The sequence below is a fragment of the Arvicanthis niloticus genome, chromosome 22 (assembly GCF_011762505.2).
Source record: "Arvicanthis niloticus isolate mArvNil1 chromosome 22, mArvNil1.pat.X, whole genome shotgun sequence".
Lineage (NCBI taxonomy): Eukaryota > Metazoa > Chordata > Mammalia > Rodentia > Muridae > Arvicanthis > Arvicanthis niloticus.
The window spans coordinates 9,286,330-9,358,418 of record NC_133429.1 but is presented as its reverse complement, the minus strand read 5'-3'; the positions used below and the strand labels follow the sequence as shown (position 1 = coordinate 9,358,418).

Sequence of the window (72,089 nt, the reverse complement as noted above, 5' to 3'; positions counted from 1 at the left end):
TTATTGTGAAGCATCTTCATGTTTCTTGCAAAGAAAAAAATACTATTCTCAGGGGGTTTCTCCTCCCTGCATTTGTTATTATTGTCTATTTGTTTAATCAGTCTCTCTGGCAGCCAGCATGCAGCATCTGCTGTTTGGGAATATATGCAGACAGAACCTCTTCTCCAGATAAGCACTGGATCTGACCCATGTCAGTTCAATGGTTTCTTGCATTATCTTGACACATAGTGGGTCTTCTGTCTTCCATCTCTGTTGGGCTGCATTTTGTTTCAGAACCAGAGTTAGGCTTGAGTTTGTTCTCAAGGCCCAAAACAGGGACAAAATGGGGCCCAACACATCTCCACCTTCAACATTAAATATACCACATCTCTCCAAAGGTCATACCTGTTCCAGTACCCTGCACTCAGTGAGGAGGTTGAAGCAGGTGTCAAATGAGTGAAGAAGGTCAAGCTCTGGAGTTATCAGAGTCTGAGCGAGACTACTGATGTTTTGGGAAACACTTGACTTCTTGGTGAGATCTTGATCTCCTGCAAACAACCAACAACCTGTTCACGGAACAATGTTCCTCTGACATGATGAAAACATGTGGACAGTGAGACCACAAAAGGAAATGGTTCCAATGTCTACCACTCTAATGCACCCAATTCTGTCTTTTAGGCATCACTAATAAATCTGCATACTGCCCAGAAGATGAGTCAAGGTGTTGCAGTTAGCATGGCTGGTGACATGAATCACACAGAAGTTCGTCACAAATCAGAAAGACAAGATTGAGATGGTCTCAAGGGTCTTTCCTTAGTCTCCTTTTAGAGACAGAATTGAAATACACAGTGGACCTCATCTTTTACATTCAGGTAATATGATGAATTTAGATAATGTAGCCTTTATGCTAAGACACTGGGATTCCAAACAGCTATGAGAGGAAAGAGCCCAAAGTAGAGCTCAGTCCTGCAGCTCATACCATGTATAGCTGATGTCCTGAGGTTCTGTTCTCAGAGGGCAGCATGGGGAAATGTCTATTTCTTGTAAAAGGAAACACTCCCAAGCAGTCTCAGGTCTCTGCACCTAGAGTAGAGGCTTTGATTGTGCCACATGCTAAAGAAAGAGAGGTTGGAAACATGGGTGCATATGAATAATCCTACCACATTTGCTGCAGTTGATGTAAAGAATGTATCCGTATAGCTTTATCCAATGCCATCCAGGTTTGAGTTACATACTCTTGCTAGAATAACAACCCAATGCTTCTAAATTGTCAATATATGGGAAAAGATGGCATTTATTGTGTTTTGGGGAAAAGTACCTATGTGTGTCCATGACTGAGATAAATATTCTTTGTGTCCTTGTGAAAAAGGGGAAACCAGTTTTAGGAAGGTTAGTCCTGATAATGACTGCCCTGACAACAGAGAAACCCATCAAGGTGCACAGGAAAGGGCCACATCTGAAGCCCTGCTTGACAGGCCACAGACCCACTATCTCACCTTCCTCCTGTCTTTCTTTGTCCATTTCAGTCATTTTTACAGCCATCACCTTGGCACACAGTCTGCATGTCATCCAGCTCTTACACCTCTCCCATTGTGTAACATGGAAGAATGGTGGTCATGTCCAGTGTCCTGACAGTTCTACAGTATGCCCACCTCACTACACATTTAGACCTGTCACACCAGGCTTTGCTCTTGTGTAGTATGGGCAGATGGTGGCCACATCCAGTGTCCTAACAGCTCTAAAATGAACCCACTTTACTATACATCTAGTTCTGTCACAGCTGTGAGCCATGTAGGCATTTTCCTCCTTTTGTATACTTTTCTTGAAAAGTAGACACAGGGGATGATATCTGAGCATATCCCTGAACCTTGTAAGTCTTCACAGCTCCTTCATCATGTCTGTGGCATTTTGAAATGAGCCACTGCTCCAATTTCACCCATTGCAATGGCAGCCAAAACATGCCCCATTCATTCCTAAACTGGTCCTCATCTCACCTCCAAACTACTCATATGTAACCCCTCTCTAAATTCCCTGAGGTCTAGGATATGAGCTGACACTTGGAGGGAAAGCAGAGGTGAAAGATCCTCTCTTGAGCATCTTCAGAGAGTTTTAGCTATTCAGATCCACATAGAGGGAGATCATGACTGCAATCTGGTCTTTGATAACACCATATATTCTAGGGACATGAAGCAATGACATTGGGATTCCTCTTAAGTTGAAGAGGCCCATACTCTCATAGCAGAGTGCTGTGTCTTTTTAAATCTTAGGGGAGAGATGGTCTCCTTCCACAGATATGAACAGGGTTTAGTACTGCTCAAGCTGAGAGATGAGCACAGTCAATCAGAAGGTAGACTATTTCTTCTGGCCCAACATGGAGGCATGGATCACCTGTCTGATTCTTTTTGCTGCCTGGAAATCCCAGGCTTTTTTGAGTTTAGCATAGGGAACCACTGGGCTTCAGGACAATGGGGGTCTATGATTCAGAAGTACCTCCATTTCCAGCATATTCTGTGCACATACCAACTACACTCTCTTAATACAAAGATCAACTGATCTTTGACAAAGGAGCTAAAACCATACAGTGGAAAAAAGACAGCATTTTAAACAGGTGGTGCTGGTTGAACTGGAGGTCAGCATGTGGGAAAATGCAAATCAATCCATTCATATCTCCTTGTACAAAACTCAAGTCCAAGTGGATTAAGGACCTCCATATAAAACCAGACACACTGAAACTGATAGAAGAGAAAGTGGGGAAGATCCTCAAACACATGGACACATGGACACATGGGAGAAGTTCCTGAACAGGACACTAATGGCTTATGCTCTAAGATCAAGAATTGACAAATGGGACCTCATACAATTGAAAAGCTTCTGTAAGGCAAGGGACACTGTCAATAGGACAAAATATCCACTCACAGATTGGGAAAAGATCTTTACCAATCCAACATCAGAAATGCAGTTTTAATATCTTCAGACAGAAATCTGACATTAGGCTAGACAAGAAAGAAATTTCAGGTAGGAATCTAAATCTTAGGTTAGAACAAAGAAGTAATCTCAGACAGGAATCTAAATTTTAGACTATAACAAGGAAGTAGGCGTTAGACATGAAAATGACCTTGAGCTAGGACAGAGAAGTAGACTCAGTTACGTTGTTCATCCTGATAAGCCCTTAGAAACAATGATCATGGAATTGTTCACGTAACTGGGTTTAATGGATTGCATCTTCTTTGACTATTTGTGTTTATTGTCTTGCTTGTTCCTTGACTATCTGCATCTATTATATTGCTACCCCCTCAACCTAGAACTGACCTTAATACAAGCATGTAATCAAGTGGTATAAAAGCATAAAGGAGGAGGGGCAATGTGATAGGGGGTTCTAGAGAGGGGAGATGGCGAAAAAGGATGGTATCTGTATTGTAAATAAATAAAATATCCAATAAAAATAATTTTAAAAAACTGCATTTCTGTACTTTTTGGTTATTGATCCTTTTCAAACTTGTTTGGGCACAAGGCTCAGAGCCTGACATTTCCAAGATTTGCATCTATGAAATTCACAATCCCACAGCTCAAAACAGCACAAACACCACTCTGGAATGAATCCAAAGACAAGGTGTCTGATATAAGAATTTTACAAATTTGTTTATAGGTCCAGGACTCAGCAACACGAAACCCACATAGAATCATTAAGGGATGCAAACTTTAGAAAATGAGGGATGTCATTAAGAAAGATGACCCATGGGAGGCTCACACAGACACAGCATTTCCTCTGTGACCCACAGTGCTGTGATTGGCATGCTCTCTGTCAACCTCAAAATGAGGTCACCATTTATAGAATAACAGTGCAGGGGGCAGAGCAGTCCAGTGGCCCTAGAGTGGTGTAGTGGGTGGTCCCAGGAGATACTGAGATCACTCCATCCCCTACATCTAGGATGAAAGCAAGAGTAAAACAGGAAGGATTTTGTGAGATTGAGATTCCTGGCCCAAATGAGGCCTAGGTGTCAGCCACCAGGCTGGAAGAGCACATCTGCCTCTGTATAGAGGATTCAGGTCAGGAATGTCACCAGGGACAGAGGAGTCAATGCTCACCCTATGAATATACTGTACCTGACATCTTACACTATGACAGAACAAAGATAAGATAGCTTGCTGATACAGGCATGGCACACTGCTGGCATAGTGAGATTCACTGGAAAGTACAAGATTGGTTGAGTACACAGGAGGGCTGGCAACGCAGCAGAAGTGTAGGACACAGACTGAGATCATGTGCCAGGTAGCATGAGCTATATAGCCACACAGCTGAACAGAGGGGCTTTCTTGCTCTGACTGGAGCAGAACCATGGTAGGGCCTGCCTCAGCCCTAAATCTGTACCTTTGATTTCAGCTGCTTCTCTCTCTTGCAAGTCACAAGCAGTATGAAGCACTACTCTTGGCTGCCAGCATCTCTTTGGCTTTGTTCATGTTACAGACAGGGCAAAGAAGAATCTATTCTCCTGCTACCTATGACCTAGACTAGGGACAAGAGAACATCAGATCCATAGGCCCAGTATTCTGACCATTCCTACACGGCATCAGGGATATAGTTTACCATTGGATTTCCTGCCCTTAGAAGCCAAATAAACCTGTCAGTCCAGCAATCTTATCAAGGATGATACTCTGGGAGTCATCTAAGCCAGCCTTATACTTAACCCTTCCTGCTGGCTATTTGCTGGTCAGTCAATTCCTCTGTGGTATTGAAGAGCAATGAGCTAAGTAAGGACCTCAAAGTCACCCTAAGACTCCATCCTATTGTTCACACCCTGAGCAGAACTTAAGATTGACCTGAGAACAGCTCTAGAGTTCACACTTGGGCAGCACCAAAAAGAACAGTAGAGCAAAGCTGACATGGACTCAGGAGTTTGGACCCTGACTCCATAGTGCTTTGTCCAGAGAGTATTTTACACACTATACTGTATCCTCAGGACCAGAGCCACTGAGTGAGTGGCAGGATATGTGTGCAGTTATTAGGCAATGGCATCATGAGTGACAAGCTGCAGGGAAACCTCTAACCCAGACTCCAAGATGGGGCCAAGAGCCATCAAGGAAAGCTTCCTAAGAGAAAACTATTCCCAAGAGAATTACAGCTCAATAACACTGATGCTCTCAGATGATTCTTGCTGAAATAATTCATGTATTTTTAACCTACTGAACAGGGAACTTATAAACAATATGGGGTCAGACAAAGTGGCAGCCTACAGAACTGGAAAAGGTTTTTACCATCTATACATATAAAAGACGGCAAATATTCAAAATATATAAAGAATTTTAAAATCTGTACATCTAGAAAACAACCCAATTTTTTAAAAAATGAGGTATATATAAACAATTTTCTAAAGAGGAATTGCAAATGGCTGAAAGCACCTAAAGAAATGTTCAACACCCTTAGTCATCAAGTAAATGCAATCAAAACTACTTTATAATTTCATCTTACACCAGTCATAGTAGCTAAGAGCAATAAAACAAAAGACAGCTGTGCTGGTGAGGATGTGGAGTCAGAACACTCCTCCATTGTTGGTGGGAGGACAAACTTGCATAGCCACTCTGGCAATCAGTGTGGCAGTTCCTCAGAAAGATAAGAATTATCTCCCCCAAGACCAGCTAAATCATTCTTGGGTATATACCCAAGGTATGCTTCATTCTATCACAGAGACATACTTGCTCAACTATGCTCATTGCTAATCTATTCATAATGGCCAGAAACTGCAAACTGCTTTGATGATATTTCAGTGGATGAAGAAATATAGAAAATGTGGTACATTTACACAATGCAGTATTACTCAGCTGTTAAGAAAATGAATTCAAGAAATCAGGAGGCAAATGAATGGAACTAGGGGGAAAATTCATCCTGAATGAGGTAACCCAACCCAGAAAGACAAATATGGTGTATATCTGCTTATATGTGATGTTAGCTATAAGTTTTTAATAAGCAAGCTACAATCCTTACAGCCACAGAGATTAGGGATAAAGTAAGGGAATGGAGAAGAGGGAGTGTCCTGAGGAAGAGAAAATACCTATGCCAGATGGATAAGGGATGGACAGGAAATAGAAGGATTTAATGGTGAGGATTTTTCTCCAATTTCAAAGTTTGTTTATGGTCAGAATGTGATCTGTTCCCAATGAACACTTCCCACAGTCAAAGTTTCTGACCTAGAATTGTTCCTGTCTAAGAGAACTGCAGGGAGAAAAATAGAGAAAAGATTAAAGGAAAGGCAGGCCAATAACCAGCCCAAGTTGGGATCTATCTCATCAGGGTTGGGTGGGAGAGACATCAAGTCCTGGCACTATTACTGATGCTATGATGTGCTTACAGACAGGACAGCCTGGCATGGCTGTCCTCTGAGAGGCCCAACCAGCAGCTGACTGAGACAGAGGCAGATACCTACACCCAACCATTGGACTGAAGTTGGGGACCCCTAAAGTTGAATTAGGGAAAGAACTGAAGAAGCTCAAGCAAAGGGTGACCCCATAGGAAGACCAGCAGACTCAACTAACCCAGACCCCTGGGAGCTTCCAGAGACTGAGCCACCAACCAGGAACATACACAGGACAGTCCATGATCTGTGGAACATATATAGCAGAGGTCTGCCTGGTCTGGCCACAATGGGAGAAGATGTGCTTGATCCTCAGGAGACTTGAGGCCCCAGGGCAGAGAGAGGCCTAATTGGGTATAGCATTCTCTTGGAGGCAAGGCGGAGGAAGAACAGGATAAGGAACTGTGGGATGGGAGACAAATAGGAGGCAATTACTAGAATGTAAATAAATAAAATAACTTAATAATAAAAAAAAGAAAAATCAAAGCAAAGTCAAACATATCCCATGCCTGAGTGTCACTATCAGTCCTGCTTACACTGGCCCATCACCTCGTAATCTCTCCCTATGCTATTTGATGGAAACACAAGTAACAAAACATTTCCTACCTAGTATATTATCCACTTCATAATGCATCCCAGAGATCTCTCTACTTAAGTACTGCAAAGATTTTTGTTATTGTTTTATTTTTCTCTCATATATTACATGCCTACCATAGCTTTCCCTCCTTCCTCTCTTCCCAGTCTCTCCCCATCTCTCTCCCCTAGATCCACTCCTCCATTTTCCTTTAAGAAAGGGCAGGCCTCCCAGGGATACCAACCAAACACAGGATATTATGGAACTGTAAATCTAGTTACATCCCTTCATATTAGGGCTGGATGAAGCAACCTAGTAGGAGGAAAATGGACCCATAATCAGGCAACAGAGTCAGAGACCACCCCTGCCTGCACTGTTATGAGTCCCACAAGAAGACAAAACTACACAACTATAACATACAGGCCTAGGCTAGAACCATATAGGCTTCCTGATTGTCAGTTCAGTCTCTGTGAGCCCATATGAGCCCTGGTCAGTCGATTCTGTGGGCCAACTTCTTGTGGTGTCCTTGACAGCTCTGGCTCCTACAATTCTTCCTTCTCTTCTTCCACAGACTCTCTTGACCTCCACTAGTGTTTGGCTATGGGTCTCACACGGCAAGGACTGTGCTTAACCACAATTTATTCAAGCAGTTATATATTGATAGATAACTGGGTTATATTTGTCCTATTTGTTATACTACCTTTTATTTATTTGTATTCTGCCCTAGCATATGATATGAATTTTAATTTGCTCCACAGAAGGATATTTCCAAGTAGCTATCCTGTATTCTAAACCATCTACTGAATTTTTTCTATCCACATTGGCTGAAGCAACTGTCTTTATTAAAGAATAAAATATGTGTATGCAAGTCTGTCCTGTACTTCTTCTTCATGGGCTAATTTTAGAGGCTACAGACACAGTAGGCCTACCAGTGCTCTTACTATGAGTTTTCTAATGATTCTTATTAAGTGTGTTTGCTTGTTTGTTCATTTTTTAAAGGGGAGCAGTCTGCTGCTTTATTGACCAGACTCAGGGAAAACTTTTAGGCAGAAGCAATTCACCTGACTCAGCTTCCTGAATAGTTGAGACTACAAATGTGTGTTACCATACCCAGCTCCACAAATGCTGTCTTTCAATACAACCTTTGCAACTACCCTATCAAATAATTAGCATGTATAAGAACTGTCTAATAATGGTCTTAACTTGTTTATTATAAGTGCTTTTCTCTTCTATCCTTTGTAGTTTCCTATATATGTTAATTATATCAACATACATACTTATTAGAGAACTGTCTCTGTATCTGTAGTAAGTTTTATTACTATCTTAGGTTTATATAAAAATATCACAGTTGGGATGATAGAATTGCTCAGTTGGAGGTACCTAACACGTACAAGACCCTGATTTCAATGTTCAACGTTATAGGGGAAGTGTACTAAAAATACCACATCTGTAAACCTTGCAATTAATTAATTCTAATTGTACCTTTCTAACTTTCACACTCATAATCTAAACAGTCTTATAAATGTACAGATATTAGAATGTATTAAAATGTAAAACCCAACTAGATATACCCACAAAGGTTCACTTTAAACACAACAGTAGGAGAAAAGGGTTCAAACCATAGGAAAGTTGACTAACAGGAGGAATCAAAGATCAAGATGGGAAACCTCAGCTCACATAAAAGAGCAGGCCATAATGACGAGCATCAGAATGACATAGCTACTGAATACTGAATGTGTATGTTCCTACTGTAACAGATTTCAACATCAGGAAATATATACAACTCTGGGAGAGAAATAAACACCCCCTTAGTCACTGACAGAACTAAACATCAATCAGCAAATTATGGAAGTTCTTAATAATGGTACTGGCCATCTCAATTTCACTGACATTTCATTCAATTTCCTGACTTCCACACAGGAAGAAATAAGTGTTATTCTACATTATTTTCGAGGGCATTTGAAATGTTCATTAGGAACAGTTCACATTCTGACCATAAGCAAAATTTGAAAGTGGAGAAAAATCATAGGTATATTATCTCACTGGATCAAAGCACTTGAAACAGCCAAAATTTTAAAACCAAGAGTAATATCAACTTCTGAAACAGATATTTAAGTAACATTTTGAAATCAATGATAATAAAAAATTATCTGTGGAATGAACTTAATCACCATTAAAAGCAAGATCATGTTTCTGTGTTTACATTGGGATGACAAAGAGGCAAAGATACAGGTTTCTACCTTGAAAAGATACACAGAGAGACACAACTCTCCAGATATAAGTAGCTTTGATATTTTATTGCATTTAAAAACCTCTAATAATACTCAAGAAAAATTAAGCATGCCTCGGCTCAGACTCTACAGGAAACAAAAAATAATAAGAAATATTATAAACAAACTCACGGCAATGAAATAAAAATTAAATGTTAGCAGACATAATCCATGAAAAATAAACCATACTGAAGCTGATAACTGAATCTGAAAAAGCTGACTAGCTAACTCTAAAACCATTAAGTGTTAATCAGTTATATGTACTAAAAACCCAAGTTCAGACAGTTGCATTATTGTACTCCATCAAACATTTAAGGAAAAAAGGCAGTTTCCAAACATTGGGAAACAAATACACTTCCTCAACTCCTTATTTAAATTCACCACAACTCTAATAACAATGCCTGAAAATGATAAAAATAAAATGTCATGGGTCAACACTCACCATGAATACAGATGTAAAACTAGCTGACAAAATATTGATTAACTGAAGCGAAAACATCTTGAAAGATGATCCTAATGTATAGTCTCCATACCAGGAATTGCTTTAATAGTTGAAAAATCAATTATATACCGACACTGAAAGCATAATCCATGAAAGTAAACAGTGATTAGGATTTCGTTAAAATTGAAAACTTCTGTTCTGTAATACAAAGGATAATGTTCACATTCACATGTCAACATGGACAAACACTCTTCAACAAAAATCAATGCTGCAAGCACCAAAGTGCCTTTCCTTAAGTGATGCTACAGTGCTGTTTTAGTTAGGATTTCTATTGTTGTGATAAAACAGCATGACCAAAAAACAAGTTGGGGAGAAAAGAATTTATCTGGCTTACACTTCCCCACTGTGGTTTATCACTGAAAGAAAGCAAGGCAGGAACTCACAGGGCAGAAACCTGGGGGTTATGTGGAGATGCAGAGGCCATTGAGGGGTACTGCTTACTGGCTTGCTCAGCCTGTACTGGAAAAAGTTTAAACCTACTACAGTTTTTTTTTTTAATTTTTTATTAGATATTTTATTTACACTTTTGAAAACCTACCAAATCCACCAATCCCTGAGCCCAAAAAACTACCAATCCCACCCTAGAAATCAAGAAACCCTATATAAAGCCTGCCTCCTGCTCAGTTCCCTGCGGCTTCTCACCTAAGCAGAGGCAGCCACTCTCCTGTGTCTTTCCCTGAAGTGGAAACTTAAGGGTTATTCGAAAAGTCAGTTGGATGGTGTTTTTGCTGGGGCAAACCCTCAACCTAGAACTGACCTTAATACATGCAAGTAATTAAAATGGTATAAAAGCATAAAGGAGGAAAGGGGGTTGGATAGGGAGTTCTCGGGAGGGGAAATGGGAAAAGGGGATGACATCTGTATTGTAAATAAATAAAATGTTCAATTAAAATTTTTTAAAAAGAAGATAAAATTAGGTCCAAATATATTATTAGAAATTTAAAACACCCCATAGTGAAACAAAAGTAAATATATATATATATATATATATATATATATATATATGCCAATCCACTAAAAAGTCCAATAAAGAATAAAATTCACATAAAACTAAAGAGAAAAGGAAAAACATGGGAGAAATAAGGCAAATATAAAATTATAAAGTCATCAATAACAATAAATATGAGGGGATCATATTTTGCTATTAAAGGTTAAGAACTCAAAGCATGTTATTCATCTATGCTATAGAAGAGTCATTCAAGCTGAACCTAGTAGCACAGGCCTGAAATTGCAGCTACTTTGAAGGCTGAGGCAGAAGGATTCAAAGTTCAAGGCAAACCTCAGCAACTCTGAGATCCTATCTCAGAAAATTAAATTGAGGGCTGGGGATGTAGTTCAGCTATACAGCATATGGATAGCTTCCTGACAACCCCCTCCCACCCACAAAACAAAGAAAGATCAGAAAGAGGAACCAGCATTTAAGGAAAAAGGCAAAGCAAAGATAAGTCAGATAAATAAAAACAAACACTATTCAAAACCAAAAGTACTCAAATAAGGAATAAACTACAGAGGGATTTGTAGGCCACAGTCCATAGGATGAATACATACAATCCACTGTTTGCTTTTGTATGGCCTGAAAGCCTTTTTTTTATATCTGTAAAGGGTTGCATAAAAATAGGAATATAAAAAATATTTATGAATATGAAATAAAAATATGAAATACTCATGGTTTACAAAGCCTAAAATATTCACTGTGTTAGGCTTTAAGAAAATGTTACTATCTTTGCACATTTTGTGCAACTATAAAAGAATTAGCTAAGACTAGAAAATTCATAATTTATAGAAAGTTTGCTCACAGTCCAGAAAGTGCAAGATCCAGGAACCAGAATCTGGCAAGTGCCTGCTTTCCTCCCATTAGAGAAGGTGGAAATGTAAGATGTGCACATGGGAATACCAGAGAGGAAAACCATTTTTAGTATCACAGCCCTTATGACCTAACCACCTCTTAAAGGGCACCTCTCAACACTGACACACTGAGGATTACGTGTCCATCCAACATATGAACACTACGGAGTACACTGAAACCAAAGGATCTGCCAACATGGTCTGCACTATACTCTAGATGGACAGGACTGAGATGGCCTGATTCAGAATACTACACACACTGTCACCACTTAGCATGTCACTAAGGTTTCTTTGGCATGTTGATATTGGCATGTACAACTTTTATATGATTACATTTACCAGTCTTTTATTTCTGTTTTCAAGGATATACATTAGAAAGAGGTTCTCCACTTCAACAGTTTTTTTGTTTAAATGTATTACTTTTGAGTTTACATATCACATTTACAAGAAATAAGCTTTCCCAAGACACTGCCTTGACCATGAGAAGATAAGACTCTAACAGCAAAGACCACAGAGCTGAGATTAGTGGAGAGAATTCCAGAAGCACTGGACAAATTGAGGAAAGAGAAGGAGGAGGATGGGCAGAAGTAGGCGACAGGGCTTTGGAAGACTTGAAACTCTTCTTGCTGGGAAGACTAAGGTGTACTCTGCTGCAGCCCTGAAGAATATTCACAGCTGATGAAGTCCTACTATCTCACATCTCCACCACCCTACACTATTAGAGAACAGAGCCTGGGCAAAGAATACAACACACTGTTGTCTCTGCACAGGAACTCAACTTTTCTATGAGGTTGGATTTTGGTGGAATCTTTTCCTTGTTCCCTCATTGCCCTTCCTGAGATGTCAGTAGATGTTACTTTACATTTCTCTGGAAAAAGTCAATCAACAAACCTAACTATGAAACTAAGTGGACCCTGGACCTCATGCTTTTTGTAAAGGTACAGCTCATATAATGTCTGGAGGATTTCTTCCAGAAGCGATTCCCTAGAAGGATTATACTTTGCCTAGAAAGAAAAACTGTGCTTTCTCTTGTGAACCACAAGGAAGAGTTGAGACAGAATCAAGCAAAGAGAAATTAGGCAATTGGGTCCCTGGACTAAAATCAACTCACAGATGTGTCACTAAGGCATCGACACCCGATTCATGGACAACGCAATCGAAAGCGCTTCGGACTCACCATTACCTGTTGATGCCCAAGTTGGAAGAGCCTGAGAACCAGGGGTTGAGGATGTAGAGGTAACTGATGGTGTCCACGCCCTGGATGCACTCCTTCAGGGCGGGGTTGTCGTGGAGCTGGAGTCCCTTTCGGAACCAATGCACCGCGTTCACCCCCATGTTCGGGGTGCGGCGGTCACCCCGACTTCCTCTACCGAGAGCTTCAAGGCGGGGAAACCGGGCTCATAACCGACACCTGCGCTTCCAGGAGAACCTCCTCACCCGAGGAGTGGGGAAAGGGCTGCAGAGAGGGGCGCGGAGGCGGCGAGCGCGCAGCTGGCAGATGAATGGAGGCTGCGGAGGCGCCGGGATCCACGCGCGACGTCCTTCAGGAGCCCGCGCCCAGCGTCCGGAGGACACGCATACCTTCCAGGGCCTGAGACCCCCGGAGCGCAGGCGATCGCGCGGGGCTCGAGCCGCCACGAAGGCCCGAGCTGGTCCCACCCGGGGAGGCTCGTCACGGAAACCTCGCCCAAGCGAGCGGTCCGCGGGGAGACGGTGGCGCGCCCGAGGCGGACTCCACGGGTGGACACGAGCTCACGCGGCCTCCACGCCATGCGGCCTGTGCGCCCAGGAGTGGGCAGCGAGCTCGGAGAGCGCGGGCTAGAGCTCCAGGCCTCAGGACGCTCGCTGGCCTCCGGTCCGAGGCTGCCCGGGTGACTGCGCCCACGTCAGCGGCCTCCGCCCCGCCCCCGGCTTCTCATTGGGCAGCGCCGGCCCCACGTGACCACCGGCACCTCACATTTCTGAAGTGTGTTTCCAAAGCTGGCTGGGACCCCAGCGTGTGCTACTGTGAGCATTGCTCCGGACCTGTCGAGGTCACTGTGCGATCGCAACCTGAGTTCTCCCGTGGGAGCCGGGCTCGCAGCCTCTGCGGGTCTCCTCAGCCCCAGGCTGCTCCCGGGGGCCACAGGCCGCGGGGAGACGGAGGAGGCTTAACTCTGCCCATGGGGCCAGGAGCCAGCTCCATTGGCTAAGGCTCTGGGGACCCGGATGAGCACGGGGCTGCAGGGAGTTTGCGGGCACGTGCTCTTCATGAGCCATAATGTTCACCAGAAGGTCTAATCCGTTTCCACGCTCTGATACATATTGCCCTAAGTTGCTCATGAATTTCCTCAGGAGATCCCTGTGCTTGAACATGAGGATCATTATATTGTCCTGTCCCTGTTAGCAGGCATGAGAAATAACTTGTAATATGTGGTTAGCACTAACTCCATTTGGTCTTGCTTTCTCTATGAATAACTCATTAAACCACATTTGTCATTTCAAGTATTCAGGTTCCTTTAATAATACTCGACACAATACCTTCCAATCCTCTGGTGCCCAATTATTACAATGTGGAGCCATTTAAAAAAATCCTTAACATAATGAGATTGAGGTCCTTATAAAGTTACTGCCTTTTTCAACTGACCAATATAATCTACAAGAATTCCTTCAAAATAAGCCCTTGTGCCACACCTAATTATAGGAAAAGAAAAAGCAGGAAATTCATCACCATCATCATCTAAATCTGTTGTTAACATGTCATCCTCTGGAAAGGATGCAGAAAAAACTGCTTCAGGCAGTGGCACAGACATTTAAACTTTTACTTTCGCTTTTCTGGCTCCTGGTACTCTTAGAGAATCGAAATCCTTCTGTAACTGATCAGTCCTTCCTGACAATTGTTTAAGAGACTCAGAAGCATCATACAAAGGTTGTGCCAAGTTCTCTCTGGCTTTAATAATTCCTGTTTATCTTTATTTATTTCATCCTTAACTTCTTCATCTAAATTTAAATCCTTTCTTGAAGGCACAGCTTCTTTTGCTACATTTGTTACTACCCTGTCTTCATTCATAGCCTTAAATACAGTAAAAATAACAGCCCATATAGATCAAAACCGAACTGGAATCTTTTTCCCTGCCTTGCAGCCTTTTCCACATTAGCTTTCACTCTAGGCCAAATGTCAGAATCTATGGAACCGTCATCAGGGAAGCAAGGATTATAGTCTCTTGCTGTCTCTAGACATAACTCTAAATCAGACTCAGATACACAAATTCCCTGCACTTTTAAGAGATGCTTAAGCATAGCAAGATAAGGAGAAGATTTACCTTGTTTTATTTCCCTGTGATAAAATAAACTTACCTTGTCTGACCATCCTGAATCACTTTCAGGGTCCCCGTTCAGGCATCAAGTGTCAGCATCTAGTGTGTTGGGGAGCCTGGGTATCTATCTCGAAAGAACCTAGGACACAAGGGATGCAGAGCAAAGGAAGAAGCAACTGCATACTGCCACAAATTTTATTTAGCCTTACATAGGTAAAAACACGAATTCCGTCAAATTCCCTTTGGCAAAATAAAATCATAAAATCTTTATTCCTATAATACTAGGAATATAGGCAAGACTAAGCAAATGCTTCTTCTTAAAACATTTAATTAACAAATCACTCCAGTATTTATAACTCAGAGACCTTGAGAGCCTCTTCCACAAAGACAGATGGAAGCAGAACATAGCTGAGGCCAAGTGAGAAAAACATTTTCTCCTCAAGGGCAGCATTCCAGCCCCTCCTTGCACCTTTCACCAATCCTTACTTGATCCTGCCTGGGAGCTGCATCTCCATGTCTTCACATCCTAGCACTTAGGAAGTAGAGACAAAAGAATCAGAAGTTTAAGGTCATATTAAGTTCAAGGACTCCATGAGATCCAGTATTAAAATGGAAAAAAATCAGAATGGGACTGAAACTAACAAAATAATCTAAGTTGTGAGGAAAACTTCTAAACTGGCTTTCATCTTTCAGTAAAACATTGTAGTAATGTTTACTTCTTTACAGCTGATACAGCACAGATTCAAGAGGTTAAATAACTTGCCTAGATCACCTGGTCAATACTTAAAGGAGCCAGTCTACATGTAAAGCTCATCACTTGTTTCTGAACAATCAGGTTCATTGTCCTCCAGTATCATTATCTATCCTGCTAAAACTTAGAACAAAACTTTACGGTAATCACAAAGTTCTAGCTGTCCACATGCTGTCAAAATAACACCAGTTGTGCATGGGTTTCTCCATAATAAAGAGGAGCGATCATCTGGTTTCTTTATAATACATAGAAACAAATAGATGCTGACACAAGAAACACATACACCGTTATACATAGTAATAAACGTTCCCACAAATTGAGAGGACAGAAACCAATTGCTTAGCTGAAACACTTATTACCCTGGGGGAAAAAACAAAACACAATAGATCATGGAAATTACAAGAGTTCAAGGCTTTTTCTTCCTAAACATCACAATGAACAAAAATTTTCAGACACAAAATAGTTTTGTAACATGTTAAAATTATAGTAACTGAAGGTACAAAAATAAGGTGAGAATTTCTGTATTTAAAAACATTAAATGCCTTTCCATGGGAAATTAGTTCAGTCAGAACAAGAAGAATGTTATAGGAACATCTCAGTCATCCAGGAGTTGACAGCACAGGTCTTCAGTGTATCATTCCAATCCTACTGTGAGCAGTGTGTTTCTTAGATGCCATTCTATCAACAGCACCATTACTACTTCAGGATGATTGAATTTATCTCTCAGGTTATGGGATTTTCACACACATAAATATAACTCTACAGGCACTAAGTAAAATATAACTTACTCAAAGCTAGATTCAAGTTTCTCAAAGTTCCTGTCTAACCTCAATAAAAAGTTCCTAAGGAACAACACTTCCCTAAGAATACCCACTAGAATACTTGGACCCTACAGACATTATTCAAAATGATGATTCTGCAATCCTATAAACTTTGTAAATCCTAGGATAACCTAAAATATTTTACTTGAATTATATCTGAGTTGATTTTCCAAACTTACAAGAGTCTGTGCACATTTACTTACACACACACACACACACACACACACACACACACACACACACCCCTCAGTAATAGTGCATGGATTCAAGGAACGCCCTTTGAAACTAGAGAAGAAAACTAGAGGAAGAAGCCCTGATTCAAAAATAGACTTCAAAGAATTCTTGATCTTAGCTATTCTGACTGGTTTGAGGTGGTATCTCAGTGTTGTTTTGATTTGCATTTCTTTGATGACTAAGGATGTTGAACATTTCTTAAGGTGCTTCTCAGCCATTCGTGTTTCCTCAGTTGAGAATTCTTTGTTTAGCTCTGTTCCCCATTTTTTAATGGGGTTATTTTGTTGTTTGGTGTCTAGTTTCTTGAGTTCTTTGTATATATTCGATATTAGCCCTCTATCGGATGTAGGATTGGTAATGATCTTTTGCCGTTTTGTCTTGTTGACAGTGTCCTTTGCCTTACAGAAGCTTTGCAATTTGATCAGGTCCCATTTGTCGATTCTTGATCTTAGAGCATAAGCCATTGGTGTTCTGTTCAGGAACTTTTCCCCTGTGCCTAGGTATTTGAGGGTCTTCCCCAACTTCTCTTCTATTAATTTCAGTGTATCTGGCTTTATGTGAAGGTCCTTTATCCACTTGGAGTTGAGCTTTGTACAAGGGGATAAGAATGGATTAATTTGCATTCTTCTACATGTTGACCTCCAGTTGAGCCAGCACCACTTGTTGAAATGCTGTCCTTTTTCCACTGGATGGTATTAGCTCCCTTGTCAAAGATCAAGTGGCCGTAGGTGTGCGGGTTCATTTGTGGGTCTTCAATTCTATTCCATTGATCTTCTTGTCTGTCTCTGTACCAATACCATGCAGTTTTTATCACTACTGCTCTGTAGTATAGTTTGAAGTCAGGGATGGTGATTCCCCCAGAAGTTCTTTTATTGTTGAGAATAGTTCTTGCTATCCTAGGTTTTTTGTTATTCCAAATGAATTTGTAGATTGCACTTTCTATCTCTATGAAGAATTGATTTGGAATTTTGATGGATATTGCATTGAATCTGTAGATTGCTTTTGGCAGGATGGCCATTTTTACTAAGTTAACCCTGCCAATCCAGGAGCATGGGAGATCTTTCCATCTTCTGAGATCTTCAATTTCTTTCTTCAGAGACTTGAAGTTCTTGTCATACAGATCTTTCACTTGCTTGGTTAGATTCACTCCAAGATATTTTATTTTATTTGTGGCTATTGTGAAGGGTGTCATTTCCCTAATTTCTTTCTCAGCCTGTTTATCCTTTGAATAGAGGAAGGCTACTGATTTGTTTGAGTTGATTTTATATCCAGCCACATTGCTAAAGTCGTTTATTAGGTTTAGGAGTTCTCTGGTGGAACTGTTCACTAAAGTATACTATCATATCATCTGCAAATAGTGAAATTTTGACTTCTTCCTTTCCTATCTGTATCCCTTTGACTTCCTTTTGTTGTCTAATTGCTCTAGCTAAAACTTCCAGTACTATATTGAATAGGTAAGGTGAGAGTGGGCAGCCTTGCATAGTCCCTGATCTTAGTGGGATTGCTTCAAGTTTCTCTCCATTTAGTTTGATGTTGGCTACTGGCTTGCTGTATATTGCTTTTACTATGTTTAGATATGGGCTTTGAATTCCTGATCTTTCCAAGACTTTTAACATGAAGGGATGTTGAATTTTGCCAAATGCTTTCTCAGCATCCAGTGAGATGACCATGTGGTTTTTTTTCTTTGAGTTTATTTATGTAGTGGATTACATTGATGGATTTCCGAATATTGAACCATCCCTGCATTCCTGGGATAAAGCCTACTTGATCTTGATGGATAATTGTTTTGATGTGTTGTTGGATTCGGTTTGCGAGAATTTTATTGAGTATCTTTGCATCAATATTCATAAGTGAGATTGGTCTGTAGTTCTCTTTCTTTTTTGGGTCTTTCTGTGGTTTAGGTATGAGTGTAATGGTAGCTTCATAGAACGAATTGGGTAGTGTTCCTTCTGTTTCTATTCGATGGAATAGCTTGAAGAGGATTGGTATTAGGACTTCCTTGAAGGTCTGAAAGAATTCTGCGCTGAAACCATCCGGCCCCAGACATTTTTTGGTGGGAAGATTTTTAATGACTGTTTCTATTTCTTTAGGAGTTATGTGACTGTTTAGATGGTTTATCTGCTCCTTGTTTAACTTTGGTACCTGGTATCTATCTAGAAAATTGTCCATTTCCTCCAGATTTTCCAATTTTGTTGAGTATAGGCCTTTGTAGTAGGATCTGATGATATTTTAAATTTCCTCTGTTTCTGTTGTTATGTCTCCCTTTTCAGTCCTGATTTTATTAATTTGAATATTGTCTCTGCACCCTTTGGTTAGTCTGGCTAAGGGTTTGTCTATCTTGTTGATTTTCTCAAAGAACCATCTCCTGGTTTTGTTGATATTTTGTATAGTTCTTTTTGTTTCAGCTTGGTTGATTTCAACCCTGAGTTTGATTATTTCCTGCCATCTACTCCTCTTGGGTATATTAGCTTCTTTTTGTTCTAAAGCTTTCAGGTTTGCTGTCAAGTTGTTAAAATGTGATCTTTCTAAATTTTTTTGTGAGCACTTAGAGCTATGATTTTTCCTCTTAGTACTGCTTTCAGTGAGTCCCACAAGTTTTGATATGATGTGTCCTCATATTCATTTAAATCTAAGAAGTCTTTAATTTCTTTCTTTATTTCTTCCTTGACCAAGTTATCATTGAGTAAAGCATTGTTCAGTTTCCAAGTGTATGTGGGCTTTCTGTTCTTTTTGTCCATGTCAAAGAGAAGTCTTAGTCCATGGTGGTCTGATAAGGTACTAGGGATTATTTCAATCTTTTTGTATCTGTTGAGGCCTGTTTTGTGACCAATTATACGGTCTATTTTCGAGAAGGTACCATGAAGTGCTGAGAAGAAGGTATATTCTTTTGTTTTAGGATGAAATGTTCTATAGATGTCAGCTAAGTCCAATTGGTTCATAACTTCTGTTAGTTTCATTGTGTCTCAGTTTAGTTTCTGTTTTCATGATCTGTCCATAGCTGAGAGTGGGGTGTTGAAATCTCCCACTATTATTGTGTAGGGTGCAATGTATGCTTTAAGCTTTAGTAAAGTTTCTTTTATGTATGTGGGTGCCCTTGCATTTGGGGCATAGATGTTGAGAACTGCAAGTTCCTCTTGGTACATTTTTCCTTTGATGAATATGAAGTATCCTTCCTTATCTTTTTTGATTACTTCTGGTTGAAAACTGATTTTATTTGATATTAGAGTTGCTACTCCCACTTGTTTCTTGGGACCATTTGCTTGGAAGATTGTTTTCCAACCTTTTACTCTGAGGTAGTATCTGTCTTTTTCACAAAGGTGCATTTCCTGAATGCAGCAAAATGTTGGGTCCTGCTTACGTATCCAGTCTGATAGTCTATGTCTTTTTATTGGAGAATTGAGTCCATTGATATTAAGAGATATTAAGGAAAAATGAGTGTTGTTTCCTGTTATTTTTTTTATTGGCAGTGGAGATATGTTTGTGTAGCTACCTTCTTTTATGGTTTTTGGAAGATTACTTTCTTGCTTTTTCTAGGTTGTAGTTTCCCTCCTTGTGTTGGAGTTTTCCACCAATTATCCTTTGAAGTTCTGGATTTGTGTTAAGATACTGTGTGAATTTGGATTTGTCATGGAATATTTTGTTTTCTCCATCAATAATTATTGAGAGTTTTGCTGGGTATAGTAGTCTGGGCTGGCATTTGTGTTCTCTTATGTTCTGTATGATATTGGTCCAGGATCTTCTGGCTTTTATGGTCTCTGCTGAGAAGTCTGATGTAATTCTTATAGGTTTGCCTTTATATGTTACTTTGCCTTTTTCCCTTACTGCTTTTAGTATTTTTTCTTTGTTTTGTACATTTGATGTTTTGACTATTATATGGCAGGAAGTATTTCTTTTCTGGTCTAAACTATTTGGAGTTCTGTAGCCTTCTTGTATATTTATGGACATCTCTTTCTTTAGGTTAGGGAAGTTTTCCGCTATAATTTTGTTGAGGATATTTACTGGTCCTTTAAGTTGGGAGTCTTCCCCCTCATCTATACCTATTATCCTTAGGTTTGGCCTTCTCATTGTGTCTTGGATTTCTTGTATACTTTGGGTAAGTAGCTTTTTGTATTTTGCATTTTCTTTGACAGTTATGTCAATGTTTTCCATGGTATCTTCTGCACATGAGATTCTCTCTTCCATCTCTTGTATTCTGTTGGTGACACTTGTGTCTATGACTCCTGATCTTTTTTTAAGGTTTTCTATCTCCAGGGTATTGTCCGTTTGTGATTTCTTTATTGTTTCTACTTCCATTTTTAGATCCTGCATGGTTTTGTTTAATTCCTTCTCCCATTTGGTTGCATTTTCTTGCAATTCCTTAAGGGATTTTTGTGTTTCCTCTTTAAGGGTTTCTATCTGTCTACCAGTGCTCTCCTTAATTTCTTTGAGAGTGTTATTTATGTCTTTCTTAAAGCCCTCAATCATCATCATGAGAAGTGATTTTAATTCTGAATCCTGCTTTTCTGGTGTGATGGGGTGTTCAGGGCTTGCTCTGATGGGGGAGCTGGGTTCTGATGATGCCATGTAACTTTGGTTTCTGTTGCTTACGTTCTTGCACTTGCCTTTTGCCATCTGGTTAACTCTAGTGCTGCCTGTACTTGCTGTCTCTGACTGAAGCCTGCCTTTCCAGTTATCTAGCTCATGTCTGATCTCCTAGGGGTCCAGATATCTCTGTGATCTTTTCCAGCTGCACTGATTACAGTGGTACCTCTAGGATGCCTCAGGATATGGTGCCTCCAAGGTAGCAGTCCAGCTAGGTATCTGCTTTTCTGGGTGCAGTGTCTCCTCTATAATATCTCAGGATATGTTGTCTGACGCTCTGAGTTCAGTTGTTCCTCTGTGGCTCTGGGTTGAGTGGACCTTCCAGTATGTCTTAGGTGGAATCCAGGGTCCACACAACAGCAGACGTTGCAGAGGTCTGGTCCAGGCCTCAGATCTGAGAACTAGTTTATAAGACACTGTCCAAGTTAGAATGCCTGGGATCCCTGCTTCCTCTGGGTTCTTGGAGGTTGGGGGCAGAGCTGCCACCCAAGATCTGTTCAGTGCTCTGGCCCAGTCCAGAAGGAATCAGTGTTCTGGGCCGGGAGTGACTTCCTGGGTCCTCAGTGGGTCCTGGTTACTCCCTGTTTAGGGCGGGCCCTGCTGTCTGCTTACCTAAGATACTGCCCGAGTTAGAGCACCTGGGATCTCTGCTTCCTCTGGGTTCTTGGAGGTTGGGGGCAGAGCTTCCACCCAAGATCTGCTCAGTGCTCTGGCCCAGACCGGAAGGAGAGGCTAATTCTTATATCCAGTATCTTCTTCTAAATTAAAATTAGCCAATGCTGTTAGGAACACAATGGAGTTTGTTCTCTCTCTCTCTCTCTCTCTCTCTCTCTCTCTCTCTCTCTCTCTGTCGCTCTTTCACTCTCTTGCTATTTATCCTCATCCTCTCCCTTGTCCAAGCTCTCCTTTGCCTTGCCCCTCCCCTCCCCCAATCCTGTCCCTATGCACATTCCCTATCTGTTGTCCTGGATCTTTCACATGTTCTTTCTGAAAACAGAAGCCATGCTTCTGAAAGGGTTAAAAAATTTTAAACCTTCCACAGATGGAGTCAAGAGTGCAGATCAACTTGTTCTGCATTCTGGGTCCTAGGAAACTAGCTATCCACAAGACAAAATAAATGATATATTGAATAGAGTTCAGACTTGGGAGTTCAAGATAGCGTGACCAAGTGCTATGGGTACCAGGAACTAAAAAGTGACCACAAGATAAATCGAATAGGGTTTGAGCTGAGTGTTCAAGTTAGTGTTCTTGTGCACCCTGGATACCAGGAGAGTTTGAGTTGGGAGTTCTCAGTGTGCCCATGCATCCTGGATACCAGGAACAAAACGAACCACAAGACAAATTGAATAGTGTTTGATATTTCCCCCTTGTTTCCCTGGGTTGCGGTTCTTACTATAAAAACTCTATCTTTTCCCTAAGTGGGGGTAAGTGGGGGTCGTACTTCACTGCTTGCCTCTGCGTAGGATAGGCTGGAAGTGCGACCTCAACGCGTTGATTGAAATATACCTTTTGCTGTTACATCAAGTTCGGTGTCTTTGCAGTTATTGGGGTGGCCGTGAATTCCCAATAGCAGGGAGGCCCTACCTGTCGGGCCTTACACTTCTAATATTCTCATGATGAGCTAACATATACATCTGCACCTACACAATATTCTAAACTCCTCTAATATCCAGTTGTAAGACACAGGAGTGAGAAATGCAACAAACCACAAATGCTTTGTATACCAATATCTACTCTTTCTATGTATGATGAACTTGACTGTTTTCTATTCTAGCCTAACTTTTAAATGTTGGGTGGACTTCATATAGTGATTTTTTAAAGAGATTTATTTATTTAATATATGTGAGCACACTGCAGCTGTCTTCAAACATACTAGAAGAGGGCATTGGATCCCATTACAGATGGTTGTAAGCCACCATGTGGTTCCTGGGAATTGAACTTAGGACCTCTGGAAGAGCACTCTGCTCCTAACCTAGTGGTTAGAGAGCCATCTCTCCAGCCCTTGATGGTTTTTAAACTATTACACTCAACTGGATGAAAAAGAACAAGCTTTAAACACAATTTCCTGGCAATAAGTAAGATTTGAGTAACACAAGAAAACTCGTGCCAAGTTCGGTTCTTTTGCCCTAAAACAGACTGGACTTACTATGTAATGGTAATCAAGTCCTAAGATTTATGGGATACTTCATAAAGTTTCCAACACATTATGGTACTTATTCACACTGCTATAGTAAAGTATGCCTGGTTTTCATATGAAATCTTTCTAAAATTCTTAAAATGTGAGCCTTGACATCCTGTTCTCACTCACAGAGCACAATTGTTTTAACAGTTTACTAACCATGTGATCAATACTGCAATTCCTTACAGGAACCAATATTATTTGTCAACTCCCTCAGGAAGAAGGGGGGCACCAGAAGAAGGGAGAGAAATGGTACAACAGCAAACTATCACTTATGGAGTATTTCTGGAACATGTCAACACTGGTTCAGATAAACCACATCCATTCTTGATAGAGAATATTTTATGACTAGTGTAAAAGAAACACGTGGCCTACCTATACTTTAAACACACTTACAATGATCACAAATGAGCTTATTTTAAAATTAATTTAATCATCTGTATTCAATGACTATCTTAACAATTCTGTATGATAAATATTTCTACTCAGGAAAAGTTAAGAGTGAGCCACAACAGACAGAAAGAACAAATAAAGTATTCTAAAAATGATTCAGTTCTTTCCTTCCAATCAAGCCATCATCACCCCAGCTCACACAGGAAAAAACTGAGAATAAACTTCAAAGCTACTCTATGCAAGGCTGTGGTGGAGCACTCCTTTGATCCCTGCACTCAGAAGGCAGAGGCAGGGCAAACTCTGGGTTTGAGACCATCCTGGTGTTTACAGAGCAAGTTTCAGGACAGCCAGGGCTACACAGAGAAACCCTGTCTCAATAATAAAATAGTAAACAAACAAACATGTTAACTTCTAATAAAAGGAAATGTTTATCTTACAATACCTCTTGATATCTCCTAACAATAAGTGTAATAATCAGGCTATTCAATGGTGTCACATAAAATCTGAGGAAGCTATAAAGTCAGTTAATGATAACTTACATGAAATGTTATAAGATCAAGATCAGAAAGTCTAGAAAAGTAATCTACATACAGGAATCTTTGCAGATCCTCCTGTTCTGAGTAGTACTATCCTATAGCCACTTTTTAAATAAATCAGCAAATCCTTAACATTCAAATTTCTCACTTCAAAGTAGAAGAAAAACAATGTCATGAACAGTGAATGTACTAGTCATTAGTTCGTTTACAGCATCACAACTACTTTTCTTCTATAGCGCCACTATAACATGACTATAACCACTACTGACATCAAAACTCTTCTTATTGAAACAAAAACAGAAACACTCGGTCAGTCAAGGGGGTCTGTGAGGGAGAGAGTGGAGATTGAGGGGCAAGAGATGTGAAGAATGGAGACAAGACAAGGTGTCTGATCAAGTCTTGTTTATTGAAAGTCAATTATGGGTATATAAGCACAAGTAGGGGGTGCAGCTTGAGACACTTAACCACGAGTGCCTTGCACCTGGGGTCACTAAAGCATAAGTCCAGGACATGTCTGAGAAAAACAAGATGTTTATCAGAATGAGCTCAGCTGTTGTGGGCTGTTTGCAAAAACATCATGCTAGAAAAACAAGTCTCTTGTCAGGGTGGAAAAGTGACAACCTGCAAATATATGACCCGAGATGCCTTGAAAGATGACAGCCTTTCTGCTAGGAGTCAGCTCCCAACAGAAACCATAATCTTTCCAACAACTCAAAAATCAAAGAAAGTCTTTCAGATTTTACTAACTATAAATAGAAATCTTTTCAACAATTTAACAAAAAAAAGAAAGCTTTTTAAGTCTTGCTGCCTGTAACTAGACAATCATATAAATTATTAAGCTCAGAAGTGACCTCTGGTCTCATGGTGTTTTTATCTCCTTGGTCTAGCACACACTGACTTCATCTCTTCTTCCTCTCTCCTACTCTACTTTTCTTCCTCAGCACCAAAACCAAGAAATGCTATAAAAGAAAAGCTTCCTGCTTGACTTGGAATAGTCAAGTTTTCTTGCTGTGGTACTGTTAAGAACAAGATATTACCTGTACCACTACAGAAACGAAATGGACCATAACTTGGAATCAAATGAAATTAATGGAGTGATACACACAAAATCTTGACTAGATGTTTAAAAGTAACCAGTCATCCCTTGCAAAAAAATATGGAGCAACTAGGTGGTACTTCCAATAATACAAATGCCAAACACAAATATTGAACCTGTAATACGGAATGTTTAACTACACTGTTCTGTTTCAATTACTGGGTCTTTTAAAAACCTAAAGACAATACTTTTGAATGACTGCAATCAAACCAAAAGTGACAGCTTGAAGCAAATCTAAACTGTAAAATTTAACCTTAATAATATTCCTATAAATTTCCATCCTCAAAATTTAATAATTCACTAAAAATTTAAGATAAAGTCAATTCACAATGCGGAAACCTAATCTAGATATTTTTATACATTTTTTGCAATGGGAATGATATAGAACATTTCCCAAAATTTAGTGGTAGACTAATAAATGAAGAGGAAATGACTCATTGCAATAACAATAAGATATTATCATGCTTAATCTAAGATCCCCAATAGCTCAAAGACAGTAATGACACCACTTATGATACATCTCTACAACACTTCCACTCATAACTCTTATGAAGGGAAGAGCCCAGCAGAGGCTTAAGAGCCTAAAGTACACAAAGTAATTCCTTAAAAGTTCTATTCTCTCTTCCCCTGGAAGAACACACCAACTGGTCATCCAAAACCCATTGTTCACCTCTGAAAACATAAATACAAAAACATACATGCTAAGCATGTTGTATTTATGTATTTAGGAGAGAGAGAGAGAGAGAGAGAGAGAGAGAGAGAGAGAGAGAGAGAAACAATTAGTGAAAACAGAAGCCATGAATTTGAAAGAGGGTTATAGAAGGGTTTGGAAGGAAGAAAAGAAAAGGAAATGATGTAACTATTATAATATTTAAAAAGAAATATACATTTTTATCATTTTTAAACATTTCTCTTGGAGTTAAAGAGATAGTCTGGCAGCTTAGAAGGCAAATGATTCTTCCAGAGTACCTGAGTTTGATTCCCAGCACCCAGTCAGGCACCTTACAACCACCAGCATCCAGCTCCAAGAGGATCAATTGTCTGGGGCCTTCTCAGGAGCTTCCACTAACAACACATACCTACACAAGACACACACACACACACACACACACACACACACACACACACACATGTAAAATTTAAAATAATAAAAATAAACCTTTTTAAAATGCCAGTAACGGCTCATAAGACTGTAGAGCCTCATCATACCAAATATAAGACAACTAAAAAGGTAAGATGAAATTATTATTAAGAATGAAGGTGAATTTGGACTGGGGATCAACTCAATTGGCAGAGTACTTCCTAGCATATATAAAGGTCTTGGTTCAATTCCCAGCACTATCTAATCTGGGCATGGTAGTGCACAGTAATGCCAGCACTGGGAAGGTAGAAAGACAACTGGAAGGACTGGGAGTTCAAAGCCAGCCTCAGTCACACAGTAATTTCAAGACCTATGTAAGGAAAAAATTTAAAAAATATAGTGAATGTAGCAAAACACTTCATTTTTAAACTGTTTAGTATAAGTAAATCTGTATGCACGTATGTTTGCAAAGTGTCTTCATAAGCATAGAAAAGATACATAATGAAAGATACGTAAGTTATTTTAATAAGATGCAAAATACCCCATAGCATAAACTACTACACATCAGGAAGCCATGGAAATGCATTTTCTTTTATACACTATTTTAAATTATATTTGCCACTGCTATGTACAAAGAGTTCTCCTACCTTCTTGCAAATGAATAAGATATTAAATGACAATCATAATCACAGACTACAGTATCACTATGAAGCTGTCACTGAAGGACTCAAATTCCAACTCTGAGGGTATTGAAACCTTTTTAAGTCTTCAAAAAAAGAAACGCCACAGAATTCCTACGTTTATGAAACACCGGGTGTAGAACTCCCTATGCTTCATAAAATATTGTATTCTGCACAAAAAGTGCAGGTAGATGCAAAGTCAGTGCCAACATAAAAATTACCTACTCTCAAGAGAGAAGTTGCCTGACAACTGCTTTAAGATTTCTTACGTTTCCCACATGATGAGGACAAACTGCTTTGTGAAATCATCCCATTCACATGTGGACATTTTTTAAACCTTGTAAAATTGTGCTACTATCAATCACTCTTCTAATACTGGAATATTGGAGAATTAAAATTGCTTCATGTAGGCATTCTTAAAGTGGGAGTTGACTTGAGAAACAAATTTTGAATGAATTTGGAAACACAAACAACAACGGGTACTTAATTTTTTACTTCAGAAAATTAAGGGTAAAATGGGAATGAAGATCTTCAATATAAAAAAAATCATTTAGATAACTAAAAGTATTTCAACAGCACGAAATTCTAGATGGCCCAAACCCTTCCAGAGCTACTGTGCCCTCTCTACCAGCCTGGGCAATGATGGCCACTGCTAGATGTCAGACTTCCCTCTAAGTGACATCAGAGGCTCCAGGAGTTCAGACAAGCCTTCTACCTTGAAGGTCACATGCAGTGTTTGCCCCCATCACTGATCTAGTCTACTACTACAGGTCACCTGAGTCACATCTAGCCTGTGTAAATACAAGTTCAATTTAGAACAAAATCTAAGGCAGATGGAGCAGCCTCCACACATTTCTCCTACTACTTCTGCTTTACTTACACACACACACACACACACACACACACACACACGCACACGCACACGCACACGCACACACACGCACATGCATACACACACACACACACACACAATTTCTATTATTTCTCAGGCACCTAGTAATTTTTGGAAATTACATGGATAGTAGTTTCCTTTGCCTGAGCTATACAGAGATGAAATTAAACCCATTGATCACCACCTCCACATTCCTGTTGTCCTAAGATAAACATGGGGACTTCAATTTCTCTCATCTCCAGTAATTTTCAAAGACTGGGAAGGAATGTTCCAACCTACAAATACCCTCCCACTGAACGGCTGTGACAACTGTGCTCAATAATCCAATTTTGCCAATCCCAGCATTAAAGCTCCCACTGCTGCCCCCAAGCGCAATTGAGTTCACACACAGCAAGGCCAAACAAGGCAACAATTAGGTGGCACAGTTTTACTCCTGGCAAAGAGTTATGAAAAACTGGGAGAGAAAAGTCTTGGCTAATTGACGTTTGTTCTTTTGTTAAGGATATACACACCATTTTCACCATAGTTAATAATGTTTATGCCCAGCTACACATTAAGGATATTAAAAAGAAAACTTGCCCCATTCTAGATATTCAAGAATGTTCTTCTCTCTTTTCAGTGGAGAATTATTGCAGTCATCATAAAGTCAGATGAGTATGTCCAGTAACGTCTCCACACTGAAGCACTGCCCATTGGTCTCGGCTGGCCCATCTAAACTAAACTGCTCCAACTGCCTCACACACACTTCTCCGGACATGTTTGCTTCAGTTTCTGCTGGTTTTCTTGTCAATGACATTACAATGTCTAAGACTACTACCTGAACCTAAAATTTTAAAGATATGGTTTTAAAAAATAAGCCACTTGTTATTTCAACAACTGTCATACAATGCCTGTGCTGAAGTAAACATCCAGTAAACACCAGTCACCTCCCTTAAAGGAAACATCTTCAATTTTACCCATAACATATATATCTTAAGGGTAAGTTTCCATAAAATATAGATTTAACATTTTAAGAAAATAATACAATTAAATTGTATATTTAAATAAAGTAATAATTAAAAGTAAAAAAACCTAAAGAGTGAACACTTCTTTCAAAAAAACAAAAACAAAAACAAAAACAAAAAAAAATCTCCTTTTTTCAAATTTCAATTCCTGAAACTAATCCGGAAACGAAACCAGTTGCATCATAAATGAAAAAAGTCCCCATAGCATCAGCAATTCACTTCCCAGGAAGAAGAAAAATTGAAAAAGGAGGAGGAGGAGGAATGTATGGAGGGGGAGGGAAAGCCACCAATTCTGCTGCAAATGCTCCCAACCTCTGGCAAAGGGAGGGCAGCTCCAGGAGCGGATTTCCTGGCTCGAGGGAACAAGCCGAGCCTCGGCCGAGCTCTGTCTTCCTAGGGCTTTGCGGCGAGTCCTGCTTCCAGCCGCCCGCGAGGGCAGCGCTGACGACTTCAGAGGACGGCGGCAGCCGCGGTTCAGGCGGTGACTCGGGTCCCTTCCTCACAGCCCTGGGCTGAGGCATCTTTCCTGAGGGACGCAGGCGGCTGAGGCGCGGGAGGAGGGGGCGCTGCCGCCGCTGAGGAGAGGAACCTGAGGCTGCGGCTGCCCGGCTCCCAACCGCTCCCTTCCTCCTCTGCCCGCCTCCCCGCCCGCCCGCGCCCTCGGATCCCCGAGGCTCCTGGCGCCGCTGCGCGCAGGCGGAGGCTCGGGACCGTCGGATCCACAATGGAGGCGCCCCGCCCTGCCCCGGCTCCAAGCAGCACTGCGGCCCAGCCGAGCCCGGGGCGGGACAAGGGAGATCACCTGGGCCCGGGGCGCTGCGGGTGCGACAGAGAAGGGACTGGGTCCCCGGAGAATGGATTGAGGAAAGGGATCGCGGGTGAGGCACGGGCGGGAACCAAGGTGCCTCGCCGCCCTCCGGGGTCCCCAAGATGTCGAACTTCCAGCCGGCCTTCTTCCTCCATGGCTATGGAGATGTGTGCCTGTTCCTCCTGGGTACCCTGGACTTCCAACTGCTCTAAGACAAGACAACCTCCCCGACGCTCTTACCTGCCCACCCTGCCCCCATCCAGCTTTCCCAGGCCCCAGAGTCCTAATTTCCTGTGTTCCTAGTCCATAGCGCTTGTGTCATTCCCCCAGGATTGAAACATAGTAAGAGACTGGTCTGCTCCACCATCCATGTTGTGCATGAGCGATATCAAAGGAGAGAGATTCCCATTTCTGTTCCCCAAAGTTTCCCCAGTGTGAAACCTGGAGTTTTCTCCTCCAGAAATACCCTACATCATGCCTGCTATTCTTCAGCCAAGGTTACAAGCTTCCCCAGGGATCCAGCTCCACTCATCTACAGCTCCCACTGTCACCAAACCTACAGCCCCCTCCCTCCATCAGCACACTTTTCAGGTATGGGAACAGCCACTCTGAGGCCCTGTAGCAATGCAGCAGATGAGGGTCACTGAAGAGCCATGGTGCCTGTGCTGGTGGGGCTATTTAGGGTTTTGTGACCTCGGATTTTGACAGAGTTCCCTCCAAAATGCTCATGGAAGATCCTAGTTTAGTACAGCTAAACCAGGTCATTGTTCTCACCCCGCCCCAAGTGTGATCCTCCTCTAAAGTGTGGTTATTTTATATTCCTTCCCCGCACCCGTTCTTCATGGCAATGCATGTAGTGAACCATTCTGACATCTCAGTAATACAAAAGCAGAGGGAGAACTAGAAACGAAGGCTGAGATATGAAGTCTGAAAATGAAAGCTCGGGTTAAGTTTGCCGTGGTTCCCAGAATATGGTGAAGCTTTTCTGAAATTTATACTTTCTAAGTCTATTCTTGCCTGGAATAAATAAGGACTGCATTATTTTCAATGTGTTCTTGACATGTGAGCGGTATTTAAATAGGTTCAGGCAGAAGGTTAATCATTTCCAGCCCAAGACATCTTTGAGTATGTCTGTCTTAATTGTACAAGTAATGAAATTATAAATGTGAAATTTGATCCTAAACTAGATAATATCATCTGATATTAGTTCCTGTTGTTATTTCATTGCCATTGGTGTCTATACTTTTTTCTCTACACGTTTGAATAAAGATATTGTACAGGAAAGGATGGGTTTTTTATCTTTCTTTATTGGATGTTATATTTACATTTCAGATTTTATCCCCTTACACCATTCCCTCCACCACCCAGGAATCCCCTATCTCATCCCCCTTCTCCTGCTTCTATGAGAATGTGTCCCCACATAACCCCCAATCCCACCTCCCCACCCTCAATTTCCCCCCACCCAACTTTGTGTTCAGCCTTCATGGGACCAAGGATCTCCTCCTCTCCTATGTCCAACAAGGCCATTCTCCCCTACATATACAGCTGGAGTCATGGGTCCCTCCCCGTATATGCTCCCAGGTTGGTGGCTTATACCCTGGGGATATCTGGATGGTTGGTATTGTTGCTCTCCTCATGGGGACACAAACCCTTTCAGCTCCTTCAGTCTTCTCTATAACTTCTCCATTGAGAACCCCTTCATCAATGGTTAGCTGTGAGCATCTGCTTCTGAATATGTCAGACTCTGGCAGACCTCTAAGGAGACAGCTATATCAGGCTCTTGTCAGCATGCACTTCCTGACATCCACATCAGTGTCTACCTTTGGTGACTATACATGGGATGGATACTCAGGTGGAATGGTCTCCAGATGGCCTCTCCTTCAGTTTCTGTCCCACACTTTGTCTCCATATTTGCTCCCTTGAGTATTTTGTTACTCCTTCTAAGTAGGACCGAGGCACCCACACTTGGTCTTCCTTCTTCATGAGCTTCATGTGGTCAGTTAGTTGAATCTTGGCTATTTCAAGCTTTTGGGCTAATATGCACTTATCAGTGAGTAAATACCATGTGTGTTCTTTTGTGATTGGGTTCCCTGACTCAGGATGATATTTTCTAGTTCCATCCATTTACCTAAGAATTTCTTGAATTCATTGTTTTTAATAGCTGAGTAATAATCCATTGTGTAAATGTACCATATATTTTGTATCCACTCCTATAATCTATGTCTTATATTGTGTCTTCTATGCTTCAGAGTCTCTCTTCCATTTCCTGGATCTATTGGTAATGTTTGCATATTTAGTTGCTGTTCGCTTTCCACATTAAAGAGTCCCCCAGTTTGTGGCATTTTTAATTGCTTCAATTTGCACATTAAAGACTTGCACAATTTTATTTCTTTCATCTGTTTAACTGTATTTTACTGTATATCTTTAAAGAATTGGTATCCTCTTTAACGACTTTCAGATGTTTGTATTTTCTTGTGTTGTTGGTAGGATATTTTATTTATTTTCAATTCAAATGTTTCTCCCTTCCCAGTTTTCCCGCCATAATGCCTGTCATTTCTATTCTTGCTTCAATGAGGGTGCTCACTCCTACAGTCCCAACTTACTGTTCAAGCGTTCTCCTATGCTTGAGCATTGAGCTTCTACCAAGGGCCTCCTCTCTCATTGATTAAATATAAGTCAATCCTCTGCTACATATGCAGTTTGGGCCATGGGTTCTCCCCCTATACTCTTTGGTTGGGGGCTTGGACCCTGGGATCTTTGGGTGGTCCAGTTAGTTGATACTGTTCTAGCTATAGGGTTGTAAACACCTTCAACTCCTTCTGTTCTGCTAAATCCTCCATTCTTTACTTCTCTAGTGAATGTATTTCTTCACTATATTAAGGTGTCTATCATCTTTCTAAAATTGGATTTAGGGTCATTTATTTTTTGTGTGTTTTGCTTGTGCTAGGATATCCAGTTCCTGATATAGTGGGGGTAACTTTACTTTGGATGTGTCATATTGCTCTGGCTTTTGTTGACTGGGTTCTTTTGAGATCCTTTAGCCATCTGTTCAGTCCTGGTCCATTGATGTTCCTGTTGTAGTAGGTACTGAGAAGTGGTTAACTTCAATGGTCCAGGTGTGGCAGGCCTTTGATGAGTATCCTGGATCTGTGTGATTGCAGAACAAGCAGGTATGTATGGTAAAAATCCATAGGTCTTTATGGTCAAGAACTGCAGGTCTGATGAGGTTGACAGAGAGGCTGAAGGAAAATGCAAGTCCTGAGGAGAAAGCAGGCTATTCGGGCAGTTAGGGCTCAAGTGGAGTGACCATTGCTGAAGAGCACTACCCTGGAGAGGGGGAACTTGTAGAGTCCACCTCAAGTAGAGGGACAGGATATCAAGTGCAGAGATGGGGTTGACTTCCTACAGTCCAAAGCTTTGACCCAGAATTGTTCCTGTCTGAAGAAACTGCAAGGACAAAAATGGAGAAGAGCTTGAGAGAAAGGAGGTCCAGTAACAGGCCCATATTGGGATCCAGCACAAAAGTGGATTTCAAAACAATTTTATCAGTAAAAGTTAAAAGATGACTATAGGAGTAAAGAGGGAATCTGTGACTCTAGTAACATTTTCAAAATATAGTAAAAACTGACGGCAAAAACTCGCAAAACAGCATAATTATATCCACTGATTAAAATGCTAAGATTTCCTGGATTTGATGTGAGAGTCCACAACAATTATGAGAAGTTCATAGGTTTCTGACATATTTTTGGTCCTGGTTTTGAAATCATGAAGGGATGTTAGGGAGCAGCTGAGTCTTGGGAACTATTATAAGGTAGGGGAGGACAATAATGGGGTGCAGCCTCAGTTTCTGTAGAAGCCCAAAGCATGAAGTGTCCATGATAAAAAGTTAGTGATTGACAACACATGAGATAGTGTTCCTCATGAGATCCCAACACAGCCTATTGGTGAGGTGCAGTCCATTAGCAAGAGAAATTCTAACATATTGAATTTACCTGTACTATGGTATCTGTGCAGTCATGGAGTATAGATAACCAGAATGAGCATAACAAAATATGTGTCCTGGTAACAGTAGATGATAGCAATAACTGACTTTTAAAGACCTTTGGAAAACTTGAGACAATATTTTAGAGAGGCCCAACTTTATAATTGACTCATGTATTTTAAAACAACAGTTTCTTATATGTTTTAATTTGCAGACTTAGGGAAAGGCACACAAGATTCCATCCTAGACAAAGAATTATAGGAAATACATGTGTTGCCAGTGTAGATTTTTTTCTGAAAAACCAAATGAAAGACCCAGAACTATGTTAAATTATGTGATAAAGTAAATAAACTTAAGTCTAATCAAAGATTAGATATTGGATATTACTGACATGTAAGTGTAATATTGGATATTAATATTGGACATGTAAGTGTCACTTATTGCACCACTTCTGATAGCTTTCTCTACTGGTTATTGACATACTTCATAAGTGTTGCAGGAGGGTAGGTGCAGCTATTAATTACTTCCCTAACATGTCAACTTGCCTGCTGTTTTATGTACCAGAGAAACTCAACTTCAAGCCAGAGGTTTCTAAGTCATATCCTGCTAGAATCAGTTGAATTCAGAGGCATCCCTGTAAGATTTATTTGGCAACAGGCACTAAACCCGACACTCCTGAGAGGAAGCCAATGGCTATGACAAACATCAGTATTTGGGGGAAAGTAATTTGAAATATTTTAACATGTGGAAGGATTACTCTCAAAGAGATTGAAAGAAATCATGGCTAGCAGCAGAAATCTAGTTGGATTTAGGAAGCTAGTGAGGTCATGGACATGAAAATTTATCAGGCTGATTTACTAGATCAGCTCAATTCCTTACAGCAGCATTCTAAATTTCATTCTTATACCCACATACAAGTGAAGCCATCAACTCTCATCAAAGAAGCCTCTTTGTACAGGAAATCAAGATCATCATAGAAAACCAAAACTGGACACAAAGATGAGATCCGTGGATTGGGGGAAAACCCAGCACCAAAGAATACATGTATGTCATAGCACCAGTGTCTATACCTCAGGGAATATTGCAGAAATGGGGTTATAAAGACTAAGAGGCAGCACACCTGAAAGGGTGTTTTGAAATCTCAGAAAATGAATGCAAAACCACAATGATGGCAATATCAATGCAATGTTAATGCAATGGCAGAATATTAGCCTTTTCTACAAGGGATAGTCTAAAGGACTGTCCAATACAGACTATTCACCTTGGAAACCATATACATAAACACAAAAAGGTGGACTCAAGTGTTTCTATTTTTATAGATAAAATCTTAAACAAATAATCACACTTATATAACAATATTGAAACAATGAGTTTGAGAGTGAGGTGCATGCAATGGGCTAAAGGGAGGAAAGGAAGATCACAGTGCCTTAATTCAATTTTCAATAAAAATTTAAAATAATAATAGTGATAAATGAAACATTTCAAATATGTGTTAATGGGAGTGTAAGAGGGTCCTAGAAATAATTAATGTGGTATTTATGAATTTCTTTACTAGGGATTTTTTCTATGATTTTCATATCTCAAATTTGAATCACAGACTCTTTCTAGAAACACAAACCATGAATAAGGAATGCTTGGCATTGAGATAAGGGTTTTAGTTTATGAAGAGAGATACTACATCAAATATACTGTATACCTATGTGGGTTTCTGAGTATATGTGATACATGTGCAAATGTGTATCATCTGTGTGTGTGTGTGTGTGTGTGTGTGTGTTTGTGTGCACGCACGCATGTAAGATACATAGCTCACTGGCAATATAGTTAGAGCTTTGAGCTTATGTATATTAGAGGACAGAGTCAAGTTTTGGTCTTTTTCCATTTCTTTTTGACACAGGATCTCTTTTGGTCACTACAGAAAAACACATTCATTCCAATCTGCAAATTCCATCTCTAGGTAGAAACTTCTACTTTACACATGATTGTGGCACAATACCTGGTTTTGTTTGTTTGTTTTTTTAATGTAAGTATTGATGACCCAAATTCATGTCACAAAGCTTGTGTCTCAATTGCATTAGACACTGGCCTTTCATTTCAGACCATTTCCTATATTCTTTAAATTGTGATTCAACTCTAATTTTATCTCTTGTGAGGATTAATGTTGATTGTCAATAGAATTTTATTTAGAACTATTTATGACAAAAGATTCTGAGCACAACTCTCAGGGAATATTTAATGTCATTAGTTTCTGTCTATGTTTAAGTAACTGATGTGGGCAAAGCAACACTGTTAACTGGGCTGTACTGTTCCTTAGGCAAGCTTCCAGGAATGTATAAAAGAAGAAGCTCACTGAATATGAACATTCATCGTCCTCTGCTTCTCAATTAGGTGAACGACTTCAGTAGCTCCAATCTCCTGACATCAGAACTGCTGTATGATGATACCCTGAGCCCTCAAATCATGACCTGTTTTTCCTAATGAAAATAATTACCTAGAGAACCTATTCACAAAAATAGGAACATAAATTCTTTTTTGAAAAATTGTTTTGTCTAATACCTAGGAGTGAGTCTGATTTTATTGTACCACTACAAAGTTCATTCTGAGCAATGGGGACTGTTTTATGGTGAGAATGTAGAAGAATTTGGTCAGATAAACCCAAGGTCCATTTCTTGAGCAGTACTTAGAATGTCATTTTGATTGTAGTTTGGAAAAGAAATAATAATTGATTCTAGTGGATCTGTGACATAAATACAGGTGCCTGAGCAACAGATGTACAGGAGAATACTGAAAATACCATTTCCCAAGACTATGAAGAATCATGATTCAGGCACATTGGAGTATAAGCAATAACACACTTTAATAAAATGTATTATAGTAGATAAATATATATAATACACAACAGAAAAAGTGCATACTGAGTGAAACTATTTGTAACAAATAGTTCCTTTGTGGAACATTATATGTTGAAGTTTTTCCATTGTCCCATCCTAAATAAAACATAAAATGTCTTTGTTAGACAAACATTCTCAGATGATAGATTCAAAACACTTCAGGTAAGACTACATTTTCAGTGCATTTCTGGACTCTACACACAAAAAAAATTACTTGAGGTAACAGTATATCTTCTTTTGAATGGTGTTACCTGTAAAATTGGATATGTTTTATTTAGCATCTTTATTATTCTTTACATATGTGTTATAATGGATCCTGTGCAGCTTAATATTTACAGCAAATCCTAAGCATATGACAAGATTATTTCTCAAAGTAAATCAAACAATAATTAGTGTTTTTCCACAAGGATAGCAAAGTTTGTTGGCATATGCTTCAGTCTTGTAGTCCATTTAATAGATTTTTAAAATCAAATAATTCCTTAAGTGATTTAAAAAAAAAAACAATTTCACATCCAAGATATCTACATGACTTGTAGATGGGAAGAAAAGTGAGAAATATAGCAGGTAATATTCTGGAAGTCTTACATGGGATAAATAAGGAGTCCTTCTGTCATACACACATGTAAGCATGTTCTATCTATCTATCTATCTATTTATCTATCTATCTGTGTATATGCATGTGTGTGTGTCTGTGTCTGTGTGTGCAAAAATGATTGTGTCTATAGGTATACATATGTATATTTACATGTATTCATATATAATTTAATTAAAATGTTGTTTAAAAACTTTTCCCATACTCTAATATATGATATGCCCCAATGCTGCTCTGATATTTACAAATTTATGAAATCAGGGAATTTTATCATCCGTCCATTCATCTGATGACCAATTAAAACTTCCCTTACAAGGAGGACTTTCCTCCTGGGAAAGTGTAGAGGAAATCTTTAATTCTTCAGTAATAGCATTTGAGGTTTTCCCACTGTGGCCACCTGTGCCCTTTTCATAACAGGTGACTTACCAGCAGTATTTAGTGACATTTTTAGGTCATCAGATCTCTTTTGAATATCATTACAAATTGTACTGTCATCATCTCCCAAAACATCTACATTGTTGTCAATCATGATTTGCATAAAAGTCACCTGTAACATCAAATGGCAAAAACAAAATCTTCTGTCATTTCAAATAGTTTACGAAATTGAAATCAATAAAACAATAAAATCTAAAATGATGAAGAAAATAGCAGTTACTACAAGCAGATATGAATCTGTGAAATGAATTTGTATCTAAAATGGAGACACTTTTGCAACTTAGATAACATAGTTAAAATTTCATACCCATTGCAAAGAATGGAGGAACTAGTAAAGCAAAGTAACATTTCAGAACTGATATACTGCCAGAATACCTGTGAGTGAATCAAATTAACGATTCAGAGGTTTCTCAAATCAGTGATTCTTAGAGGAGTGTGGGGAGAAGGTTGAGTTTCATTGTGATGTTCTAATTGCAGGCATCACAATATATGATACCATCTTGGTGAGACCTTGTGGGTGGTTTAAGTGGCTTGGCTTTCCTGGAGGAAATATGTCATTGATTAGATTTAAAGTTACAGAAGCCAGTTGCCATTGGCTGTGTCCTCTCTGTGCTTCATGTTTGCTGCCTAAAATGAGAGCCACCAGGTCTCTGATTCCTGTTTGGTTGTCCTTCCTTCCTGCAGCCATGCTCCTATCTCATGACTTTGAAGGAATATAATCTCTCTACATCTCCAAGTCCCAAATAAATATTTACTTCTATAAGTTGCCTTACTCCTGGTGTTTCATTAAAGAAATAGAAAAATGAATAAGAAGCTGGTGAGAAGAGGAATCTTAGTTGAGAAAATGCCTACATCAGATTGTCCTTGCATGTACGGAATTCTATGGGACATTGTTGTGATTAACAAATGAAACTGTAGGGCCCAGATCTCCAGCATGGTGCCTCCCTTGAGCCATTAATCAGACAAAGAAATATATGAGTTGCAGGACAGGAAGCACAACTCTTACACAGTTTCTGCTTCAGTCCTTGCCTCTAGATTCCTACCCTGCTTCAGTTTCGACCCTGACATTTCTCCACAGTTAACTGATAACTAGAAATAAATCATGAAGTGTTACCTGTCCTCCATAAGTTGCTTTTCATCAGCGTTTTATCATAGCAATAGTAGCAAATTAAGCCACTTTCTAAAGTGAACAAGCTGTTCCCTGGGCTTTCCTACTTCATTATGAGTAACATCACCATGACTTCCTTCCTGTGCACCTTATTCCTGGAAACTATTGGTTAACATATACCCTTGCTTTCTTTTTTTGTTTTTTATCTTTTTTCCTTGTCAATATGTATATTCCTAATTGATGCTCTGTGAATTTCTTCTTATGCAACCCAGTAACACTCATTTTCCTGTCCTTCCATACCTGCCCTCTTCTCTGATAACCTTTCCCCCAAATCTGAAAACAATAAAGATTAAATCAAGTTTTAAATTAAAACTAAACTGAGAGAGGAGAAGTTTGTGGGGAGCAGACTTAGTGGAGGGTCCTGCAATCAGGATATAAAGTAAACAAATGAAGTGTGAAAAATATTAAACATATGGTTTTATAGTTAAAGTATGAGCTACAGAAAACCTGAGGTAAATAGACCTGAACTAATGCAAATATACACAATTCTTTTTTATATAAGTAGGATTTGGTGCTAAAATAATAGAAATTATATAAAATATACAATTTTTTATCAATATTTCTTATATCACATATTGTGTGTTTATATATACATGTATATAATTATATATAATTATATATGCACACACATATACAAATAGTACATAATTGTATGCAATTTGCTTTCCTATGACTAGAAATGCAGTTGGGGTGAGTTTTCAAAACTGTAATAATCTCATAGCAATGACACACCACTATCATGTGCTTCCAGTACAGTTATAATAGAAAACAAATACACAAAACCCTAGTTCATCTGGATTTTTTTCAACTTGACTGCAATCTTTTGGACACACAGCATGCTGTTGGTTAAACATCAGTATCTAAAAATCAGTATATGAAAAGAAAGAAAAAAGTAAAGAACAAAAGAACCAAAAGAAATTATTCACTTCCTTCAAGCTACATCAACTATCTCCCTTTCCAATCCTTCCAGAAACAGATCAATGCATCACCCACTCCGAAAGAATGCAATCCTAGGGTGTCCTTTAACATCAGTGAGCTTTCTGAGGTAGTCCCAATTCCTGAGTCACCATGAGGACTTTGTTCCCAAAAGGAAAAATCAGATCATTTTACCTTTTCTGAGCAGTCACTCCCAAATAATGAGTTCCTGCAAGTCTGATCCCACAGCACATGAGGAGCTAAGTGGAGAGATAGGAGGTCAGTGTCTAGGTGAATCCTGGAAGAGGTTTGAATTTTTAATAATTCACAGAAAAGATGGTTGACCAAGAGGACATATGGTTGTGGTATCTTCAGTGGAGTACTATACAAAGAAAAAGGGGAATTTTACTGTTGATTGTCTAATAAGTAATGTTACTTACAAAACTCTAAATACAAAACTGGGCGTAAATGTTCTGTAGATCAGCTAATTGTACAATCAGAATTCAAAAGAAGTAAAAATATACAGCTAATGTATTGCCTAGAAAATTTTCTGCAAATCACTTCTCCCTATAGAATTATGGGAAAAATTTTAAATTATGTATGAATATCTGTGTGCTACATGCTACCCACAGAACCCAGAGGAAGGTGTCAGGTTCCCTGGAAATAGAATGAATGAAGATAGTTACAGTCCGTGTGTGTTCAGTGTATGGAAACATAGTGTTGTTAGACAGTGAACCATCTTTCCCGCCACCATGAGGACACATTTAATATCTAATGTAGTATAAATAGACATAACACACTTGTGCCACACTGGAACATGAGGAGTATAAAACACACTAGTGACCCTATACAATACAGTTATAAAAGCTTCTGCTATGGGTAAGACAGAGATGCTGAGGTCCTGGGTAGAAATAGGAGCTCAAAGTTTCTGTTATCTAAGAAATCATTCTATGCAGTATCAACGTCCAGGAAAATGATTCAAAAACTCAAAGCTATACCTGACCCAGACCTCTCTAGGTAGTTATAGTTAAGAAAGACAAATTCAGTAATAGCTTCACGTACTAATCAATGACAAGTATTTAATAGGTACAATATTCACAATACAATGGTAATAATATTAGGATGTAAATAATCCACAAATATTATACACACTTATTTATTTATCTCATACAGGAACTCAAACCAATACTCTAGGTTGAGCTGCACACAACCATGTAGCATTGACTGTCTTGCAAACCATGGCAGTTATAATGTAGAAGATGCCCAAATGCTGGGATTACACTCTTGCTTGAGAAATGCACCTGGTTTTAAAGTGACTATACATGTCTGAAAAAAGGGAACCTGTCAGAATAGGACATCATTCCTTTTTATAGTCCTGTAAATACAAGCCTATGTACCTTCAAATTGCATTGCTTCTATATTTGTGCAGTTCCTCAAGATCTTACTCTATCATTACCTTTGTGTGGCAGAATTGTTTCCAAGCACAGAATCTTCATCTGGGATACTAATCCAATTTTCATATGAATCTGAAGAAGACCAGTTTCCTTGTATATTTCTAGTGAAATACTTTTTTTTAATGACAAAACACAAGAATAGTAATGGTCAATGTACAGTATAGAAAGTATTTGGGAAACATTTTTGTATAAAAATAACATGTTAGACCAGTGATTCTCAAATTGTGTGTCAAAATCCATATGGGGATCACAAGTCATATATCCAGAATATCAGATATACCATACATTATGCATTATAATTCACAATAATAGCAAAGTTTCAGTTATAAAACAACAGCAAAATGATGTTATGGTTAGAAATGACCACAGCATGATGAACTATATTAGTGTCCCAAGATTAGGAAGGCTGAGAACAGCTGGTTGAGACCCTACTTTCTTAAGAGATTCCCAACCTGTCACCAACCAGAATTTTGGCTCAAAAGTGGAACATGCAGGCAGGAGTTTATGTGTTCTTATGTAACACTAGAATCAAAGAGGCAGTGTTCTGGCTCCAGTATCAATTAAGTAAACTTACTGTCTATTCATATTGTCTTTCCTGACTTCCAGTCCACACTACTACCTGCAATCAGAGATCTGCACTTTACTTCACAGCCTAAAGCTCTGCCTGTCTCAAAGGAGGCCAGCTCCTATGTGGGACATTCAGATAGGAGCCTATCATAACTGCTCTCTGAGAGGCTCCACCTAGCAGTTGACTAAAACAGATAAAGAGACCAACAGCCAAACATTGGATGGAGCTCAAGGACTCTTATGGAAGTGTTGGGGAAAGGATTCCTGGTCCTGAAGGAGATAGGGACTCCACAGTAACACCAACAGAGTCAACTAACCTGGCTAACCTGGACTATTGGCAGCTATCAAAAAGAATACCAAAGCTCCATCATGACCTATGGCATGTATGTAGTAAATGTGCAGCTCAGTCTCCATGTGGGTTTCCCAACATGTGGACTGGGGGCTATCCTTAAAGCTGTTGACTGTCTGTGGAAACCCTTCACAAACTGGCCTCAGTAGAAGAAGGTGTGCTAACCCTGAAGAGAGTGGATGTGCCAGGGTGGGAAGACAACACAAAGGACCCTAACAAGCTCAGGGGAGAAGGGAAGAGACTCTGTGAAGGGTGATGAGGAAGGGGCAGCATTCAAGATGTAAAATGAATAAATGAATGTGTAATAATAATATCAAAAAAGAAATATTAATAACTTTTAAAAACAAGAAAACAACGAGGAACAAAACCAAGTGCTCCTTCAGAAAATAATCAACCATCAAACAATGACAGGGCCAGAAAACACCTCATTCTGATCATATAATTTGTTGAATTAGTACTTTTCAGTTCACAGTAAAGTTGGAATATACATGTACAACTCTGCTTACAGGCTCACCTGGAATAGTAGCCAATGTTCTTACGTGACCACCCTGTTTTACCTGTGAGAAGGTCTTACAGTTTCACAACGATTCCTTAAAAATTGTAAATATTCAACTATTTAAACTAATAAAATTAATTGTAAGCAGTGGGTTACTTGAAGAACAGAAAAGTGTCTTTGTTCATGAAATACAACAATTAACTTTCATGGGCGAAGGATAGCAAATCAGAAAAATGGATGATTCCCAGATATTCCTGTACCTTTAAATTGCTCTCAATACACATGGTCACCTTCAGTTATTGATCCACTTTTCCTCACATCATGAGGCCCCAGGCTTCTGGCCAGAAGAGCCAGAAACACTTGCCAAGCTCAAGGGCCAGGGAGGGATAATTCAGTTCCTTTACCTAATGTTATTAAGCATATCTACTCTCAGACCTTTATGTTTTCTCTTGATGTCTGGGGCCATTGCTCCACAGACTACTTAGAGGAAAACTCAGATCATGGCCCAAATAAAAATAAATCAATGATATTTGCTCCAGAGTTACTGCTGCTCACTGCTAAGTTAAGTGTTGTAGATTATTTAGATGTAGGTTAGGCTAATTTTTGATTATTTGACATGGGGTTAAAATGGCAATATCTGCCAAAAATGAAAGTGCTGCTATATTTTTTGGTTATAGAAGGAAAAAAACATGTATCTACTAGACAGACAGTAACATCCAAGTCTCTTATAACCTATTATTAGTTTGTGGTGGAGTTCCTAGTTTGTACTGTTTTTGTTATTTGTGAGAAACATTTTTTGGTACGAATGACTTAAGATATATATATTATAAAACACACCATTACTACTATTATTATTTCTTCTGCTATACATTCACATGCTACAGTTATAGAGGTGACATCAGTGGGTACATTAGTAATGCCAAAACAAAGCCCATCTGATATATGAGGAAGTTCACTTCCAACAGAAGATGTTCATCTGTGTCTTTGTGATCAATCTTTGAGCTTGTCAGACTTTTACCTCCCTTGCCTCCAGAGGTCATCTGTTCTTAGTTCAAAGAAACTGTGAGCATCAGGTAATCTCAAGGCCAGAAAGCACATATGCATCTTTCTAGGGATGGAGAATGTTGGTGATGCAAAAACCTTCCTTACCTTTAAAACCGAACCTACAATAAGCAGGGCCTCTTCATTCCAGTCAATCTGCAGTTGAGTGTTAATCTTATACCTCAGGGACCAGTACGATTTTTTAATAAGAACCTAACAATTTGATCTAAATTTTGCCCCTTTTCCATAATTATGGATAATATATCCCGTGTGTATAAGGACAAGCATCTATTATTACAGATCCAAACAGAAGATGTACGTCTTTTAAGGTAAATCAGAACCTTGGCAATTATGAATGCATAGCTACAACTGAAAGGAATGAAGAAGGCATTGAACTTTTTTTCTTTTTAGCTTCCAAACATAGTATCTTCCCTAACCATGATTCCCAATTTGAAACACCAAGGTTGTCTTGGAATCAGATAATCCTCAGGACTGAACCACACCAAAGCATTTTGGTGAATGGTCCTCTCTTACTTTTTCTTTTCTTCTATGATTATCTTTCTCAAGCATGCCAATCTAAGTTACTATTGGCCATTTCTCTTTCAAAAATCAAATCACTGTTTTACTTCCTGTCTGCCCTAACCTCTATTATAAATCCTATCATTTGTGTTTTTAAGAAAGCTTTCTTTTTTCACTGCACTTCTGAGTCTTTTATTTCCTTCCTCTGTGACTTCTTATTTTCAACTATCTTTATCTAAAGATACTGTCACATTTAAGAACCCAGTGAACTGAACCCAATTTCAGTCATTTCCCATGTTTTCAGTCTGTAAAAATGATGACCACACACATATTTGCTCCATATTTTTGCTCTTTGAAATTGATTACATGATTACAGTTATTGATGACGGAAAAGTCTGATCTAAAATACCTGAGGAGTGGGCAGTAATTTTCATGTGTCTAACAAGATAAGCTTGTTCCCATGCAGCATAAATTCCTGATGAAAACTTAGTGCTAAAATAGATGCTGAACATAAATGATTATCATGCACTAAGTGGAAATCTAGTACAGTATTTAAAATAGACTAAACCATACTAGGTGGCAATTATATATAATCTACTAGGATAAAAAGATATCTCTCTCTCTCTCTCTCTCTCTCTCTCTCTCTCTCTCTCTCTCTCTATATATATATATATATATATATATATATATATATATATGTATATATATATAACAACATGTCATCTAATGCATTGATAATATCAAATAAAGGTTTATAGATATTTTTAATTATAAGATGGAGTAATCTCAGAGGCGATGTTATTAAGGTAAATTCTAGGTTAACATGAAATCATAACACAGCTGACAGAATTGATAGTTGAAGAATGAGGGGGAGACTTCCATAGATCCATTTCATCCAACATGCTGGTGAGTTTGGGTCTTTGCTGAAATCAGTACAAAATAAGGGAATACAATTTTTTCTCTCTTTTCATTTTTCTTTAAATTAGAAGACTCAAACTTCAGTAGTTTTTATTTCTGTTTTAACAAAACTCTTACCCTCATGAATAGGTTATCTATACATTCATCAGATTGATGAAATAATTTACACTTAGAACAAAGATTCCCAGAAATTATGTGAAATAGGACAGCTCTAGAAACACAAAATGAAGCTCACAAGTATTGGAGTAGGCAGCATTCCGTCCATGGAAACAGTAGGTGTAAATTTACGAACTAGTTGGTTTTTTGCTGCTGATGGTGGATTCTGAAAAATTGTTTTTCCGGTTTCAGACACATTTGCTTGTAATTTCTCTGAATCTAATAAAGAAGGAAAATTGTTATTTGTTGTAACTGAATTCACTTAGGCCTTGCATGCCCTTCACATTTTGTAACCTGAATGCCTTCTGCATCACCACAAATACACAGAAAATAACTAATCAGTATTATTACATTTATAATAATGACACTGATTCATAAGGTACTGGATACGTAGTTGTATATGTCTCATACTTCTGGTGTAAAATGTAAATTATTGTATTTTCCTTGAAAGCTATGCATATAGGTGATGTAGTCAAGCAATAATACAGTACCAAACGTTACTCCACCTCTGTGACTGTCTAACTAAACACCCATGGGCAACTTAAATTAACAGCAGTATCTGCACTTCACAACAAGACTTGCCTGTGGGCAGGTTGCCATCAAGACAAATAGAACTCAGCTCTTTTCCAAAGAGTTGTCCTCTCGAATTAACTCTTGGGACAGTGCATGCTTGGTAAAGCTGGGGAACAGAGCCACTATGGAAACATGATGTTATCCAAGTTCTTTCTTTCTTATCATGACTTTTCTTTACATCTGAGGAGAAAATGAGATCATAACATGGAACATGTAATTTCTACAGTTCTTTTTAAAAACCAAATTTCCATTGCATAAAGTCCCTGTTCTAATGGTTTAGTCATCCTGTAGTGTCTATATATTCTTTCCAATACTCTCCACTGTTACCAATCTTACAGAGATGTCTCTAAGACAGGATGTGATGTTCTCTATGACATGATCCAGTGTGAATACTGAGAAGATGATGCTCTGTAAGTTGCATTGCATCATAAGATAATTGATATCCAATTGAACAAGTTCCTTGAACTCTGTAGAGGCAGGTGCTTCAGTAGTTACATCTGTTTTCATAGCCACCTTCACTTTTATTCACAGCAATCAGTTTTGTATCTTCTTCAAGTGTATAGTGAAGCTCTGCACATCCTGAGTTTTCTTGTTGTGCTTGAAGAACCATTGTTAAACGTCTCTCATCAGTAGTATGTCCCCTTCATGCAAATGTATATATGACTATTTTGTCCAACTCTGGACCCTGATTTCAACTGTGTAAGTTCAAATCTAAGATCAAAGTTTAGTTTTCTCTTCTAAGACTTATTTTCAAAACTCATATCATAATAAAATGTTATATATGCTACTTAAAACAAATGTATTCAGAGTAAACAAAGGAGTCATATAGCAAAATATAAAATAAACAGTTTTTCTCAGTGTAGAACATACACGGTATTTGTCTAAAACATAGTCAGGCCTGAAAACACAAATAACATGATATAGACTGAATAAGATGTATGAGGTTTATTTTATGTGTTGTATGTATGAGTTCGAATCCACATAAATTCAACTATGTGTGTATATGTGTATATACACACACAAAACTTTTTTATAAAAACAAAAATGTAAAAACTATAAAGGGTGTACATCTGAGTAAAGATGAAAATAATGAAATTACACTATTATTTTTTTTTTACAAATCCACAACTAAATTTCAAAAGCCCCATTTCTTAAGTATTAAGTCTATTTGAAATCCAGATGCAGGTGTAGAAGACACAAGGTACTGAAGTTAAATCAGGATCAGATAAACCATTTAAATGGTACTATAACCCATAAAGAAATAGAAGCAGTCATTAATAGTCTTTCAACCAAAATAAGCCTAGGACCAGATGGGTTTAGTATAGAATTCTATCAGACTTTCAAAGAAGAACTAATACCAATATTCTTCAAACTATTCCACAAAATAGAAACAGAAAGAACACCACCCAATTAGTTCTATGAAGTGACAATTATGCTAATACCTAAACCACACAAAGACCCAGCAATGAAACAGAACTTCAGACCTATTTATCCCATGAATATTGAATCAAAAATACTCAATGAAATTCTCACAAATCAAATCTAAGAACACATGAAAACCATCATGCATCATGGTCAAGTAAGCTTCATACTAGGGACACAAGGATCGTTCAGTATATAGAAACCCATCAATGTAATTGATTATATAAACAACCTCAATGAAAAAATCCACATGATCAGTTCATGAGATACTGAGAAAGCATTTGACAAAATCCAATACCCCTTCATGATAAAAGTCTTGGGAAGAACATAAATTCAAGGGCCATACCCAAACACAGTAAAAGCAATATACAGCAAACCAGTAGCCAACACCAAGCTAAATGGAAATAAACTTGAAGCAATCCCACTAAAGTCAGGGACTAGATAAGGCTGCCCACTTTTTCACTACTTACTAAATACAGTACTTGAAGTCCTATCCAGAGCAATTAGACAGCAAAAGGAGGTCAAAGGGATACACATTGGAAAGAAAGAAATAAAAAAAAAACACTATTTGCAGATGATGAGATATTATACTTAAGTGACCCCAAAAATTCCACCAGGGAACTCCTCAACCTGATAAACAACTTCAGCAAAGTGGCTGCAGATAACATTAACTCAAATAAATCATTAGCCTTCCTCCACTCAAAGGATAAACAGACTGATAAAGAAAATAGGGAAATGACACCCTTCACAATAGTCACAAATATTATGAAATACCTTAGTGTGACTCTAATAATAATACTATTATTCTTCCAAACTATAGCATAATTTCATTCTTGTTCTGTATGACAAAAACTTCAAGTCTCTAAAGACATGCCCCAACATATAACAAGGACACCTGTCCCACTATGTTCATAGCAGCCTTATTTATCATAGACAGAAGCTGGAAAGAAGCCAGATGTCCTTCAACAGAGGAAAGGATACAGAAAATGTGGTGCATTTACACAATAGAGTACTATATGAATGGAACTAGAAAATATCATACTGTGTAAGGTGAACCAATCACAAAAGAACACACATAATATACTCTCACTAATAAGTTGATATTAGCCCAAAAGCTGGGGATACCCAAGATATGCAAAGACAACATGAACCTCAAGAAGAAGGAAGACCAAAGAATGGATGGATAATTTGGTCCTTCCTAAAAGGGGGAACCAAATAATAATGGGAGGAGATACAGACACAAAGTGTAGAGCACAGACTAAAGGAAAAGTCATCCAGAGACTGCAACACATGGGGATCCATCCCAAACACTATTGTGGATGCCAAGAAGTGTTTGCTGACAGGAGTCTGTTATAGCTGTCTCCTGAGTCTCTGCCAGAGCTTGATAAATACAGAGGTGGATGCTCACAGCCTACCATTGGACTAAGCCAAGTCCCCAGTGGAGAAGTTAGAGAAAGGACTGACAGAGCTGAACCTATAGGAACCCTATAGGAAGAACAACAAAATGAGCCAACCAGAGCCCCCAGAGCTCCTGGGAATGAACCACCAAACAAAGAGTACGCATGAAGCAGCTAATGGCTCCGGGTGCATATGTAGCAGAGGATGGCTTTGTTGGACATCAATGGGAGAAGAGGCTCCTGTTCCTGTGAAGCCTTCATCCCCCAGTGTATGAGAAAGCCAGTACGAATACGTGGTAGTGGGTATGTGGGGGGACACCCTCATAGAAGCAAGGGGAGAAGGGTGGGATAAGGTATTTTCATAGGGGATAACATTTGAAATGTAAATGAAGAAAATAGTGGATTAAAAAAAGAAGAAAACTAGAGTCTGGCCTAAGAGACTAATGTTATTTCTACTTTAGTCTGAAAAAGATGATCTTCAATTCCATACATAAAACTTTCCTGTTTCTCTTGCAATACAATAGCTTAAATGCAGTTTGTAGGTCCTTTTCTGCTTTGATCATGAAACTAAGGGAAATCATATTCTAATGGGAAAAAAGATGTGTACACACACACTCATGTGCATATAGTGTCTAGGCATGCCAGCGTATGTTGACTATCTAGAACAAATATAATGTTATTTCTATAATCAAGCTTCATATAACAATATAGAGATCTTACGCTAGACTTGGGCCATATTGTTTTGTTTGTGGTTTCTTTCCTACAGCGCCCCTTCCTCAAGCAAGAAAATGACAACATGCATTGGTATTTTGTGCCAAATTGAGATGGGAACTGAGCTGGTACTTGAAGGAAGGTGGAGGACTCACTTTGCTGCTGGCTTGTAGGTGAGTACGTTAAGGCAGGCTTTAAGATGAATTGCCCCTCTGCATCCAAGTATATGTCATTTACAAGCAGCCCAGGCAAGGCGGGAAAAGCAGGGAACATTTTTGAGTTCCTTCTATTGAAGTTAGTTTGAAGGTTGTTCAGTATAATATCATGTAGACACTCCTGGTCTATAAGAAGAAAATAAGAGTATGAATTAAATCTAGTAATGATAAATGTGGGTAAATCTTCCAATGGGATTTAGCATGCACTGCTGTGTTTTGCGTCCAACTCTTCTTCTGGACAATGTAGACTGTATACCCTAAGCATTAGGAGACTTACAAGGATATTATGATAAAGGAAGTATATATAAGTTGAAAACTCTAAAATCGAGGAGATAATTTTCAATTTATCACTTTATTTATATCTACCAGAGCACTTTGTTTGACAGATTCTGCTGTGTTCTACTCTGACAATATTAAGACCTGCCTGTAATAGTCTTGATATCAATAAGATTTTTACATCACAAGAAATTTAGTTTACTTGTCTAGCTTTATATTAATCAATTTAAATAATTCCCCCTGCATATATGTCTTCATATAATTGGGAGCATGGAACTCTATAAGTAATTCTATTAGCCATAGAAAGCACTTCTCTGTCCAATACTTTTTTCTCTCATGATGACAACCACATTTATAGAGAGTCCATTTCCATTCACAGTATGAGGACAGGGTTTCTTGGAATCAGTGAAGTGGAATGGCCTCTGCTTCCTCCCATTGCTGTTCTCCTTCACAATGGTCAGGGTGATGCTTTATGCTCTAGAAAACACATGAGCCCTTCTGGACACACAACAGTTTCTTAGTACTCCAGTTGGAGACATGGACCTGGAAGAATGTGGCCTAATAATGAGGCAGGATGAATGTGTATGCAATAGACACCTGTTCTCATCACATCAGATAATTTATAAACTGAAGGTTAAGAAGAGTCACCAGAGGAATGTGTACAATTCCAAAGCTGGATAGACAAATCATGTTTCTCCATAGAGCTATATGAACAATACCAGATGAAGTAAACTCTCTCCTTTCTGCTACACCATGGGAGGGCATGCAAGCACATTTAAAGAAGAATTCAGTGTCTTTAAGGAAACTGCAATTCAAGACATTTTTCTTTTGTGTGTGTTTGAAGATTTTTCACAAGCAGTGAGATTAATTTCTTTCTCACAACACCACTTTCAGACTGTTTCAACAAACAGTAACTCTGGGCCAGAAATATAAATACAAAATTAGAATTGAATTGATGTTCATAATGTGCTCTCCGCTGTTTTAAGTTTTCTTCTCTCAAGAAATGTCAAGAGAGTATGTGCTGTGTGATAGTTATGGCTTTCTAGGAACTATGAAACCTTGGCTTTGTCCATTTCTGATGAATCACCAATATGATTAAAGTCTTGATTTGCCTTTGTTTTCAACACAGATGGAATGTCAGTTCTACAATGAGAGCAAGATTTAAAGCAATATTGAGATGAAAGGACTCCAGATCCTTCCTAGTGATCAACAGGAAAAAATATAGACATGAGGGATACTTACTAGCATATGGCCTGTGGGTTGAAATACACATTTAAAATCATGCTGAGAAACTTAGAAGAGCTTTAAGTTCTTGGGATTTCTGAAGCATCTATGATGAACAAAGATCTTCCAAACCTTAAAATATTATCAATTTGACACATTTCACTCCATAAATTTATTTTAAATATCCACATTTATCTTTTCATGGACCGAGTACTGCTATTGTGTCAACCTTATAAAAAGTGAAAAGACAAGATGATTTTGGCAGATTCCTGTATTTTCAGCACTCATTTGACTGAAGTAGTGAGGGTTGAGAGTTACTTACTTGCCTGGACTCAATAGCAATACTCGGTTGCATAAAGGAAAATAAAGTCCAATGAGTGGGTTAAGGGTCTAGTTTATTAAAGCCCTGAAAATAAACACTGAGGACAACCAAAAGTATTGGTTTTGGATTCCTTCAAATGATCAAGAATATCCCCACAGATTCTTTTCATGATACATCGGAAAATTTTGAATAACAGTATTCTCTCATCTACAAAAGACATTGTTACTGTCACTTGTCTGAAGGTCACCTTATGCATTAGAACTTCATGTTTCTGTTAGCTTTTAAAAGATCGACTTTGCAAGCATTCTTGATGATCTCACAGTTTAAATCTTATCCAAATGCTTCTGATCATTTTATTACTATTATTTATTTGGCAATAATGTAGTTAGGGAGAAATTAAACAACTGCTATAGAAGGAATGGCAGGTGATTCAATCAGGAAGTCTCCAATAATCTGATAATGATCTCTCATTCTGTGGGGGAATTACTGGTTAAAGGAAGATGTGAACTGAATATTTCACATGGACTTAGATATGTATACATGCACATTTTCATTATGAAACAGAATCTACATAGTTTGGAATGAACAGAATAATTTTTAAAGTTTCTAAATTTCTTACTGCTTATGAAAAACCTTCACACACACACAAAAGAAAATAAGGCTTGTGGCTGAAGTTTCCTTAAAGACAGTGAGTTGTTCTTTGAACCTGTTTTCATTTTAATTTTAGACTTGTTTCTGGTTGTAACTGTTTGGCTTCAATGTACATCTTTGTACCATTCTGAGCCTGATACCTGAGCAGGTCAGAACAGGGAATTTGATCTCCTGAAACTGGAGTTATGGATGACTATTAGCTATTATGTGGGTGTTGGAAATCACTGAAAATTTTTTTCTACTCATAGGATTTTCTGTAATGATCACCAAATGGTTTTTTCAGTTATTTTCTTCAGAAACAATATATATAGAATTTTGTTTTTTCTCTTTTTAGGAAAATTATGTTTCTCAAAGAGAAAACACAAAATTTCAGTTATTTCTTTTTTGTGAGACCTACGACTCTTTCATAATGACATGTTATCATGTGCCAGAAAGCTGTATTAAAATTATTAATTATGAATATAATAAATGAAAAACTGTTTAGTTATTTTGCTTTAGTGTGTACTTATATTTAAGAGTAAATAATGAAAACATTGACACTTCAGGCTTAGATTACTGAACTCAGCTGGTCCTTCCTTAGATTTTCCTGTTACTTACCTTGGAGTAATCTTGGAGCTTCCCATTGGCCAGGACAGAACCACAGTTGGTATTCTTCAATGTACTGGGAGCCAAAAAGAACCAACCGTCACAAATAATCTGACAGTAGAATCTTGAAGAATCTAGTGGTTTCTTTTCTTACAATTTCAAGCTCTCTAGCAGCGAAATTATTAGGACCAGTATTAATGGCATGTGTTCTGACCACGGGTTTGAGACATCAGGACTAATTTCAGAGAAAACCCTTGGGTACCTGCCTTTCCTCTCTGAGGAAACCTTGGTCTATTGCACAGTAGAATAATTGCATTCTGCCATCAACAGTAACAAAGAAATTATAAAATTACTTACATAGGTCTCTCCATTCTGTCAGTGGAATATTGAAGGTTGATTTGGCTTGAGCACACAACCTAGTACCCACAGAGTCATATACTCCCAGTGATTATGCTGACTTGATAAAGAACATTTGAAAGCTATGGTTGCTTCAGCAACATGAGAAAAATAGACCAAAACAGAGAAGCTTTGAAGGTGCCTAGGAGTGCACACAACTTTGGTTTTCATTCAGAGATAGCCAGTCTGTGGAAAGGATGAAAGTGTGTCTAACTTGGAAAATGGGCCAGATACTGAAAAGAAGTTCCACAACATACCTACACCAAGCAAAACATACAAGGAGAGGAAATAGTGAGTCAGAGAAAGAGTGACAGAGACAGAGAAACAGAACAACACTCAGAGAGTCATACAAACTCACAGGAAGTGATAGAGAGCAACATACACACGTTCAATAAACACACACACACAAAGAGAGAGAGAGAGAAAGAGAGAGACAGACAGACATAGAGAGACAGAGAGACAGAAGGGGAGAGGGAGACAGAAAGTGGGAAATAGACAGAGATACACATGCACATTTAAAACATAAAGACCAAATATACAGACATGTATGCAGAGAGAAAGAACATAGACAAAATCTTTATTATAGATTTAAAAATAACAACACCACACTAGAACATGCACACTTACACCTTGATGCACAGAGAAATTAAAACAAGAAGAAATGAGAGAGGAGAGGATTTATATACCATAAAGGAATTCAATAAAATTTTAATGAAATAAAGAAAAATGATAACAAAGAGAAAAATCTTCTTGTCTCTAAGATTGGCATTCTTTAAATTATTATGTGTGCCTATGACCAATTAATCTTACTTTGTTAGGATGCATCTTTAGTGTCTAGTGATAGTAAAAGTATAGCTCCATATCCTTGGGTTATGAGTTTAATTTCTGTAGACAAGAAATTCAAAAAAGTCCCTGTAAAAATTATTATTATATCTTAGATGCCATCAGTTCCAAAGGGAAAAGATTGTAAGATATAATTTGTAAATTTATCATGATTAAGTTTTATATGAATTATTTATTTGCATACACACTTGCACATACCTCAAACACAAAATTCAAGTTTAACTCAAAGTAACTTGAAAATAACTTACAGGCACTTTAATCATTGGTAGTAACTTCTCAATTATATCATTCACTGTATCGATGGTTGTTGCTGATACACATAAAGGCTATGAAAAGTACAGAGAAGAGTGGTATAAAATAACTTCAAACCTCATGATTACAAAATTAGTGTCTAATCATTACTATAATCTACACTCTGTAATGGCAAGTCTAATACAGAATAAACAATTAGTTTTATTTCCTTGAGTTAAATCTGGAGGACTGTCAGTCTACCATATTTATCACAAAATTAACTATGTGGCTACTTCGAATTCAAACATAACTGTAACAGGTTGTGTATAATAAAGGATTACTAAGTAGCCAAGTGTGCAGGAGCACAGAATCCTGTTTTTTTTTTTAAATTATGGCTGTGGAAATCAGGGAGGGTGGTTAACACAGAGCAAAACCCTTTGCTTTCTCCCCATCCAGACTTCATCATTTTACACCATTTCATTCATACACAGCATGAGCTCAGTTCTAGGAAATCAGGATAAATAGCAGATGCACTTAAAAAATCAAACAAAAGACTAAAACAAACAAAAATAAAAGAAAATTATAAACAAAACAAACAAAAGATGAGTGAGTACTTTTTATATGCTTTTTATACAGTTAGATAATATACAGATATATAGCAATGAAATAAGTAATGGTGATAGAACTAGGAAATGAAAATAAATATTTTAGAATTACTCCATCACTTCATATTGCCAAGAACAAGCAAAGTGCTTTCTACCACCTCTCACATTTAAAAATTGCTCCAGAGACCTAGGAAGACAGCAAGACGAAAATAGCGTGAAATCAATTGATAACGAATCTGAGAAGATACCATTGATAGAATGGAATTCTACTACATTACCAAAGTGTATGACAGTGAGTAGATAGGTATATCTTTATGAAGTTAGTTTCTACAGTATCAGGTATCTGCAATAAGCAGCGTGTCACAGAAACAATCTCCTAAGTAAGAAACATAACACAGTGGTCCCACATCCATAAACAACTTTGAACCAAGACCAAAGGAAACCACTTCATAAGGCATCTCTTTCACAGAGTTTTATTTAGTGTCTTCTAACTGCTGGGCATATCCTATTACCCTGAAAATAATTGTGTTTGTGTGTGTTTGTGTGTGTGTGTGTTTGTGTGTGTGTGTGTGTGTGTGTGTGTGTGCAGGTGTGTGTTTTGCTGAATATTTCTCCAAGACCCTATCATAACATGTCAGTTTACTTGAATTTTATGAACAAGGACATCTCACACTACCTGATTTTTCATCTTGCTATCCATAGAGAAACAATTAGGCAAAAATATATTAGAATGTGTATGAACAGCTCTGTTCTTGGAGTTTTAATATAAACAGGAAGAAACAAATGTGCACATCTGCTCAGAATGTAGAGTTAGTCATCTAAAGGTGAAAACATACCTCATGATTCAGAAATCATATATTCTAGGAGAACATAGTCGAACACCACATACATGGGTACACATACACATGCATAAAGACACACACATAAATGGAGCATAATAAATTAAATTAAAGCTTCTGAAATTTTGTTGAATATCTGAAAACTTCTGTATAATTTAAAAACAACAAATTATTATTATAGAAAACCACACATGAGGTAGAGAAATATTTCACATAGGATTTTAATTCACATTATTGTAAAATATTGTGTTCTCAGAGCATTTCAAATACATTAAGATCTAAGTAATACTTGAAAAGATGTGTGCATTTCTTCCTGATGGTGGTGATGTTTATAAAACAGAAACATTTCAGAGACAGACTCTTTTTAAACAAAATTATTCTAAAAATAATGTTTTTAAAGCATGAAAATGAAAAGACAGCTGGGAGGTGTTTCTACATGTTAAAATATTTCTTGACTCATGGTGAACCAGGGATATGTAAGTAATTCTCAGAAGATCAGCCTTATGATAGATCACATGTTCCTACTATGAGGTAAAAAATTAGTAATTGTTCAATGATACAAAAATATGTTTACTGTATAAAAAAAGAACTATAAACTCAAATAAAAATCCTGTAACTATTGAAATTATGTATTAATAAATAATGTGAAACAGTGAGGTTTTGCTATCTCTAAGGTATGAATTTCAAAACAGATTACTTATAGCCATCAGGGCATGTAGAAAAATGCTGTTTTCCAGCCATGGCATAGGCATTGACTCATGAAGACATTGTAGTTAATTGCTATGTCTACAATATTAGGTCAAAAAATCAATATTTTACCTATTTGTATTTGAAGTCAAGAATAGGAGAAGACATGTACAACTTAGGGAGAAGTTTGGGGATATCTTAAGATTCATGCAGGTCAATAGGAAGTGGATTTCTATACTTATATGAAATTATCTAATAAAGAAGACTCTAAAATCATCTTCATCTATGTTTTAAAATATAAATAGAGTCTGAGAAATCTAGGTTCACTCCTAAGCATAATTTAAAAGAGTAATATTGTGAGGACAAGAAATTCATAAGTAAAAATAGTAAAAACATTTTCCTAATTCATCCAAAGGGAAAAATATACAGGATTATCTTAAGTGTAATGAAATACAGGGATGATTCAAAGAACTCTTAAACCCAAAGGGCCAAACTGTAAACAAAATACCAAAGAAAACCACCAAAAACTGGCAAATACATGAGTGATCATTACTGAATAATCACTAGGGAAGCTGTAGAAAGAAAAGTGATTGAGAATATTTATTTAAATTAGAAGAAGGATTTTATGTCCTGAAAACATCTCTTCAACAAAAAAATGGAATTAAGCATAGCATCACACGAAGAAAGGTTGAAAAGTGTCTATTACTAATCTGAAATACAGAAAATTTTTTCAACAATTTCAAGGCAGGATAAAATATGAAAGCACTAGAGTCGTGGGTGAAAATCAGTAAAAATGATTCCTTTAAGGAGTTGGATCTAAGTCACAGCAGTGTTGTAAGACACCAGGGAAATTGCTCATGTACAATGAGCATTTGCCACAGCTGAAATCAAGCAGCAGAGGCAAGAGAACACTTCCCTAAAGGACTATCTGCTCTTGTTCTCTTCTCTCTCCTGAAGACAGATCTAGTTCAGCCAAGCTAGTGAGTGTTCTCCTAATTTATGTCACTGGATAGAAATTACTTTATACTACACTTTTCTCTTTAAGTACTGATTTTATAACCTAGAAAGATGTGCAAAAGATGCCCCACCGTGCCACAGGGGTCAGTGTTCCACTATGTTCATAGCAGACTTATTTGTGATAGCCAGAGCTGGAAACAACCCAGATATTCCACGAGAGAAGAAAGGATCCAGAAATTGTGCTTCATTTCCACAATTACTCAGCTATTAAGAAGGAGGACATCCTGAGTTTTGCTTTCAACTGGATTGAGATAGAAAATATCAACCAGAGTGAGGTAACTCAGACCCAAAAGGACATGCATGGTTTGTTCTCACTAATAAGCAGATATTAGCCATAAAAAAGAAAGAGAGAGAGAGAGAGAGAGAGAGAGAGAGAGAGAGAGAGAGAGAGAGAGAGAGACAGGAAGGAAGGAAGGAAGGAAGGAAGGAAGGAAGATAGAAGGAATGCACCAAATACCTGTGATACAGTCCACTGAACTAAGAAATGTCAACAAGTTGAAGGGCCCAAGTAAGGATTCCTCTGTCCCACTTGGGAGGGAAAAAAACCAATCTCAGTTGGGAAGGGAGAGAGAGATCTGGGAAAGAAAGTGTGTGGGGGTGGGGGAGCCTATGGGGGGAAGAAGGGACCTGATCTGGTATTGGGCAAGGGAAAAGGACTGATGCCCTGAGGGCCAACAGAAAGAATGGAAACATTCAGCCTAAGGAGGTAGGAAGTACTGGGGATCCTCCAAAATGCACCGGAGACCTGGAAGGTGAGAGTCTCTCAGGACATCTAAGAGAGGGACCTTAGATGAAATGCCCAATAGTAGGGAGAGAGAACTTAGAGAGCCCACCTCCAGCAAGAAGACAGGGCATCAAAGAAGGAAGGGGTTGTCATCCCACAATCAAACTCTGACCTATATTTGTTCCTGTCTGAAGAAACTGCAGGAATGAAAATGGAGAGGAGCCTGAGGAAAGGAAGTCCCAGCAACAGGCCCAAAGTAGGATCCAGCTCAAGGGAGGTCCCAAGGCCTGACAATATTACTGAGGCCATGGAACACTCACAAAAACAGACCTAGCATGACCACACTCCAGATGACCAAATGAGCAGCTGACAATAGTCAGATGCAGATATTTGCACCCAATGGACTGAACCTGCTGACCCTTTTGGTTGAATTAGGGAATGGCTGGAAGAAGCTGAAGAGGAGGGCAACCCTGTGGGAAGACCAGCACTTTCAATTAATCTGAACCCCTGAGATCTCCCAAACACTGGCCCACCAACTGTGAAGCATACACTAACTGATATGAGGACCCCAACACATATACAGCAGAGGACTGCAGGGAATGGGTTCAGTCAGAAGTTGCACCCAATCTTCAAGAGACTGGGAACCCCAGGAAGTTTAAAGGTCTGACTGGTGTGGGCGTGTGTGGTGGAGACATCTTCATGGAGACAGGAGATGGGGAGGAGGTATGGGATGTGGAACAGTTGGAGGGTGGATGGGGGGAATAAAATCTGGAATGTAAAATGTAAATAAAAGGCAAAAAAGAAAAGAAAGTATGAAGATCAAATTCTGTGGTGATCATTATTCACTTCTTGGTAAGTTTAGTGCAGTCTCAAAAGTGACATATTTGAATATTGACTCTAGGTACGTATTATACCCGTTAGCATTTATAAAGTCAGAGAGATGGTGATCCTCTGGGCTACATTCTGTTCTGCTTTACAGTAGGAATGGTCTTCAATGCTCTGCATGCTGCATAACATTTAAATTTATGATCTGCACTAAAGCCAATAGTGAAAATAGACAAATATAAGTATTAGAAAAAATAGACAAGTATTTAATGTGTGAGTAACTCAATGATAAAATTACTATATAGTATGTGAAGTCATAAGATATATTCTAAGCTGTGAACACATAGGAACACACACACACCCCACACACACACACCACACACACCAATGGTAAGTCAAAAATATTTCTAAACAGAAGATACAAGAAAATATATCCATATGCCTAGAACATTCAACTAAATAAGAGGATCAAGAGCCATGATTATGCACTGGGCCTTCCAAAGCAGGTGTCAGGATGCACAGTAAGAGACATCCTGAAGGAGCAGAGGACAGAGGTACAGAGATAAAAAGTTATGATCCATGTGGATGTGGAGAGGAAATTAATTCTTGATAATATTTTGTTTTCCTTAAGATTATTTATTACTTTTTTATATAATTATTTTTGATGAAACAGAAATATTGTAAAATAAATAATACTTGAATAACATCTAAGTTAATATACAAGAAATAAGAACTCAGAAGATAAAGCAGCTTAATTCTAATAATAATAGTTGGCTTGGAAATGTATGCTGTTGCAATTATCCGACTCAATTTTCAGTCATTTAAGCAAAATATTTCCTCTTTTTTCTTGCTCTATCATATGGATCAATCTTGCTTCATATTTCTTTCTACATTTCACATATAAAAGACACATGTGTGCATGCCATACACTTACAGCTTTTCCATATACATAAATTCTTACTATTTCTCCCCCCACCCTCTTCTGGTGTTTCCATCTTCCATTATTCTACAAACTGCCTCTCTCTGCTAGTCATGAACTTGAAATATCAGTTTTGACTTTCACATACACTGTCACAGGTTGGGATGTTCTCAGTGAATATCTGCAGTGAGAATGTTTTCTTGGTATCCTTCTTGGCTTTATCAATGGCTCTGCACAAATGCAATAAAAACACAAACTATAGTAAAATTAATTTCCTAGTAGCTTCTTTTAAGCTAATCACTGTTAATATTTTATAAGTGCCATCTTATTGATAAATACAAGACAATCAGTTTAGCAATATGCATTATTGGATTAGGGAATATTTAAAAGTGTTTCAGAACCAAAGACTCGGTCAGGTGATAGCACATTGATCTAGGAAGCACAGCCTGTCCTCAGAACTTTTTGTTTGCAATTTTGTTGTCATCCTGACTACATCTGGAATGAGCTACAATCCAGAAATGGAGGGCACACCTGTAATCCAAACCTTGAGGCTGGAAGACACAGGCTTTTGACTTGGACCTTGACATGGAGATCTTGAGGCATAGGTGCCATGAATTGCTTAGGCCCAGGCAAGGTAGAATTGGCACACCCACCCATGGGATTAATATCCCAGGAGACTGAGGGACGTGGATCTCTGAGTGCAAGGTCTGCCTGGAACAAAGCAAGGTCCCAATCTAGGCATGGTGGTACACACATCTGAGCCACACCTTCTGATGGAGGTCTACATAAGGACATTGACAGAAGGCAGACTCACTCTTCTTTGCCTGACTGCAGTTACTGCCAGCACATCTGTTGATATCTACTTCTTCAGGATTCCAGTTTGTACAGAAGATCAGGTGAAACAAACTAGCCTCATGGGCTGAACAACTATTAGATTTTTTTGATTTCCCATTCACAGCTGCCCAATGTTGGGTTTGTTGAACTATAGTATGTAAGTAATTACAGTAATTTCCCTTAAATCTGCCTGAACTCAAACAGAAAGTAGCAGATGGTTTGGATGCACACGGTAGAGTAACATCTATAGAATGGAATTTAAAGTAAGACTGAAGAGTACTATTTACTCCAATATAAAGAGGAGACAATGAATACAAAACTTCCTCAAAATTAAATAAAATATGTGATAGACAGGAGACTCGAAAGCAGTATCCAGTGATCATCTAACCAATAACATTCTTGGAGACAGTCTACCAAATATAGTTTTCAGAAAGAAATAAAGCACAAACTGCAATTTCCATACCAGTTACAGAATTAAAGTATAATCACAAGTAAAATACCTTTTCAGAAAATTAAACCATTGATCTTTCTGTTCTTTCGAACTGTAATGTTAAAAGTGAAAAACAGGGTTAGAGACTTGAGAATGATACAATTTTTAGGCTTATTGCTCATAAAAATTATTATGAACCAATGGCCACCAGAAGTTGCAGGGGTAGATGATATTCCACACATGACTGCCCTTCTGAATGACATGTTTCATGGAACACTTGTATGACAGGAAGTTGAATATAGTGTGGAAGCTAGTTGGGAATGTCAAGACTTGACCATGTTCTAAGAGCTGTGTGACTATGCCTGGGCCAGCAATTACTTTTTAGCTTCAGTTTCATATATATATATATATATATATATATATATATATATATATATATATATATATATATATATTTGTAGGGCATAGGTAGGAGAGGAGGTCCTTGCTTCTGTGAAGGCTGGATGTCCAAGTGTGGGGAAATTTAAGGGCAGGGATTTGGGAGTGGGTGGGTGGGTTGGTTCACATCTTCATAGAAGCAGGAGGAGGGGGAGAGGGGAATGAGATAAGGGTTTTCTGGTTGGGGGTAAATAGGGAAAGGGGATAACATCTGAAATGTAATAAAAATCCAGTAAATAATTAATTTTTAAAAATAAAGGTGTATACCACCCCCAAAAAAAGAACACACAAAAAAGACAGTGTCCTCTTATCATGCGGTCACATCCACACAGAAATGTACCATTATTCACACTAAAACACGGGCTAGTTATATGACCTTTGGTTAGAACACAATTAACCCAGGGAGAACATCTATTAAGAAAATAAATACTGTTTATTTCCTTGTGTGAATTATAGAATTAGCAGACAAGACAGGAGATCCTAGAAACTAGTACTTCATCTGTGTGTCATCACATTACCTCTCCTGGTACAAATTAATAAGCCCACCACTATTCCACTTTAGCTTGTAATACTCTCAATTAAGATAGATTAAAGATGAACTCACAATGCTAACATTTTATAACTGCAAATTCTATGTTGAATCAGATAGAACTCATTGATATTTGACACAATCACAGTGTCTTATAGTCATCAACATTATCTTGTTGTTCAATGTTTTTCTTATCCAAACAGCAACCCTTATCCAATGCACTATTACTCTTCCCCATGTTCACAACCCTATGTCAGGTATAGTTTTTCCATCTGTAAATTATATGTACATTGTTTCCTTGTCCTGAAAATAATTATCCATGCTGCAAAATCTTTCATTCACAGAATTATCTTCTCCCTTTTGCCATGGTTCAAACATCTCTAACTCAACCTGATTTTCTATGGAACTATGGACTCATTCCTGCTCATAGACTGGCACATTCTTGTTTGTGCCATTAACTGTTCACCCACTCTATTCTCCAGGTGCAACCATTTTTATCAGAAGGGTGGCTCATGCTTCTACCCCTCAACCTACACACACAAACACACAAACACACACACACAAGTTATTTAATGTCAATAAAATAAAAAGTGATGTTATCACAGGAAAGCTTATTGGTACTTGGTGATATTTAGGGGTTGGTTCTGAAGCTGTGATCAGGAATCTCTGCATGTGAACACTGAAGATGATGTTTCCCAAATGGGGAACACACTAGAGTCATCATATAAGGGAAAATTTTGAGTTGGCAACATGTATAAAATCAGACTAAAATGAATTTGTATTTTGCAAACATTCTGGTTAATTGGTTAAAACTGTGAATTATGAAGCATTAATTGGCCTTCAATTTATACAGCTATCCTATTGTGAATAAAGGTCCAAACTGTAGGTCTTACCAAAACATTGCAAAAAAATTTCCAGTAGACCATGAGAAGAAAAGGGTCTTGGAAGTACAGTTTTCCTTTTTCCTAAAAAGGAACACATCATCCATGGCCCACAGGTTATTCAGTGGTATGATACATTTGATCTTAAACTTCTTCCTTTTCCTACAAAGAGAATCAAGTATCTCTGTTAGTTTGATTTGCATTGTAGTTGTAATCGCTTGTAGAAATTCCCAGTTCTTCCTGCCCCAGAGCAGAACTGGACTCCTTCATTTTATCATTCAGGCACAGTTCAAACCATGGTAGATGGAATTCAACAAATCATGTGTTGAAAGAAGTTACTGGAGGATACAAGATTCTCAATGCACACAAATTGACATAGCCTGATGGTTTTCTGATTGGAAAATGTGAGTGAACATACTATGAATATATAGATATATATATATATGCCAATATTAGAAAGCCATGTTTCAAGATTTCTTCCCTTAATTTTGTCAATTAGTAACCATTTTTGCTTTCTTTCCTTAATGTTCATACCAAAATATGTTAGTTAAAAATTTTGTATTTTAATTAATTAGATTTAGTCATTTTTCCAAAGTAAATAATGTAGGAATATTGTCTGACTAAATAAAATTCATTTTCCATTGTCCTTCTCTGTATATTAGGAAGTCACATCAGCTCACTACAATGGCTTCTTTAGTAAACATAGAATGCACATCCCATACAAGTATACAAAAGATGATTATTTATCACAATATTTTAAACACATTATTAGAATTATGTCTTCTGAGCAAGCATTCTGATCGTCTCAACAGTGTTTGTAAGAAATAATAATCTTGTAAGCATAACTTTCATATTTTTATCAGTTCTTTTATAAGGAGTTTGTCTTTTGAGAAATTCACATACATAAAGGGTTCCCATTATTTTTTGTTTCTCTTTTTTTTCTCTTTTGACAGAATTCTTCCCAGATTCATGACTGTTCTATTTTTTTATGATAGACTTCATGTTACCTGTGTGTGTGTGTGTGTGTGTGTGTGTGTGTGTGTGTACATGTATGTCTTAAATTGAATATGTAACTCTGTGTTGGACACTTAAGTTAATATGTTGGTCCAAAACTATAGACAATTACTCTGACTCTCTCAGATTCAGGAGACAATATGACACAAAAATAAACCCTAATTCAAAAATCTTATATCTAAGCCCTTCTAAACTTCAACTGAGTGATGTTTGTGAAACATAATACTACAGAGAATGATTTTCCACACTATGTAATATAACATGGAATGGTCAAAATTAAAGCATAATATGTAATATTTACTAAAGAATCTGTGCATACACACTCACACACAAACATACAAACACACATATTAATCATATGAAACATTGTACTTACATTTTTTCCACTACAAGACATGTAATTGTACATATACATATATGTATATATGTGAACCATAATTCACAAGAAATGCCCAAACCTAAAACCTCTAATTTCAATAGGTCTAAGAAGAGATAATCTTCTTTGAAAATAGTAATAATGACAATCATCTCCTATGAGACTAGTAATGCTCTTTCCATAATGTGAATGACACTCTCAAAATAGTTTTACCTATTATCACCACACAGCAAAAGTGGAAAAACTAGATGGCCTCTCAAGGAAAACAGTCATTCTAGTTTCCTTTACTCTCAAAAATCAAAGTGAATTTCACTTACTTACACTGACGACACTTAAAAGGTACACTATCAGTATATATAAGTTTTTAATTCAAGTGAGTCAATTACTATCTTTTTTCTAAATGTATTTCCATCTGTAGACTGAAGGGGAGTTGAGCAGAAGTGACAAGAAGGATGGACAGATTGAAAGACTGCCAGGCCATTCACTTAATTTGAGCCTGCATCAGTCAGAAACTAACTGCCATTTTCTATGCTGGGAGCTTACAGTGACAGATCAAGGTTGACAGGCTAACTTACAGCATTGTTAGTAGGAGAGCACCTTAAATAATTCATTTTTAAAAACTGTGTCTAAAACTATTGTCAAAACAAACTGAGAAACATGTAGGGGAATGTCCACCAAACCTAAACCATGGTAGAGGAAAGAGAAGTTGTTATCATGAAGTAATGAAGTAATTATAATCTTTTTAAAAAAAGAATTGAAAGGACATAAGTTATTTTTGTACAAAAAGGCCTAATTAAAGTGTAGCCTCTCATAGTAAAGAATGCATGTTGCATATACTCACAGGTTACTAGACACAACCAAAACATCATTAAATAAGGATAGATGTCTTTTCTTCCTTTTGTTGTAGCTTGTGATCTCCACGGGGCCTTGGCACAGCAAGGTTTGATGAATTCGTTCCATGTTGCCCTTAACAATTTATTTCCATATAGAAAAGATTCTCCTGGTACAGGTCTCCACCTAACAGAACAATATTTAGTGGATAAGTTATAAGACAAATGTTCATACTAAATTTTAAAGAGTTCATGATATTAAAACACAGTAAGTAAAGTTGAAAATAAAGGTCTGAGGAATATTATTGCAACATTCATAATGATAACAGTTAAAATATGGTATACATGTATGAAATTCAAATATGAACAAAAATGTGATGCTAAAATATAATTGTAACTTGTAACATAAACAATATACTAATGCAAAGGATAGGAAGAAATTAAAATATCAACCACAGTTAAAAATTGTAGACTGCATTTTATACATGTGTCCTTTCCTATATTGGCCTATATGTCTGTTTCCTTCAGAAATTTCTTTTAAAAGTGATTGTGCCTTCTCCAAACTGTCTTGAATGGTGAAAACTTAGAAATGAACAAGTGGTGTATTTTGTCTTCTGAAGCTGTAATTGTATTAATCTAAACAACTGAAGCCAAAGGCTTCTGCGTTTGCCATCCTGATGTACAGTTGAGCTGTCAAAACTGTTATAATAAACTAGATGTCTATCAAATCAGCAAAACAAACAAACAATCAAACAAACCCTCCAGCTTTCAAAAATATTTGTGAAGTTGGTCTTGTCCAGAATAACAGTTATTTCCCTTGCCTCCTGCCCCTGTCTCCTGTAAGGATATCATCATGGATTCTGGACAGTTAAAAACACTTGTACATTTTAATGTCTCCACCTATATTTCTGTACCTCTTCAAACCTCTCCATCTCCTGTGCTATGCTAACTATACAGTCTCCTTCTCCATCTTTATGAGTGCAAAGTTTCTCCTACTCAAGTTATCCCCATTTTTCTTTCCTGATATTCTTCCTTCTCTATTTCTACCCAGCCTTGGCCATAGCAAATCTGTTTCTTTTTTCTCTTTACTCATAACTCTTCCACCTGCCTCTGAACATGATTCTTTACTTATCTCTAATAAAATTCTTCCCTGTAGTACTGGAGTGGCAAATCTTCTGGTGGTTTCTTTAATGTGACCTGCTCAAGCAAATTGTATATTTATGATATATATTTTCTTTAAGGGAATATAATTCTGGCAGAAACATCTTACATTTTTCCAAAAAATGTGTACAGAGGCACCATATCTTTTAATTAGAAAGCATTTACAATTCATGTGAATCAAAATGTCAAAGAAATATACCCACCAAGAGTTGTCATCATATACTTCAAACAATAATGTAAAGATATGACAAAAAAATAATACCGACTCAATTTCATGATAAGCAAAATTGAAAGCAAATGAACATGTCTGGAAAGTAGCTCCTGTCTGTCTGAATATTCAAATACTTAGAAAAATTCCAAAGAACACAATATGTGATAGAAACTATAACAATTTGAAGAAAACCAGCAAGTTATTAGATTTTGCAAGTGCCAAAAAAGTCTGAACATTTTTAAATCTTTGTAGTCATGTGGTTAAAACAATTGGGTTGCATATAAAATAATCTTCACTCATAACTTGGGCAGACTTTTTTTTAAATTTACAGAATCATTTCTCCTGTATGCTCAAAGCATACCTCTCCTCCCAGAATATTTTTTCAGCCACAATTTTATTTTCTTTAGAAAAAAATACTCAATTATTTTAAAATTAAGTGGTAGGGGCCTTAATTGTGGAGAGAGCTTCCTTTATATTTTCTAGCCAGACTGACAAATGTATGCAAAATTATATTGTAATATATTAAATTATTACCTTTTATTTAACTTAAGTCATTAATTGATTTAGCTTTATACAGGCTATCTAAACTACACTTAACATACATAGTAAAACTGTGAAAACAAGCATACTCTAGGTCTCTTGTTCTTGGTAGTATCTGATATACTTGGGAGTTTAAACAATTTTCTAAATTTTCACCAGTATGAGTTAAATGTTTGTACCAAAAAATGTACTATGTTTGTTCCATTTCATCGCTATAATCTTACTAAAGATAACACTTATGGAATATATTGAAAAGGAGGGTGAGGTTCATGTGAGCCACACAACCACTCTCTAATTAAGAAGTATCAAAATATGGAACAGAGGTTAAAAATATCATGCTTGCAATAATACACAACGTTGTTTCCTATATATTTAATAAATTCATCCAAAGAGCTACTTAAGAAATAACAATGGAAGTATTATCAAGTAAGATGTGCTGAAAGTTAAGTTGTAGAGTGAAAAATCAAAGTAATAGAAACTTGAACTTTTAGAAATACTAGAGGCACAAAGCACAAAAAGTGAGACAAACTATATTTTCTATATAACACCAAGAAATTAACTATTTTGTTCATTTTCCCTCATTTTTATGTCCACCAAAATAATTTTTTACAGAAGATTGGTATTGAATATTTCTACAATGACTACCTTTTCACGAAACCATTGCTGAGTTGAGAGTTAGCTCATATGATCTGTAGGAATGAAGAGAAAACATTAACCGATATGATTAGTCTATCATGAGAATCTAATTAGTTATAAAAATACCTTTTGGGGCAACTGGAAGGGAGAACCTTTTAACAGACTTGAATTTTTTATTCTTTTAGTCTTTCTTCCTCTTTCAGTGAAAGATTTTTTCTTATTTGATATTTTATATATTTACATTTCAAATGTCATCCTCTTTTCCCATTCCACCTCCCCCCTTAACTCCCTATCCTATCCCTCCTCCTCCTTTGTTGCTTTTATACCATCATAATTACATGCAAGTATTAAGGTCAGTTCTAGGTTGAGGAACTAGCTATACAATAGATGCAAATAGTCAAGGTACAAGCAAGACAATAAACTCAGATAGTCAAAGAACAAGCAGGACAATAAACAGATGGACCTGAAATTTTATTTTGCCTTTCTACTCCTGAACACCAAACTAGTGACTGCCTTTGACAGACAAACCACCAAAGTCTGAGGACTCTGTAGTAGTTAGGCTGTAGGACCATTGCGACATCAATAGTCTAAGGCTCATGCCATCTGACAAAGTGACACATGCATTTCCTTTTCTTATACTTAGTGGCTTTAAAAGTTTTTTCTAGCAGTTGTTGAACTGTAAGTTTTTGTAAGGAATAACATTTTCACAACTATGTATAGTATGAAAGTCATATAGGTGAGAGATAGAATACAGGGACAGATGGATGATAAATCAGTAGACAAGTACATTAATAGATACTCTTTGGGTGGTTTCTTTACTGTACTCTGCTCATATAATTCAAACACTAAAACATATATTAAGTGAATATCATGCTGCCCAAAACATATATCTTTCAATTAATATGTAGAGAGACACCACCTATTGCCTAGAAAGCAGTTAAGACCCATGAGGTTCAAGGAGTCAGGAGGAACAGCAGGCAATGGTTATCATCACTCACACTCCACAATAATGTAAAGATGTTTTACAAAAATAATACCAACTCAGTTTCATGATATCCAAAATTAAAAGTAAATGAACATGTTGTCAAACGTGATTCCTTTCTATCTGGATAAACATTAAAATATTGAAAACTTTAAAAAACACACCCAACATATCTAGGGAAAAAAATCATTTCCTGAAAACCAGAATGTTCATAGACTCTAGGTTTTAGTCTGACCAGTTTACAACAAAAGTTTGTGTTCATAGTGGGTAAAAACAATTAAATAGTCTAGAAAATAATCCTCTTTTATGTCCAAGATAGGTATTGTTTGAAGACTTATAGAAAACTTTCTCCTGGAAGCTCAAAACATACCCCCCCTTACCTGACAACTTTGTTTCTTTAGAGTATTGGTACTAAAATTTTTTAATAAGTAAGTTTTTACAAAACCATTGCTGAGTTAAAAGTTAATTCACATGATCTGAAGGAATCACGATAGAACACTTCCTCATTCCATTAGATCATCATAAGAATCAAGTTAGTTATTATATACATACCTTTACAGTGGAGCCTGCAATTGAGAACCAATTAATGAACTTGAAATTATTGCTTTCCTTCTAGGTGCTAAAAACCAAACTGAACACTGTGGCTGGTAAACAAACTACTGAATTCTGAGGATTCTTTGGTAGTCAGGGTAGCAGGTCATTGTGATGTCATGATTCAAAAGCTCATGCTATAACTGACAAAGTGACAAGTGCATTTCATGTCCTTCAATCTTTTGCTTTTAAATACATCTTCTATAAACAATCGTTGAGCCATAGATATTTTTATTAAATAATATATTTTTACAAAAATGTATGTGATATGATAAATGATAGATATATAGATAAATAGATGAGAGATAGATAGATAGATAGATAGATCATAGATAGATGGATCATAGATAGATAGTCATCAGTAATAGTACCAAAATTCTGGGTCTTGTTTATGTATCCAGTCTGCTAGCCTATGTCTTTTTATTGGAGAATTGAGTCCATTGATATTAAGAGACATTAAGGAAAAATGATTGTTGCTTCCTGTCACTTTTATCATTGGAGTTGGAATTATGTTTGTGTAACTACCTTCTTTTGGGGTTGTTGGAAGATTACTTTCTTGTTTTTTCTACGTTGTAATTTCCCTCCTTGTGTTGGAGTTTTCCATCAATTATTCTTTGAAGTGCTGGATTTGTGAAAAGATATTGTGTAAATTTTGTTTTGTCATGGAATATCTTAGTTTCTCCATCAATATTGATTGAGAGTTTTGCTGGGTATAGTAGTTTAGGGTGGCATTTGTGTTCTCTTGGTGTCTGTATGATATCAGTTTAGGTTCTTCTGGCTTTTATAGTCTCTGGTGAGAAGTTTGATGTAATTGTTATAGGTCTGACTTTATATGTTACTTGACCTTTTTCCCTTACTGCTTTTAGTATTTTTTCTTTGTTTTGTACATTTGATGTTTTGATTATTATGTGACGGGGGGGGGTATTTCTTTTCTGGTCTAGACTATTTGGAGTTCTGTAGACTTCTTGTATATTTAAGGACATCTATTTCTTTAGGTTAGGAAAGTTTTCCTCTATAATTTTGTTGAAGATATTTACTGGCCCTTTAACTTGGGAGTCTTCACCTTCATCTATGCCTATTACCCTTACATTTGGCCTTCTCATTGTGTCCTGGATTTCCTGGATGTTTTGGGTTAGGAGCTTTTTGCATTTTGCATTTTCTTTGACAGTTGTATCAATGTTTTCCATGGTATCTTCTGCACATGAGCTTCTCTCTTCTATCTCTTGTATTCTGTTGTTGATGCTTGCATCTATGACTCCTGATATTGTTTTTAGGTTTTCTATCTCCACAGTAGTCTCACTTTGAGATTTCTTTATTGTTTCTACTTCCATTTTTATATCCTGGATGTTTTTGTTTCATTCCTTCCCATGTTTGGTTGTGTTTTTTGCAATACTTTAAGGGATTTTTGTATTTCCTCTTTAAGGGTTTCTATCTGATTACCTGGGTTATTCTCAAATTCTTTGAGTGTTATGACCTTCTTAAAGTTTTCTAACATCAACATGAGAAGTGATTTTAATTCTGTATCCTGCTTTTCCAGTGTGATGTGGTGTTCAGGGCTTGCTATGGTGGGAGAACTGGGTTCTGGTGATGACAAGTAACTTTGGTTTCTGTTGTTTACGTTCTTGTGCTTGCCTTTCGCCATTTGGTTAACTCTAGTGCTACAGGCACTCACTAAAAAATCATCAGATCCTACTACAAAGGCCTATACTCAACAAAAATGGAAAATCTAGATGAAATGGACAATTTTCTAGACTAGTACAAGATACCAAAATTAAATAAGGAGCAGATAAACCATTTAAACAGTCCTATAAACCATAAAGACATAGAAGTCATTAAAAGTCTCCCCACCAAAAAAAAAAGTCCAGGACCAGATGGTTTTAGTGCAGAATTCTATCAAACCTTCAAGAAAGACCTAATACCAATTCTCTTCAAACTATTCCATCAAATAGAAACAGAAGGAACTCTACCCAATTTGTTCTACGAAGCTACAATTACGCTCATACCTAAACCACAGAAAGACCCAACAAAGAAATAGAACTACAGACCAATCTCTCTTATGAATATCGATGTAAAAATACTCAATAAGATTCTCGCAAAGTGAATCCAACAACACATCAAAACAATTATCCATCATGATCAAGTAGGCCTTATACCAGGAATGCAGGGATGGTTCAATATTTGGAAATCCGTCAATGTAATCTACTACATAAATAAACTCAAAGAAAAAACCACATGGTCATCTCAGTAGATGCTGAGAAAGCATTTGACCAAATTCAACATCCCTTCATGTTAAAAGTCTTGGAAAGATCAGGAATTCAAGGCCCATACTTAAACATAGTAAAAGCAATATACAGCAGGCCAGTAGCCAAAATCAAACTAAATGGAGAGAAACTTGAAGCAATCCCACTAAGACCAGGGACTAGACAAGGCTGCACAAGGCTGTATGACAAGAACTTCAAGTTTCTGAAGAAAGAAATAGAAGAAGATCTCAGAAGATGGAAAGATCTCCCATGCTCCTGGATTGGCAGGATTAACTTAGTAAAAATGGCCATCTTGCCAAAAGCAATCTACAGATTCAAGGCAATCGCCATCAAAATTCCAAATCAATTCTTCATAGAGATAGAAAGAGCAATTTGCAAATTTATTTGGAATAACAAAAAACCCAGGATAGTGAGAACTATTCTCAACAATAAAAGAACTGGGGGAATCACCATCCCTGACCTCAAACTCTACTACAGAGCAGTAGTGATAAAAACTGCATGGTATTGGTACAGAGACAGGCAGGAAGATCAGTGGAACAGAATTGAAGACCAGAAATGAACCCA

General features: G+C 37.8%; 1 protein-coding gene across 1 annotated transcript; it reads right to left on the bottom strand.

Moving 5' to 3' along the window:
- Positions 1 to 28,703: 28,703 nt before the first annotated feature.
- Positions 28,704 to 69,334, bottom strand: LOC143436481 (rho GTPase-activating protein 20-like). The gene is made up of 16 exons (XM_076920861.1): positions 69,226 to 69,334; positions 67,701 to 67,744; positions 65,155 to 65,330; positions 62,936 to 63,085; positions 61,146 to 61,187; positions 59,960 to 60,041; positions 54,213 to 54,290; positions 52,738 to 52,801; positions 49,608 to 49,793; positions 45,429 to 45,568; positions 41,306 to 41,415; positions 40,045 to 40,231; positions 37,758 to 37,878; positions 32,958 to 33,127; positions 29,349 to 30,026; positions 28,704 to 28,880 (listed from the first exon to the last, which is right to left on the bottom strand). The coding sequence occupies exons 3-16, from the start codon at positions 65,271 to 65,273 to the stop codon at positions 28,704 to 28,706; spliced, it is 2,304 nt and encodes a 767-aa protein (XP_076776976.1). The 5' UTR covers positions 65,274 to 65,330; positions 67,701 to 67,744; positions 69,226 to 69,334.
- Positions 69,335 to 72,089: the final 2,755 nt, after the last annotated feature.

Excerpts from the sequence above, each read along its gene's own strand:
- LOC143436481 (XM_076920861.1), bottom strand. The coding sequence starts at position 65,273 with ATGGAACGAATTCATCAAACCTTGCTGTGCCAAGGCCCCGTGGAGATC. Across the intron at positions 63,086-65,154 it reads TTGGTTGTGTCTAGTAACCT|GAAAAGGAAGAAGTTTAAGA; the intron begins GTGAGTATATGC and ends TTCTCTTTGTAG. Across the intron at positions 45,569-49,607 it reads ACCTACAAGCCAGCAGCAAA|ATTCAGAGAAATTACAAGCA; the intron begins GTGAGTCCTCCA and ends CTTCTTTATTAG.